General features: G+C 47.4%; 1 protein-coding gene across 2 annotated transcripts; it reads right to left on the minus strand.

Moving 5' to 3' along the window:
* Positions 1-21,898: 21,898 nt before the first annotated feature.
* LOC4346790 (protein ACCELERATED CELL DEATH 6) lies at positions 21,899-38,878 on the minus strand. Of its 2 annotated transcripts, XM_015756800.3 has the most exons (4): positions 38,247-38,878; positions 35,361-35,900; positions 23,682-24,223; positions 21,899-22,882 (listed from the first exon to the last, which is right to left on the minus strand). In XM_015756800.3, exons 1-4 carry the CDS (start codon positions 38,617-38,619, stop codon positions 22,163-22,165), a joined length of 2,175 nt encoding a protein of 724 aa, XP_015612286.1. In that variant the 5' UTR covers positions 38,620-38,878; the 3' UTR covers positions 21,899-22,162. The 2 variants fall into 2 exon arrangements, with proteins under 2 accessions (XP_015612286.1, XP_015612288.1); XM_015756802.3 differs by lacking the exons at positions 35,361-35,900; positions 38,247-38,878 and adding an exon at positions 27,085-27,232.
* Between the last annotated feature and the right edge of the window lie 33,211 nt (positions 38,879-72,089).

The following is a 72,089-nucleotide window of genomic DNA, read 5'->3' on the forward strand; positions in this document are numbered from 1 at the left end:
AGATGGTGGAGGTGTGGCCGACCGGTGCACGGCGTGGAGGGAGAGGTTCGCGGCGATGTGCGGCGGCTTCCGGGCGAAACCGAGGGGTGGACGAGGTGGAGGGCTACGCCACCATGCCGAGGGAGGGACGGCAGCGCCGGCTGATGCACGGGCCCGGCGGAAGGGGGCTGCCGGAGGAGACGTCGACGAGGAGGAAGGAGAGGCCGACGCGGGCGACGGCGTTCCGGCGAAATTCGGGCGACGCCGTGGCCTTGCCGGGAAAGAGGACGGCACTCCGGTGCCGGGAGAGGTGGTGGCGACGTCGGCCGGCGCACCGGGGACGCGGCAGAGGCGACCGGAGGCGGAATCGTGGCGGCAACACCACGGTTGCCGGCGGGGAGGCACTTCCGGAGGTCTCCGCGGGAGACAGAGGGTAGGCCGGCGAAGAGGAGGCGGCTGCGATGCTAGAGGAGGCGACGGCGCGACCGGACGGCGCTCCGGCGAGGAGGGAGAGGCGGCTGGAGGCGGCCGGCGGCACGGGAGAGAGGGGACGACGGCGGGGAGGTGGCTAGGGACCACGGGAGAGCCCGGGAGGAGACTAAAACGGTAGAACGCAAAGAGGGGGTTCTATTTTATAGGATGGGGGAGGGAGCCGGGCACGGGAGGAGCGGGGAACGGCGGCGGAAAAGCCGGCCGGCGGCAATGGAAGGCGGCCGGGAATGGCGCGGCCGTTTCTGGCGATTGGGGGCACCATTCAAGGGGAAATTAAGTGGGAAAGAGAGAGGAGGGAAAGGGGATTAATTCCCCCAAATCAATTTGGAAATCCCATGCTTGAATCGCGCGGATTTGAGGGAGGAATGGCGCTAGGGTTCGCACGGGAGGGAGAGAGAGGAAGGGGCCGGGCGGGAGGAAGGGGACGACCGGCCTGGCGCGTGGGCCCCACGCGGTCAGGCGGCGGCGTCAGCGCGCGCACGCGCGCGGCACGGGCGGGAGGCGCGGCTCGGCTTGGGCCGGGCGAAGCCGAGGCGACCCAGGAGGAGAGGAGGGAGAGGAGGCCCGGGAGAGAGAGGGGAGGGGAGGGAGCTGGGCCGGGAGGGGAGGAGGCCCAAGAGGAGGAGGGAGAGAAGGAGAGGGAGAGAAAGAGAGGGAGGAGAGGGAGACTTCGGCCGCGGGCCGAGGGGAGAGAGGGAGGACTTTGGGCCAGACTTGGCCCAAAGGAGGAAGGAGGGTTATTTTTAGGTTTTTCTTTTTAAATAAACTTTGATAATTGTTTTTGTTGCTTAATAATTATTTCCGGTGCTCTGAAAATTCAAGTAAAATTTGAGGGCTCCTTTTAGACCAAGGATAATTTAACAAAAATTCTCCGGGCCACATTCGAATTTTTCTTGTACGTATTTTAGTGTTTGCCAAATTCTTTTCGAATTTTAATTAACTCTATTATTCCTTTTAGCGAATGATTTTTAATTCGGGATGAATTTATCAGGACGTGACAGTCTCCCCCGAGGAGGAATGCGCCGCAGAATCGGCGAAGTGGGCATCCCATCGGACCCCTCACTGTCCGAAAAGCCACAGCCAACTTGCACAACCTTCCCCTTCTTCTTCTTCTTCCTGGCAACAGCTCCCGGCTTCGCCGCAGAGCTAGAAATCGCCAGAAGGGCATTCGCTCCAGCAATGTCTTGCGGGCGCACGGGCGAAACATGAGAGCCCACCCCAGATTTCACCCTAGCTGGGCTAGGAGTATAACCATGCGATCCATCATCCTCAGATCCGGCCTCCCTATCGTCTTCTTCCTCCTCCCCACCATCGCTTTCGGCCGCGTCCTTAGCGGCGCGACGAGTTCGCACCTGGCCACCCTTTGCAACCGCTCGTTTGCACTTCTTCGACGTACCGACATCCTCGTCGCCGGCCCTAGAGGGGATTGATCAACCTGGCAGTTCGCCAACATAAACTCGGTTCACCCGGCCATCGGTCTGACGCTGAAGCAGGCGGGCGAATTTGGCTGTGGTTAGGACGCCAACCATTTTCGATGCCTCCGTTTTGGCGTCCTCTAAGGTGTGAACTGAAAAAGAGAGGAAAAGGAAAACGATGAATTAGGCCGAAGTATATTTCCGCAAAAAGAAGTATACGACACGGAGCAAAAGCAAAAACTCACGTTCGGCCCCGGTGGGGAGAACAAGGCGGGGAAGCCCGAGAACCTCTTTGTCCTCATTGACGGAAACCCCCCAGACACGAGCAAGGGGGGAGATCGGAAGAAGGCAAAACTCCTCGGAAAGGTCACGGGTACTTAGCCGCCGTGCGACCTTGCGAAGGAGTATGAGCCGGGACTCGAGGGTTCCATCGACCTCTAGGTTTGGCTTCACGACAATGGAGACGGCGGAGCACTGGAAGCGGAGCTAGTTCGCCTTGTTGTCTTTAGTAGGGTAGGGGTTGGCGATGTAGAGTCACTTTTGCATCTAGTTCCTTTCCCATTTGCCCATCGATGCAGGCACCGGCCAGGCGTCCGAACATTCCAGCCGCAGCATGAAGTTCACGCAACCGAAAACGGTTTTTCTTGGTCCGGCTGGCGTATGCACGTCTTTGGTCGTGGCACATGCTGTAAATAGGACGGCGAACAGCTCGGCGGTGGGAGAGAACCTGCAGGTTCGGCACATCCTAGCGAAGACAGCCAGCTTCGGGATTGCTGACGGACTGAGCTAGGGAAGCCTAACCTCGTATGTCGCCAGCACGGACGCCAGGAAATCGTCACACGGGAGACGAAGCCCGGCGGCAAAGAAGGTGGCGAAGACGACCGTTCGCCCATCGCCTGGCGAAGGGACAACGGCTTCGCCCCCACATGTCCCTTGGCCCTCCGCGAGAGTGCCGGAGGAGACCAATTCGGCCAAGTCGGCCTCTTTGACAAGCGATTTGCCAAGAAAGCATGACCACCCCTCCCCGAGGCTGCTAGGGTCTTCGCCAGTCGACCCGGCCTTGGTGGGCTTACGAGGAGCCATCAGGTCCGTGGCGAAGGAGGAATTGAGAAGCGAAAGAAAGTGAGAGTACAGAGGTGGCGAAGAGCTGAAGTGCAAACAAATGCAGAGAGCACGGAGCGTGTTAAGTGGTAAAAAGTGAAGAGCGGAGGGGAAAAAAGCGGTAAGCCGGGCCGGGGTTATATAACCCCGTCGCGAGACCGTTCGGCTGCCAACCAATCAAATCCTGACATGTGTCCAGGGGTAGATGAAACGGTAAATTCCCATTGGACTGGAGCCGAACAGTAAAAGGCCGGGTGCGAGAAAGGAAAGGCCCATGGGGCCCATTACTATTCATAGTAATATAAAGAGCAGGCCAACCCCTTCGACACTTTTTGGCGAGCACAGGAAGGAAATTTTCTTCATGATTTTTTTGTTAACATGAGAGCAAATTGTTTAATTTGCAGACACACAAACATAGGTTTCGGCAGGAACATCGACCGAAAGGGGGCGCCTCGCGGTATACCATACGATTTGCACGGTCTCGGCCGAAGCTCCCTACTCACCCTTGCTCGTGAGGGGCTTGTTGGAGGTATACTGCGAAAGGCCTTCGGCCGGGCCTGCCGAAACCGAAAACTTGGGCGACATGTTCAAACCGGAAGCAAGCGGCGAAGGTCGAAGAGGGATACCATAAGGGCGAAAGCCATGGCTCGGGAAGTACGCGTGCTTCGTCGGACAGGGACCCCGTCAGGAGGCCACGCAGGCGAAGATGGTGAGGCGAAAAGCTTCAGCCCGAAGGCATGGGTTTCGCCAAGGTACCATACCCCACTGTGAGGAAGCCCAGCGGGCTGTTGCGACCCTGTGGGGATTCGCCAAGATCAATTGGCCGAGCCATTTAGCCCAATTGGGGCCATACGTGTAAAGGACACTGTGTACCCCTAATCATCTCCCTATCATAAGGGTAACCATGTAAATTCTCCTGTAAAGCCTAAACCCTAAGGGGAGAGAACCTGTAATAAGGTTATAAATAGCCCTTCTAGGCCATGTAATGGGGGATCCCCAAAAAAATTTTTACTAAGCAATACAATTGCCTTACTTTTCCAACAACTGTTTAGAGAACCACGCCTTTCGGTGTGACGCTGTTGTCTATTCGACAACAGACATGTCATAAGGAAAATTGGAACATCTTCAATATTGTAATACCCCAACCTCGGCGACGACATAATTACCTACTCCCTCCGTTTCACAATGTAAGACTTTCTAGCATTGCTCACATACATATTGATGTTAATGAATCTAAACACATGCATATATTTAGATTAATTTACATCTAAATTAATATGGGTAATGCTAGAAAGTCTTACATTATAAAACGGAGGAAGTTTGTCTCATTTACCCAAAAGAATTGGATTATTTGTGTGGCTGTACACATATAATCTGAAAAACTCTTTTTCAATTTCATTCTTGCAACTAATAATAGGATTAATCAAATCCTATACTGTCTCACATGGTCACATGGTCAATTCTAGACAAAACAGAGCCACTGTGAACTCTTCTGTTAATATATGTATTATTTTTATATGATATGCTATCAAAAATATTAGCTATACTTAACAAAGTAGTCTGATAATTCCATACAGAGATATGAAGTGCCTTCAATACACGAGAATAGATCGTGGAACACAAGCCGTCTAGGAGATGGAAAAAATCGATGATCCTATCTGACCCAAGCCTCGATCAATTTGATCTCGCTTCGAGAAAAAAAAGGCCCAAGCAAGACTTGTTTTAGATCCACACATCAGAACATTCCAGGAACGCTTTGGAAAAACCAAACCGATGAGGTAGATGATACAAAAGATTAAATTCTTTTTCATGGAATTGGATGTTTTTTTCCTGAAACCGATGAGGTAGATAAGGTAGATGTTTTTTTTCACATTGCACAGTGCTAAACCGGATTTTTTTTTATAAACATGAGGTTTTTAATGCATTGGGTTAGACAGTTTTTTCCGAGCGATTTTTTTTATAAACGATGATTTTTTCTCGTATGGAGTTGGATGGTTTTTTTTATCTTTTTTTCGCGTGGATTCGGACGGTTTTTTCAATCCATTTTTTTATACACAATGGATTTTATCTCATGTTGAGTTGGACGTTTTTTTGAACCTGTATTTTTATAAAAGACTTCTTTTCCTCGTGTTGAGTCGACAGATTTTTTCGAACAGGTTTTTTTATAAATGGCGTTTTCTTGCTTTTGAGTTAGGTTTTTTCTCTTTTTTTACAGACAACGGAAACTTGGCTTTTTTTTCTCAATTGAAAAGATGCCCGTGCATTGCAATGGGAAAAGGTGTTTTTTTCCATTGGTACAACAGCTATTAGGAGTTGAGGAATAAATTGAAAAAGCGTTACCTCCTACCTAGGGTTGTCAACGGGGCGGGTCAGGGGCGGGTTGGGCTGGAACGCCCCCGCACCCGCTCCCCGACTTCTCCCCCCAACCCCGGCCCCGCACAGGTGATCGGGTGGGAAATATCCCCCCGTCCCCGCCCCTGCAGGGGACCCGTGGGTGAGCGGGGCTCCGTACCACCGACGGCAAACGCGAGATGAGGAGGAATGCAGCCGCCGCCACGGTGCATGTGCCGCCCTTGACGTCGATGGCGACGCCGACGCGGTTGGCCGCACCCCTGGCCGTCAACACCGCTGCCGCTGCAAGCTCCATGGCCGTTGATGCCGACGCAGATGGCTGCGCTTGGCAGCCGCCGCCGCCGCCCGCGCCTTAACCGTCGACGCCGTCGCCCACCCCTTGGCCGCCACCGCTGCAAGCTCCAAGGCCGTCGACACCGACGCGGATGGCGGCGCTTAGCAGTCGACGTGGATGGCGGCGCTTGGCAGCCGACGCCGCCATGGCCCGCGCCTGGCCACCGCCGCCGCCTGCGCCTTGGCCGCCAACGCCATCGCTCTCCTTGTGATGGGAGAGGATATTCCCAATAGGCAATATGACACTGAAAGAGATGGGTTGTTAATTTTGACCATGATTCAGTTATTAGATTTAACACGAGTGCTCACACTTACAGTTAATTAGACACCTGAGGAGACTTCATCAATCTCAAGTTATGCCGGTAAAGAGTTTCAAATGTGTTAATAGAAGTAGGATGTGTGTATATACATACACAGGGGTATGTGCACGCACTGTATCCTTTTCTAAAAAAAAAGGAATAAGTTCACCGGAGGTCCCTCAACTTAACAGCGAGATTTTTTGAAATCCCCTAACCATAAACCAGAAATGTGTGCCCCTAAATTTACACAAGCCGTGCACACAAGGACCTATACAGTATATATGGGTGGTTTCACTGACGTGGCATCCTAGTCAGAAAAAACATTTTAAAAAATACATGGGACCCATACACTGGTGGAGAAACCATCTTTCGTCGGTCGGCCGATTTCCACAGTAGTCCCGGATGCAATAAAAACCGGGGCTAAAGATGTTCTTTAGTCCCGGTTCAAAAGGGTAACGGGCATATTTGATCTTTAGTCCCGGTTTGTGTTACCAACCGGGACTAAAGATGATCTTTAGTCCCGGTTCGAATGCTGTCAGGGTCTGTCAGGCCCTCCCGGTATCTTTAGTCCCGGTTGATAACACCAACCGGGACTAAAGATGGTAACTTTAGTCCCGGTTGGTAATACCAACCGGGACTAAAGATCCCGGTGATCTTTAGCCCCGGTTGGTGCTACCAACCGGGACTAAAGTCCCACCCCTATATATATGTCTTCTTCCTCCTCCAGCTGCCCGAGCAAGCTTCAAAATTTCTTCAAAAAAGAGGGGAGGTCATGCCAAAATTTCTATTGAATTTATTTTGGTGATTACATACAAATCGGAGGTGCCTAAAAGGTTTGCAACTTCATCCTCCAATGTTTTTTTTGTCATACTACATTTGCACCTATGTTTTGCACACTTTTTTTGTCTCCAAAATGTAGTTGTAAGTTGATGAGAGAGAAAATGTGTGTGGGGAAGAAAGAATATATAGAAATTTAGTTCATTTGCTAAACAAGGTTTTATAAAATAGTTGAGAAGGAAAACTCTAGTGAAAGTTAATCTTAAATAATAGAAAACAAACTAAAATGAAAATTAAAAGAAGTAAAACACATTAAAATTAGTTTATTACTTAACAAATAGTTTTTAAGAATTATTTGGTGTAATATTTTATGATTTTTGTATGAATAAAGATATCTTATAATTATTGTATGACTGTCATTATTGTAAGAATAATTATTTGTGTACGGTTTTTTTGACTCATGTAGATGGATCGGCAATGGATGTACGCTGACCGGCGGTCCAAAGAGTTTATTGACGGCGTGCACTATTTTTTGAGAGTGGCCGAAGCTAACAGGAAAAGGGGTTTTATTTGTTGTCCATGCAATAAGTGTAAGAATCAGAAGGAGTATTCTGCATCCAGGACTATTCATTTCCACTTGTTTGAGTCGGGGTTCATGCCAAGCTATAATTGTTGGACATCCCACGGAGAGCAAGGTGTTGAAATGGAAGAAGATGAAGTGGAAGACGACAATATTCCGGACTTTGCTCAATTTGTTGGATTTGAAGGAAATCAAACGGGCGAGGAGGAAATAGCTGCTGATGGTAACGACGTTGCGGATGATCTTGGTCAAATGTTGCAGGACGCCAGGGAGGACTGCGAAAGTGAAAAGGAGGCCCATAAATTGGACAAGATGTTGGAGGACCACAGAACTTCGTTGTACCCAGGTTGCGAGCAGGGGCACAAAAAGTTGGATACCACTCTGGAGTTGTTGCAATGGAAGGCAAAAAATGGGGTTAGTGACAAGGCATTTGGCGATTTATTGAAACTCGTCAAGAACATTCTTCCGGGGGGAAACAAATTGCCCGAGACAACGTACGAGGCTAAGAAGATAGTCTGCCCGTTAGGACTGGAAGTTCATAAGATTCACGCATGTCCGAACGATTGTATCCTATATCGCGGTGAGGAGTACGAGAACCTAGAAGCATGCCCTGTTTGCAAAGCACTACGATACAAGATTAGACGGGACGATCCAGGAGAAGTTGACGGGCAGCTAACAAAGAAGAGAATTCCTGCTAAGGTGATGTGGTATTTCCCTATAATACCACGGCTAAGGCGTTTGTTCAGGAACAAGGGGAATGCTAGAATGTTGCGATGGCACGCTGAAGAGCGTCAACAGGACGGGATGCTGAGACACCCCGCCGATGGTTCGCAGTGGCGAAACATCGACAGAAAATTTAAAGAATTTGGAAAGGACGCACGAAACATACGGTTTGGTTTGAGTACGGATGGCATGAATCCTTTTGGAGAGATGAGCAGCGGCCATAGCACTTGGCCCGTTACGATGTGTATCTACAACCTCCCCCCCTGGCTATGCATGAAGAGGAAGTACATAATGATGCCGATTATTATTCAAGGCCCCAAGCAACCTGGTAACGACATCGACGTGTACCTAAGACCACTGGTCGAGGATTTTAAACAGTTGTGGAAGAAGGAAGGTGTCCCCGTGTGGGACGAGGACAAACAGGAGGAGTTTAACCTACGAGCGCTGCTGTTCGTAACCATCAACGATTGGCCTGCACTTAGCAACCTATCCGGACAGTCCAACAAGGGGTACAAGGCTTGCACTCACTGTATGGATGAAACAGAAAGTACGTATCTTAAGCACTGTAGGAAGGTTGTATACATGGGTCATCGTCGATTCCTTGCAGCAAACCACCCGGTACGGAAGAAAGGCAAGCACTTCGAACATAAGGCCGACCACCGTACGAAGCCTAAACATCGCAGCGGGAAAACAGTGTTTGCTATGGTTAAAGATCTTAAAGTAGTGTTCGGAAAGGGGCCTGGAAGCCAGCATATAGAGAGCGAAGATGGTCACGCGGCGATGTGGAAAAAGAACTCTATATTTTGGGAGTTACCATATTGGGAATTCTTGGACGTACGCCACGCAATCGACGTGATGCACCTCACTAAGAACCTTTGCGTAAACCTTCTTGGCTTCCTAGGTGTATACGGAAAGTCGAAAGATACACTGGAAGCACGTAATGATCTGAAGCATATGGAACAACGCGGCGACCTTCACCCGGAACCAAAGGAGAAAGGAAGCCATTACTTGAGTCCAGCCAGCTACACTCTTAGCAAGGCAGAGAAGGAAAGTATGTTTGAATGCTTGGAGAGCATAAAGGTACCGTCTGGATACTCCACGAATATCAAGCGAATAATAAGCACGAAGGAGAAGAAGTTCACAAACCTAAAGTCTCATGACTGTCACGTGTTGATGACACAACTGCTACCAGTTGTAATAAGGGGTATCCTTCCAGACAATGTCCGGGCAACAATAACAAAGCTATGTGCATTCATGAACGCAATTTCGCAGAAGGTCATCGATCCGGATAGATTAGATGCCCTTCAGAATGAAGTGGTGCAATGTCTCGTCAGTTTTGAGTTGATATTTCCACCTTCATTTTTCAATATAATGACACATCTGCTTTGTCACCTTGTGAAAGAGATCCGTATTCTCGGGCCTATGTACCTACACAACATGTTTCCTTTCGAGAAGTACATGGGCGTTCTGAAGAAGTATGTTCGTAACCGTGCTCGTCCAGAGGCAAGCATCGCCAAGGGTTATGGAACAGAGGAGGTCATCGAATTTTGCGTAGAATTTATCGAAGACCTTCGCCCAATCGGGGTACCGGAATCACGCCATGAAGGGAGACTACGGGGAAAGGGAACTCTCGGAAGGAAAGCAATTATGACGGTAGACAACAATTTATTCCGTAAAGCCCATTTCACTGTTCTGCAACACTCTTCATTGGTAGCTCCTTACATCGAGGAGCACTTGGCTCTAGTTCGCGCCAGGAACATCGGTAAGTCCGATGTATGGATTACACGGCATCACATTGATACTTTCCCCGCGTGGCTACGACAACATCTCATGGGTAACGAGTCGATCAACCAACAACTTGCCTTCCTGGCGAGGGGACCGTCTGGGTCGATCGCGACATTCCAGGGATATGAGATCAATGGGTACACATTCTACACGAGAGCCCAAGACATGAAGAGCACGAACCAAAACAGCGCTGTTCGTGTCGATGCCATGGGACACGATGGAACAACTGCCACGTATTACGGTGCCATCGAGGACATATGGGAACTTGACTATGGTCCTCTCAAGGTTCCTCTGTTCCGGTGCCAATGGGTTAGGTTGACTGGTGGAGGCGTAATGATTGATGACAGTGGGATGACAACTGTTGACCTTAACAAGGTTGGATACTCGGACGAACCTTTTGTCCTTGCCAATGATGTAACGCAAGTCTTTTTCGTGAAGGACATGTCTAGCAAAGGAAAGAAGGGCAGAGGGCCTGATGAGCCTAAGCGTCAAGTGGTTCTCCCAGGCAAAAGAAAAATCGTCGGAGTTGAGGACAAGACTGACGAGGATTACGATCAGTTGGATGGGCAACCCCCTTTCACGGTGACGATTGACCCTAGCATCCTCCTATCAAATGAAGACACCCCTTACTCACGCAGCGATCACAAGGAGGGAACAATAGTGAGGAGAAAGTACGTGCGGTCAACCGTCACCGCCGATGTAATGCTGTAATTATTGTGTACACGATGTAAACTATTTTGGATGTATTGATTATCCATATAAATCAATTGATGTATGGCATATGTTAATTACGCACGATTATTAGAGGTTTCAACAAGTTCAAATCATGTATATGCTAGTTATATGTGATACTTACAATTTTTAAAAGTTTTAAATCACAGGTGGCAATTTCATATGTACGTTAATTAGAGTTTTTAACATTTAATTTACTAGCATTCATATGCTAATTATAATTGACTAGAGGATTTTTAAAAGTTTTAAATCACGCAAGTGGCAATTTTATATGTTAATTAGAGTTTTTAACATTTAATTTACTATCATTCATATGCTAATTATAATTGACTGGAGAATTTTTAAAAGTATTAAATTTAATATATTTTTAAAACTATCATTCATATATTAGAGTTTTTCACAATTTAATTTACTATCTTTCATATGCTACTTATATATGACTATTCGAATTTTTAAAAGGTTTTAAATCATGCATGTGGCATTTACATATGTTAATTAGAGTTTTTAGCATTTAATTTAATATAATTCCTACGCTAAGTATATATGATGATTACAATTTTTATTAATTTTAAATCATGCAGTATGTACATACATATCTTAATTAGAGTTTTTACCAATATAATAATATCATTCATATATATGCTAAGTATATATATATATATTGGAATTTTTATTAATTATAAGTCATATATTTGCTTATTACGATTTATCCACTTAATTTATTACAGACAAAAATAATTTTTCGAAGTAATTGTCATTAATCTTTAGTACTTTAAATAATGTTAATGCATTAACTTCTATTTTATAAACACATATGTAAGCGAAAATCATATGCAGTGCTATAATCTTTAGTCCCGGTTCTTAACCCTAACCGGGTTTAAAAAGAATTTCGAAATAGCGGGAAAAGATATTTACTCCCGGTTGTTGAGAACAACCGGGACTAAAGATATCTTTAGTCCCGGTTGTTCTCAACAACCGGGAGTAAATATCTTTTCTTTACTCCCGGTTGTTCTCAACAACCGGGACTAAAGATATCTTTAGTCCCGGTTGTTGAGAACAACCGGGAGTAAAGATCCGGGGGTATATATATTCCCGGTGCGCCCTCGTCTTCTTCACCAACACTTAAACGTTTTCGGCCGATCGATCTCTCTCGGCCTCTCTCCTTCGCCGCCACTGCCTAGGGCAAATCCCCGCGCCGACGCCGCCGTATCTCGCCGTCGTCTCGAGCTCGTCGTCCTCGCCGCCGCCTCCGCCTCCTCCGCTGCCGCCGCATCTCTGGGGTGAGAGCCGCCGCCGCCAGATCTCCCTTTATCTCTCGATCTCTCCGATCTCAGCTCGATCTCTCTCCGTCTCTCTCCGTCGCCGCCGCCACGCCACGCCGCCGCCGCCACGGCCCCGCAACGCCACGCCGCCGCCGCCGCCGTCGCCACGCCACCGTCGCCACGCCGTCACCACGCCGCCGCCGTCGCCACGCCGCCGTCGCCACGCCGTCGCCACGCCGCCGCCGTCGCCACGCCGCCGCCGTCGCCACGGCGCCAACCGCCGCCCCGATGCCGCCACGGCCCCGCAACGCCACGCCGCCGCCGCCGCCGTCGCCACGCCACCGTCGCCACGCCGTCACCACGCCGCCGCCGTCGCCACGCCGCCGTCGCCACGCCGTCGCCACGCCGCCGCCGTCGCCACGCCGTCGCCACGCCGCCGCCGTCGCCACGGCGCCAACCGCCGCCCCGATGCCGCCACACCGCCATTAACGAACGAGAACGAGAACGATCGAACGAACGAGAAGCGAGAACGAACACGTCAACGTACGTTGCCGTGAGAACGTGAACGAGAACGAGAACGATCGAACGAACGAGAGCGAGAACGAACACGTCAATGTATGTTGCCGCGAGAACGTGAACGAGAACGAGAACGATCGAACGAACGAGAGCGATAACGAGAACGATCGAACGAAGACAAGTGAGAACGAGGGAACGAACGTGAACGAGCTAGGGAACGTGAACGAGCGAACGAACGAGGACGAACGTTAACGTGAAATGCAATATATATATATATATATATGTATATGTATATATATGTATATATATATATATATGTATATATATATATATGTATATGTTACTTCGCATTTGACTATATACATCTTTTTGTATCTTGCAGAAAAGACGTGTTGTCGGAGTCGTCCGTCAAGCCTGAGTGGAAGAGCTAGCCCTAGAAGGAATTGGAGCAGGCAAGTGACGTAATAATATAAATGATTGTTATATTTGTAATGCAATTAATTAAGATTATTAGACCTGTAATTAGACTTATCATATAAGATTGTGTAGTGTTCTAATATTATTTGAGTTTTAATATAAGATTACTTTATTTGTAATTAGACTTAGTATGTAATTATTGACTACGGAAGTGGTGCGACAAGTAGCAATTGACTATTGTAGTCTTAATTAGACTTAGCATATACGCACGAAACACTTAGCAGACATGACTATTTTAGTCTTAGCATGTAATATTATTTGAGTTTTAATATAAGATTACTTTATTTGAGATTAGACTTAGTATATAATTATTGACTACGGAAGTGGTGCGACAAGTAGCAATTGACTATTGCAGTCTTAATTACACTTAGCATATACGCACGAAACACTTAGCAGACATGACTATTTTAGTCTTAGCATGTAATATTATTTGAGTTTTAATATAAGATTACTTTATTTGAGATTAGACTTAGTATATAATTATTTACTACGGAAATGGTGCGACAAGTAGCAATTGACTATTGTTGTCTTAATTAGACTTAGCATATATGCACGAAACACTTAGCATACATGACTATTTTAGTCTTAGCATGTAATATTATTTGAGTTTTAATATAAGATTACTTTATTTGTAATTAGACTTAGTATATAATTATTTACTAGCTAGGGTTGTATAATATACGTCACCTAGACTTAGCTTATATCACGATTTGTATTTAGACTTAGCACGTAAGTTTGTGTAGGGTTCTAATGTACGACATTTACACTTAGCATACATGACTTAGATTGTTAAAACATAAATGTCTCGTGGCTTAGCAGATGTTTCTTGTATCAACAGATGGCTGACCGCGATGAGGAACAGATATTGTACGATACAATCGCGGAGGGAAGCAGCCAGTACTGGAATGAAGAAGAGGGGAACGAGGATCCAAACCAGTACTTGAACGAGGAAGGGAACGTGGAGAGGGATGCGGAGGGGAACCAGCAGGGGCACGTGGAAAGGGATGTGGAGGGGAACCAGGAGGAGGAGGCTAGTGGTAGTCAACCCTCCGTTGGACAGAAGAGGGCACGCGGGCAACGAGGTGCAGCGAAGAAGCTTGAGGGTCGGCACATCATAACGGAAGTGGAAGAAGATGGACGTCCTAGTGCCCCGGCCGAAGCCGCCAAGAACTATGTACGTCACAGCGGTTGGGTTGTGCGGGATAACGTGCCTGTCAGTACGGTGTACTGGCGAAGAACAAGGGCACGAGGAGATCATGAGAGCTTTGTCCCAGATTCGGAGAAAGAGATGCTGTGGACCACAATGCTCGAGACATTCACCCTTCCTGCGGGTACAGAGGACAAAGTGAAAAGGTGGACTCTGAAGAAAATGGCAGAACAGTTTCAGAGCTTCAAGGGAGATCTGTACAAGAAGTATATACTGAAGGGGCAGACACCGAACTTCGACACATTCCCAAAGCTAAGGGATCACTGGGACGAGTTCGTTGCATATAAGATAGGTGAACAAGGGCAGGCGATGATGGAAAGAAACAAAGAAAATGCCGCCAAGAAGAAGTACCATCACCACTTGGGGTCAGGAGGCTATAGCGTCGCGATGCCGAAGTGGGAGGAGATGGAGGCTAGCTTGATTGAGAGGGGTATCGAACCGGCAACAGCCAATTGGCCGGAACGATCGAAGTTCTGGTACTATGCTCACGGTGGAACGCTCAACCCAGCTGATGGCTCACTGGTATTCGGCGTTCAGATACGAGAGGCTGCGCAACGACTAACAGATGCAGTGGAAGCCTCCTCTCAGGGCACGTTCCGACCCGACAGAGATAGGGACGAGCTGACACTCGCCCTGCAGACTCCAGAGCATCCAGGACGAACACGAGGGAAAGGGGTGATTCCTTGGAAGATTGGTTTCAAGGAGGACATCCACACGTACAGGAGTCGGATGAGGAGCAAGAGAGATACCGAGGCGAAGATTGCAGACCTAGAGTTCCGGGTATCGAGCTACGAACTCAACATGCAAGAGGAGGTGGCAAGGAAGGTTGATGAACGCATGGCCGCACATCGGTCCCATGATCCCCAGCCGACCATTCCTCCTGCAATGGTGAGCCCGTCAGGAAACCGTAGCAGCTGCGCCTCAACGGGGCAGGTAGGATCGCAGAGCATGGACGCCATGCAAACACAGGACGAATCGACCTGTCCCGTTGATGACATCACTCAGCGGACACCATGTGAGCTGCATATTCCTTTCAAGAACTTATCAATAAAGGTAAGATTTAGCCATTCCGCTAGTTCCTGCTTATATATGTTGATTACTAATAAATAATCTCTCACAACATGAAGGTGGCGTCGGGCATGGCCATCCCAACGGACCCTTCAGGTACTTACCACTGCAGGCCGATTCCAGCAGGATACTCGAAGGTCGAAGTTGAGTTGGTCGAAGGCGCGTACGAGGACCTCGAGCTGGATTACCCTGGAGGAGACGGTGAGACGCATCTACGAGACACAAGCCATGCCATTATTCTATGGCGCAGGCGGTACATCATCCTCCCTGGGCGACAAGCGGCGTCTCGTGCACCATCTCCTCCGGCTCCGCCATCTCCTCCTCATGATCCTGCACCGTCTCCTCCTCATGCTCCGCCAGCACCGTCTCCACCTCAGGCTCCAGCATCGACTCCTCCTCAGGATCCTGCACCGACTCCTCCTCGTGCTCCTACACCTACTCCCCCGCAAGCTCCTCTTCCGGCACCTTCAAAGTCAAGGGCCCCCCCAGCTGCACCGCCTGCCCACACAAGGGCAACGAAGAAGGCGAAAGTTGACGCCGCCAAGAACAAGGACCCGGGGTACGATTGCACGCAAGAGGAGCTGGACGCTTACGTTGCATCAGAAGTCAAGAGACAATTCAAGCCTCGAAGTCCAGAAAAGAAGATTCCTATAGACCCCAGTGTCAGGAACTTCTTCAGGGGTATGTCTGCATCTGTCAAGGAGGCCATCAAGCTATCGGACTATGAGCGAACGCTGAAGAAAGCATCTTCTGGAAAGTCCAAACCAGTCCCTCAGCTTGGAGAGCAACCAAAACAGGAGATCGAGCCGTTGGTTACCGGTAAAGAAATGACGATAGAACAATTTATTACTGACACCGGTCTAACTACGGATCAATTGCTAGGAGTCGCACCAATCGAAAAGGCGGAAGTGAAATACATGTACGAACTCGGTAAACCGCTTGTCAAGCCTGAGCTGCTGCAGTCCCTACCCACACAAATGTACAAGTTCCATCAGCTGTACATGGAGATGAGCGCCGCCGGTAGAGAGATGATCGGAGCGAGGATCAGGGACACGGACTTCTTGCAAGGAGATGACATTCTCTGGATCAATTTCAAGGGAATCTACGAACTATACCAGCTGGACGCCCTCGACGTCTCTATTATGAGTTGCTGGATTTTGTAAGTATATCGTTCGGTTAGATTTCTTACTATACGTCTCCTTTAATAAATTAGGTCCTTGTATATAAGTAGACTATAGAAAATAATATACTCCCTTTTATCGTTGTAGAATGGAGATTCAAAGGGCCCGACGGCGGAGGGTTTTCGATACTGGATTCATCGACCCTCGGAGAGTAAACGTCGCAATGCTCGACCAATATCCACAAGAAACAGAGGACAATCTCGTCCATCTCCTGAAGGCGCAGCATTACAAGACGTTCATACTGTTGCCATACAACACAGAGTTAGTTTAATTTTACTGTCTTCCTACATACCAAATTTCATTCCCGTACGAACTTGCTAAGTGTTTCATATGTAATGCATCCCACGCACATTGCAGATTCCACTGGGTGCTTTTACTCATCGACCTGGAGGCCTGCACCGTCAACGTATATGACTCAATGGATAAAAAAGAGTCTACGTTTGACAAGGTTTTCGAACTTATAGACAGGTACCGTCATAAGTTCCTTTGTTAATTAAGAAAATCTTGTTATGTTAATTGCTACTACGAATCATAGCTTTAAACTCCATGTAGGGCTTGGTATCGGTTCCGTCATTTGGTCCGCGGCAAATGGAGAGAAAGACTTAGGCGGAAGTTCAAATTTCCTGTGAGTACACATGCTCTACATTTATATTTCTCCGATTCAAATACATACAAGTGTATATTAATTAGATCTCTCGTTGTTTGTCATTTATTTGTAGTGCGCAAAGCAAAAGCAGGGAACTAACTTGTGCGGCTATTATGTGTGCGAGTATTGCCACTGCCTTGCAGACCAAATCATCACCACAAGAGAGCTCGATGTACGTACAAATAAATTCAAAATTTCATTACGTAGCGATTTCTTGTTTAATTACTAATCAATTTCATACATTCATATAGTTTATTCGCATGAGGGATAACCTGACCACACACAAGGAATTTATCACGGCGGTTCAAGAACAACTCATGGGATTCATCAACGAAGAAATCCTTAATCCCAAGGGTGAATTCTACTACGACGGAAACACAATTCACCGGTCCTTAGCTTCTGAGCTAGCAGCGAGTACTACTACGTCGAAATGATAGCTAGCTAGCTAGGACATATAATGGATTGTAATTAATACATGACTACATATGTTTCTATATGCATGTGTACACATTTTCTATAATGTAAATATATTTTGGTCATATATATATATCTATATACATATGCATTAATTTGCATAACATATATATGTGTATAAATACATATATATTATGCATGTATATACATATAATATAATATAATATATATATATATATATACATATATATATATGTATGCATATATATGTATTGAAACATATATATGCATGGTTTATATATATATATATATATATAAACTATATATATATATAAACCATGCAGCAACAGGGCCATGCAAAAAAAAAAATGGTCAGCTCGATCTTTAGTCCCGGTTGGTAACACCAACCGGGACTAAAGATGGCTCAGCCGGCCACGTGGCTGAGCCATCTTTAGTCCCGGTTGGTGTTACCAACCGGGACTAAAGATCGATCTTTACTCCCGGTTATTTCACCCGGGACTAAAGATAGCGATCTTTAGTCCCGGATTGGTACTCCCGGTTTGGAAACCGGGACTAAAGGGGGGTTACGAACCGGGACTACAAAGGGTTTCTCCACCAGTGATATATCATCTGCACATCCTTTTTCCTTCTCTTTTCTCCTTCTTCTCCTCTCTTATCTCGTTTCTCTCTTCCCTTCTTTGGGCCGGCGGCGGGCGGAATCGGTGAGCGCGGATGAGGGCGGCGGGCGAGCGTTGGGGAGGCTGCGGTGGGCGGTGGCGGTGGGGAGGAGCCGTTCTACGTGCCGTGGTGCAAGCGGCTGTCGGTGGACGGCAAGGCATCCACGACGCTACGGATATGCATCTGGGAGTGAGACGGTGAGGCCAGGGACAACACCTGCGACATCGTCGCCGCGCCGCTCCGCCGCAGCTGCAGCGCCAAGGCAATGCCGCTGCCAGCCCCGCTCTTCCGAATGATGACGCCGCCGCCGAGGCCGCAGAGAGGGGACGGGGAGGAGGCCAGGAGGCCTGGAGAGGCCATCCGCAAGGGGCACCGGAGCTACAGTCTCATGGTCAACCTGCAGCTTGGCGTAAGGTGATACCAATTGCTCTATCCCTTCCTGCTCTTCCTCCCACTTTCTCAAATACTCTGTCCCAATGTTTGGTTTGGTTTTGGTCCCTGTGGTGAGCTGCAGCTATTCGGTGGGGGAAGTCGTCGGCGCTGCCATTCCAGAAGCTCGCCACATCGGACTTTGACCCGTGGGAGAAGCTCTGCCGCCACGCTCACCCACCGTCCGCTCCGCCCGCAGCCCGCCACCGCGCTCACCCGCCGTCTGCTCCGAGCACAACCTGCCGCCGCTCTGCTGCCACACTCACCCACCGCCGCGCTCGCTTGCCGCCCACGTCCGGGCTCGCCGATTCCGCTCGCTGCTAGCCCGAAGAAGGCAAGAGAGAAGAAAAAAAAAAGATGTGCAGCTGACATGTGGACCCCACCTATTTTTTTATTTTTTTTATTGACTAGGATGCCACATCAGCGAAACCACCCATATATTGATATATACTTGTTAACGACCAAATTTGGTAATTCAAGTATGGGGGATTGTTGGCGATATGGCATGAGGCCTTCGACCAAATCTGCTGAAACCAGTAAGGATTCAAGCCCGAAACGTCAAGTTTAGTCAGGGCGAAGCCCCCCATGGCGTAGACTAAGAAGCAAGGACCGCGAGAGGCAGGGAATCGCGCGGGTACCTTGCCAGGCCAGAGGCCTCCTGGGCGAAGGATGCAGGGCGAAGAGTATACGCGGAAGGGGGACAACTTCGCCATAGCAAATTCGACCCCGGGAGGACCAAAGAAGCCATCCTAGCCCATCAAGCCTAAGGGCTAATTGGGTCGATAATCGCTTGACGGCCCGCTAAGGGCCCATGGACCACAATTACACTATGTACCCATGTAAATGTCCCTTTCATAAGGGCAACCATGTAAATTCCTCTGTATAACCAAAACCCTAGTAGTAAGAACCTGTATGCTATAAATAGCCCCATAGGACCATGTAATAGGGGGATCCTAAGAAAAATTCTCAATTTAATACACTTTACTTCTTTCCCAACTACTGTTGAGTGACCACGTGTTTCGACGTATGCGGTTGTCGTTTCGATCACAGGGATGGAGATAAAACCGAAGCGGAATCCAAGGTAGAGATCGTTCCGGAAACAGAGCAAGAATCAGCTAAAGTCCGAATCGGCCGCGACCAGGATCGGCAGAGTTCGAGTCGGACAAGGGTAGTCGATTGAGTCGATTCCGACAATGTGATTTGGTACACGTTGTCAGATTGGGTTAATGTGCTTCATATGGATTGCCACGCACGGACTAAGTCCTGAAAAGGCAATTGTATCTATTAGTTAGGATATTTTATGTAATTTCCTTAGAGATAAGTTTGGGCAAAAGTCTGCCGCAAAGACTTATGGTATCTTAGAGTTTGTTAGAGATAAGAGTCGTGTACGACAAGAACATAGTTTGTATCTCGGGTATAAATATGACCCGAACCCATGTAATCAAACAATCTCGGTGCATCGCCACCCTTTTACTTTTGTTTACTTTCGACGAGTTCTTGATTTCGGGTTGAGCTGCATCGGTTTCGATCTTCAACTAGAGGTAAAATATGTTATGGCGGCTTGCGTTCTCAGGATTAGTGCTTCTATCTTTATGATACTCTAATCTTGTTTATGTAATTCGTCGAGTTATCATATATCTTATGTAATCTTTGACAATATTGCTATCTAACCCTCAATCGGCGAACATCTATCATTGAAAGGCAACCGATTAGGTTAAATATCAATATTGACTCAGATTATATAGGATATCCACCACCCTATGAAACATCCAACGGCTTGATAGTCTAGATATTGTCTTTCTTTTCATACTTATAGCTGCATCAGTTGAGTTTGACCTTATAAGTCGTGATTAGAATCTTAATCTCTAGCCTGTCTTTGCTTGCCGATTTGGGTAGTATCGTGGTTTCAGCCGATCTTACTTGATTTAGCCTTATATCTTATGTGCTAGATTGATATGTTAAATCTACCCTTTATGCTAAGATCTTGTCGCATCTAGGTATATTAAGCTTCATGTTTGATATATTTTGCCCGATTTAATATCTTAATATAGAGTGGTATCGGAGTATTAGCCGATACATGTTAAATCTATCTGATCGGCTATGCTATGAATGCTATAATCTCCTTTTTAATATATATTTCGATCTAAGTGATTTATACTGTCTCGGCATGGCGACCGATCTATCCCAATCACATGATTTAAGTATATATTGATGGAAGTATTATATATCATTAATATCTTTAGCCGATCGAATACATTTAGTCCTTTCTTACCTATTTATGATTGCCGATCGACTTAAATATGACATCGGCTCAAAGATAAATAATACATCATCGGCGACTGGCCGATCGGCTATCGTTTATGGATTTAACCGCTATTTTTCTATCTTTATTTCTTGTTGATTGCAGGATCAAATCAACTAGCACGCTCACGAACCTAAAGGTAAGATTTTTGGACTTGCACTGAAGTTAAGCAGATCTTCCAGGCCAGTGTGTGTTTTTCGCATCAACAATACTGCCATAGGATGCCCTCCCGGACATAGACTCGGGCCCCACGTGCGGGGCCATCCTGGAGGCCCTCGTCGGGGTGGGAGGCGACCGTGGGAGCGGCGCCGACGAGGTCATGGTGGTCGGCGGCGGAGTCGGAGGCTGCGGGGACGAGGAGGATAGGGTTCTGGTGGTCGGGGAGGAGCGGGACGAGAAGCTTGGTTCTCACAATGGCTACGTCGAGGGGATCAGGGAAGGAATCGCTGGTTCGGATCGCGCAAAAGGCAATGGAGAAGAGGGGAAGAAGATGGAGGTGGTGGTGGTTGCTGTGGAGAAGACGATCTTGGTGGAAGATTTCTCGTGTGAGCTCGATTGGTAACTCTAGTACTCTACTACTACATCTTCGCACAATGATGTGAGTTTTTTTTTCTTTTCCAGTTTGTTTGGTTAAACTAGTCTCTTAGAAGTTAGATGTACTACGATTTACTGTATTTTTTTCTCGGTTGTTGTTTGTTAGAATGTGATGCTTGGCTTTTAGATCAGATGAGATCCCATGAAGTCATGTTTCACTGCCGATGGTTGTGAATGTGGCTGTTCCGCTGTTCCCCTTTCAGGATATTTGTTCAACTTAGGTATATGTACAAATCCATACAAAGACCCGTAGAATTATTTGGGACATTCCAACTAATCTAGAATAACTTTGTTAAGGTCAACTACAGCCAATTCGATGATGATTTAATGTTTTATTCACGTGGACAAAGAGGCTCTAATCAACCTCTCTAAGCATAGTGTGAATATCGTACACCTAAAAGAGAAATCCGTGCTTTATTAATGTGGCCTTGGAGAATGATTTGTTAGTTAAATTCACAATCGCTGATGCAAACATATACCAGAAACATTCGGTTTGCAGCTTAGGTTGTCTGTTAGATATTGAAGTGTCACATAAAAGTGACGAACAGGCCTCAAGTATTCATTGACAGTACGTACCATGATGGTTTAATAAAAGGAAATTAACAGGGTCTGAATGTTAAAAATAGAAATAACAAAAAGAAATTACAATATCTGAGCTGAGCACAGCATGTAGCTACATATTTTTTCGAATCAAATATTAATTCTGGAGAGATATCACGTGAATAATGATTGGCAACTACAAATATAGATTAAATTTCAAACTTACTACATACTTTTGGTCATCTCTCTGTCTCTCTGGTCGGGTGCATCTAATGACGACTCATCCATGTCTTGTGTGCCCATCTTTTGTTGAAATCGCTGCCCAGCCAAAGATTATCACACAGGGCCAATATGTAATTAGCGTTCGAATAAGTAGAATCTGTGCAATAACTAGCAATACCCGATTGCCCCTCCTAACATATAGTGCTATTGCAAAACGAACGCCATTTAAAGGCTCCGTATATAAGCACAGTGATGCAATCATCATCATTGCACAGATTGCAATTGCAGTGCATCGAGTCACTGGGGCCAGCACTAAATACATACCTAGTGCAAAGGCAGTACCCAAACTTGTCACTGAACTGAAGGCCAGGAGTAGAGATATGTTAAAGTGCCGACGGCGAAGTGGTAGACTAACCATAGGCATTCCAGAGTACATGAGGTTGATGATAGCCAAGCTCGAGCAAATGAATGCTATTGTGTTAGCCATGATGAATGCATCAAATATATAACTTCCAGCAAGTGTTGGTGTGCCACCATTATTGTGATCGTCTGCTTTGTAACCTCCTGGTATGGCAAACATTACGCCAAACGTGACAGTAACAATCAGCACTGAGGCAATACCCAAAGTTTGTGTTGAATTTGTCATTTTGTCCGATTCCCTCACTTCATCTACTTGTTTTTGATGAATAATATATTGTTCCTGCAGGTGATCTACCCGACGACAACCACCTCTTGCATTGCAAAACGTTAGTGCCCGCAATATCAGTTTGTTAGGGTTCTGCAAAGCAAACATAATGGATCAGTAGGTCAGTACTCTTTATTTTTCTTGAGTAAATTACACTCACGGTACATGAATTTGTGTGGTGGGTGCAAATAGATATAACAGCTTGCAAATTGCTCACTTTGATATAATAACTTGGCTAGTAGGTGCGAACCGGGCCAAAATGATCCATACAAGTAAAATTGTTCTAAATTAGTGCACAATAATGACATAACAGCATATACGTACAACTATGATTTGGAGATCTTATTTCGAATCCAAATAAAAAGAGGAATTAGATGTCCAAAAGTTTATTTTTCATGTATAGGATACAATATTTATTTCATTTTTTGGAAAAAATTGATCATCTATATAACTCGTCTAATGTTTATTTATCTATTCAAGACCAAGATAATTTTTATATGTACAATTAACTACTAAAAGAACATTTTAATTTTCATTTTCATGTTCCGACACTTTCATTGAAAGTGTATTTTAATGATTAGGTATTTTTAATTATTTTGTTTTTTTTTCTAAATCTTGAAAGTATCATGCGAATAATAGTAATAATATGTGTCAGTATAAAATTTTGATGTGTAACAACAATTACACCAGTAGTATGTATCATATTAGATCAATTTTACTTTTGCGGATCGGTTTGGCCTATGTTTGCATGAACTAGCCAAGTTATTGTACCCGAATAAGCAATTTGTAAGTTATTGTACCTATTTGCACCCACCATACAAGTTTGTGTACCATGAACGTAATTTACTCATTTTTCTTTGTTAATCAAAAAGGGTTAAAAGTGTAATCTTACCCATCCATAGAAATATCCTGCAAGAATCTTACTCTGCGATATATCTAAAGCAGTTTGCCCCTTATTATTTGATATATTTAAGTTTACCTCCTTATTCATCAGTAGAGAACAGAAGATAGCCTTATTCCCATGCTTCACTGCTATGTGCAATGCAGTGTTTCCATCGTTGTCTTGCATATTCAAAATCCTAGCCAACGATTGAGTATGGCAAGCATACACAACTACATTCCATCTTTCCCTTTCAACGGCAACATGAAGGAAAGTCCTCCCCTTAGAATCGCGTAAACCAGCGATCTCAGGTCGCTCTCTAATAAAGGACTTGACTGTCAGATTGGCACCGGAGGAGGCAGCGACGTGTATGGGGTACAATCCTTCAGAGTCTTGCTTATACAACTGAACTGGGTTGGCTCTCAGCACAGGGATGACCGTATTGTATATTCCTCTCCGTAGAAGTGATGCAGCGAAATGGAGTGGCGTGCTCCCATTTTCGTCCGATTGCTCTGTGAGGCCATTGTTCCAGTTCAACAACATTTTGGTCATCACTGCATACAAGGTATATTCATGTGAAACTATGTTATTAAGGGGAGCAAATTAACGCTGCAGTAACTAAATAGCATTATTTAATTAGCCAAAACATTAGGTTGTGGACTTGTAGTTGTTCATTTTAAACGTAAAAAAGAAAAGAAAAGTATCTTGCATTGCGTGCTTTAACGCGTCTAAATAAACACACAGTGCACAGTGGATAAAGAAGGTTATATTATCTAACTTTGTATCTCAGGTTTAGCTTACTCACGATGTATGGGGAAGTCCCCGTAGTACTTGTTCTCAATTTTTCTTCTGCATCAGTGGATGTGTTTTTTTCCGCTGAGTGCAATTTGGTGCGGCAGCTGGATGTTTTTATTTGTTTAATGAAATTGGAAGATAGCTTGCACACATGCGCGTCCATCTTTTTTATTACGAATATTTATACTTATTCTATTGTAAACATGTTTTTTTTAAAAAAATTTATTTGGGATTACCATTGTGGCGTATAACAATGTATAACTTGTAAACTAAAATTACTTAAAAACACCGAGTTTTGAATTTATAAGAAAATATCGTGTCACGATGAAGTTGCTACCTATGAAACTATATAACATTTGTACATAAGTGTGTTTTTGTAAGTATCTTACTTTTGGAATTTCTAAATTCTACTAAGTAACATTTTTTTCATACTATATATGTCTTTGTGAATTTTACAATATTTTATTTGAAGATATTATCTATTAAAAATATAGATAATATGACCGCATCATCTAATTAAATGAGGTGGATATGTTGAAGTATTGATTTAATTATCAGGATATAGTTTTGCAATAGGAAACTACAGTTGTCCTATCTCTTAGCGATTGTCTTCCTGTTGGCTATCTCTTAACGTGGCTTGTGGCTATGGCTCTCTATGGCTCGTGATTGTATGCCCTCTTCTTCTAGGAAGAAGACGAGAGAAAGAAGGAAGAAGATGGAAAATAAAGGATATTGATGGAAAACGTGAAGACAGTGGCACGGTCCAATTTTGTAAAATTTTAGTGATACGACTATTAATAGACGAATTTTAATGTCATTTATCTGAATAGGCAAATTTGTAAAGGCATGGATCCAATTAAGCTAATTTTGTTTATTATTTGACTGGTTGAGGTGGGAATTTCTTGGTTTCGCTGTTTCTTCGTGATTCTTTTCCTTCCCAAAAGTTTTCTCCTTTTTTTTCTCCATACGAACCTTTTTTTTTTGGTAAAATCTAAATCAAGAGGCATCTTGTTTTAATGCTAACGAGAGGCCCTAACAATATACCTTCACTATAGTACTAGCTAGTCCAACAAGCAAGTAGAAAAAAATATATTCCTATCACATGTGCTTCAAATAAAATTCTCTTAAAATACTTATCCGATCTATGATCCAATTACACCGTTGTGTTCATAAAAGTTAAAGTTTTATAACAAGATCTCACATGATTATGTTTTAATGAAAAAAATATAAATTACTCTTATAATATACCTTAATTAATTTTAAATTTCACTAAACTACTTCTTCGACATATAAAAGTAAATTCAATAAAGCATAAAAGTAATTACATATATTATATTATAGAAGTAACTTAAAATAATAATTTACATATATTATAGAAGTAACTTAAAAAAAAGAAAGTAACTTTGTGATGATATTAAAAGTAAATCCGTTATGGAGATAAAAACATGAGTTTATCTAGCAATTAAATTTAATTAGCACAAATTACGGAATTGACCAAAAATGATAATAAAATAAACAATATATTCACAACATCATGAATGTATAAGAAGTAATTTAATCAAATCGAAAAGTAATTTATATATATGATAAAAGTAACTTATTTATATAATAAAAATATTTTACAATATATATATATATATATATATTTATTTCTTTTATCAAAATATAGTCATGTAAGATCTTGTTGTACAAATTTAATTGCAACAAACACAATGGTGTAATCGGATTATGGATAGATAAGTAATTTAAAAGAAAAATCTATAAGAAGAAAAAAAAGGCATGTATTATTCGGTTTACTAGTAGGCAACCAGATCTAAAGATGAGTCTCTGGTTAAGACAATATAGGGTGCGGTCTCTGTGTAGTTACATCTTTTTATTGTTTGTTTTTTTTAGAAGATCCATTTTTCCTGCTCTAATTTTGGTAATTGCGCTTGACTTTCCTTTTAATGATCAAGTTGTTAATAACGGCGGCAATAATCAGGGTTGCATCCATTTGAGCCGGTAGAGAGCCGGCTATTCTTTTTCTTTTACCATGGAAAACTGGCACATCTTTTTAGGTGTTAGTTTTAAAAACCTAGTACACCTTTGTGAAATATGTCTCTAAATTGGTGCCAGTTGAGAAGAAGTTCCCATCCGGTATCTATGGGTACTCTGTAGCAGTGATGTCATGTTTCCCTTATCAAATGCTAATGTTGTTACATATATTGACAATTATTTGGTTAAAACTGCCAGTTTGTTACAAATTTATAGTAAGGTATTTCACAAAATTTGTTATGAAACAATAGGGTGAACTCATCCATATAAAAGGATGGATCGCAACCGAAGGCATCCACGCCTCTTCCCTAGGCGCTCCTTGGCAACGGACGCGTCTACAGTTGCCACCTCTTCCCCCTCTATAAATTGTACCGCATTGATCAATAAAGGACCGCATTGATCAATAAAGGACATCCACTCATTCGCTCTATTGTGGTCAATTCTCTCTCTCGCTCAATCAATCTTACCCACTTTCAACATGTTATCAGCACTTAGCTCTAAGCGAAGAGAAGAAATCCGATTGCTTTTTATCTCAAGAAAAAGCGAAGAACAGAAGAAACTAAGGAAGCGCATAAGGTATGTCTACCTTGATTTCATCCTCGATGCCGTTCTCGGCCTCCCTCGCCGAGACCGCACCCATCGCCTTCGCCACCTCCTCTGTCGATTCGAGGAGTCGCCACCATCGCCATGCCGGGCACCATTCTAGGGTTGGTGGCCGCCGCCACCATCCTCGGCGCAGCATTTGCCGTCGCTGCTACACCTCCGACTCCACCACCACAAGCGCCCGCCATGGCACCGGCGCCCCGCCGCGTCCAGGTCCAGGCACCATGGATGGATTGCGGTGGTGACACCCGCCGGCGAGCAGTGCTCCCTCCCACTGGAGATGGAGTCGCCACCGGCACCGTTCGTCGCCGCTCCGCCATCACCTTCACCTCGTCGGAGCTGCTCCCCCGATCCCGCGCCGCCGGGGTTTCGGGGATTGGAACTCTCACCACGCGCACGGGGTAGCCGGCCTTCTACCCTCCATCATAGTCTCGCCACCATGCTGGTGAAGCCGCCGCTTGCCACCCAGCCTCCCCGCTACTTTCCGCCCGCGCCATTCCTCACGACTCCCCGAGTTGCACGCTCTCAAATGGAGTGGGGAGAACGGCGTCCGAACCCGACCGGACTCTTACTCCGATGAGGAGAGGGGGCTGTCGGCGGACGACGGGGGCTGCGGTGACTATAGCGGTGAGGGCGGCAGAAATGGAGGCGCCGGCAGTGGTGTAACAGGGGAAGAAGGTGCGGCAGAAAAGGAATCGGTGGTGGATGAGGGAGTCGGCAGTGGAAACGGCGCTGGAAGTGGTGAAGAAGGAGGCGCCGAAATGGACGGTGGCGGCAGAAGAGGTGCAGGAGGCGGCGCCGCCTCGGCGACATCATGTGCGGCGGCGGCGGCACAAACCGCGGGGGCGGTTAGGGTAACCCTAACCCCCCCCCCCCCCAAGCCCCCCTACGCCCTTTTCCTCTCGGGCCTGATGGGCCGGCTACACTCTAGCGGTGGTGGGCCGAATCCTATTGATTTCGGCCCACCACCCATTTACCCCTTTATTTTAGTTTTTAATTTTATTTTAGCAGCAATTTCATATTAGTCCCTGTGTTTTATTTAATTTAGTACAAGCAGTTCATCAGTTGTACAAATTACAATGTAAGACCACTGGTGTTATATGTTACTTAACATAGGTGTTTATTCAAATACCCTGCTTCACTAAATTTCATGTTGTCTTAATTAAATGCCTTTTGCATATTATTTTGAGACATGCTCTACTTCCTCGCTTCATTAATTTACAAAATTCTTTAAATTTTGTACTTTAATTTAGCAAATTCTCTTAATTATGTACAACATGATTAATGGAGGATTTAATGCATGTTCCACTACACATTTTGACTCGGAAATTAATCACATGTAGCTGGAGTCCTATATTTTGGTCATCGTGACCATAACCTAGGTAGCAAGTATGTTGCCCATCATTAAGTGTTCTACATTTTGAGATGATTACCCGGTGGAGTCCTACAAATTGGCCACACTGGTCATAACCTAGGCAGCGAGTATCTCGCCTATCACACAGAGGTCTACATCTCACGATGATTACCCACATGTGGTATTTTCCGAGAATATGTTTTGAAAAATGAGATTATTTGAAATTTGGATAAACACAAGGTAGTGGAGTCCTAAACATTGGCTGCGGTATATTCACCAGAATATATTTGCCTAGAGATCATGTTTTAGGCAGCAAGTATAACTTGCCCACTATTAAGAGATCTACTCCACTGTTTAATTACTTGGAGATTATCCACATTGTGCCACCTAATTTCGAATTCTAACTCAAATTATCAGGTCTATAACCTACATCTTTTCGAAACATTACAAAATATGAAGTCTTACATTTCGCATTGAGATTACAACCTCAATGTCATGTTTTTATTAATTTACCTCTGTAAATAAATAATGTTAATCATGATTATAGGGACATGACAACTATAGAGTTCGACGAACTCGCCCTCGATGGGAGTAACTACCCAATTTGGGCTTCCGATATCAAAATAAATTTTTGTTCTCGTGGGATTTCAAATACAATTTAGGAACCCAATGATTGGGATCCACTAGTTGAGAACAGAAAGCTATATATTGCCATTTTCCTTCTAAGGCTCTACATCTATAAAGATCTCAAACATGAGTACATGTTGGAGACGAGCCCTCTCAACCTATAGAAAGCTCTAAAAGAGCGTTATGATCAGCAAAAGGAACTCATTTGGCCTGAGGCTAATTATGAGTGGATTCATTTACGCCTACAGGATTTTGCGAAAAAGAGCCAACGGAAGCAGAGAAGATAGAGAAAACTCTATCAACTATGTTTCCAAAGGACAGGATACTGAACCAATAGTATCGCACTAAAAGGATTCAAGAGAAATTCCTCGAATAACCCTAAGAATCTAACTGGACAACGCAAACGCAACAACAGGCGCAAATCCAATGGTCGACAGAAAGGAAAAGGGAAAGGTCAGGCACCACAACCTCGTGGCAAATAGCAACAGGCATTACAACAAGTGTGGATCTGACTATCATGTCACTAAAGATTGCCGCATCCCAAAAACATCTTGTTCTCATGTATCAGAAATCCCTAAAGGAGAAAAATAAATCTTCTAAAGAACTAAGATTTGAAGCTCACTTTAATCTTACAAAAGAAAGACCTGAGATTGAAAGTTCTCACCAGGTTGAAGCTCACTTCAATCTTACAAAAGAAAAACCTGAGATTGAAAGTTCTCACCAGGCTCCTATTGAACCAGAGAACAACCTCGCTCTTCTCCTAGAGGATACCGCGGCACTTTCTGCAATGGATGACATGCTCATCGAGTACTGCTCAACGGACCCAGTTGGAGATTTACTATGATCGCAGTGCACCCCACTTAGAGATAAAGCTGCTTTAATCTCAGTGTGTTTGAGACATTATATTGATATCCTATAGTTTGTCAAAACAATATTGGTTGTAATAAGTAGATAAGTACAAACTCCCTTATATTATAAGGTTGTAAGACTTGCTAGTCATTAGAGTATGTACTTATAACATTTGTAAACATCATACTATGTATTTGATGTTTTAATTATTGTATGTATGTATATATTGTGGATAAAGAATTCTTCACTAAGCAATTCTTCTTTCACTATAGATGTCTAAGGATATGACTCCGATTGGAGATGAATTATGTCTTGTGGACAGTGGTACCACAAACTCTATACTTAGGGAGATCAAATACTTTCAAGCTCTCAAAAAGAGAGAAGGCAAAGTTTTGACTATCGCTGGGCGCGATACTGTGATATTTGGCTCAGGACGAGCAACTATTACACTCCCAATGGATACACAAATTACAATCGAGGATGCTTTATTGTATCCTGATTCAACCCATACCCTACTAAGTTATAGAGATATCCGTCAAATTGGGTTTCACATTGAAACCCATATGCATAATCGAGAAGAATTTCTTCTCTTAACCAAACAAAAGGGATATGGCAAACGCATTTGCGAGAAAATTCCATCTCTCACATTGGGATTGTACTATACATACATTAAGCCCATTGCACATGTTGTGTACAAAGTGATTTTTTAAAATGTTGATGCATTCCACACTTGGCATGATCGACTTGAGCACCCGGTATCGGGATGGTGAGAAAAATTATTGACAATTCTATTGGTCATCATTTGATCACTGACAAATTTCCCAAATACTCTGATTTCGTATGCACAGCATGTGCTACTGGGAAACTGATTTTGAGACCATCTTATCTCAAAATTAGAGCCGAACCACTTAAATTCCTTGAACGCATTCAAGGAGATATCTGTGGCCCTATGGTGCCAAGATCTAGACCGTTCAGGTACTTTATGGTTTTGATTGACGCATCTACTAGATGGTCTCATGTGTGTCTTCTATCGACACGAAACCATGCCTTTGCCAAACTAATGTCTCAAATTATAAGGCTGAAGGGAAATTATCCTGAACATAGGATTCAATCAATCCGTATAGACAACGCTGCCGAATTTACATCTCATGCTTTCGATGATTATTGTATGGCATTGGGAATTCAGGTTCAACACTCTGTTCCATATGTCCACACACAAAATGGTTTGGCTGAATCATTGATCTAAAGAATTAAGCTTATTGCCCGACCATTATTGATAAACTGCAAATTACCTTCGTTGTGTTGTGGTCATGTAGTTCTGCACACTGCTGACCTTGTCCAACTACGACCAACTGCATTGAGGAAACTGCATATCGTGAAACTTCCCCAATGCAGTTAGTACGTGGAAATCCTCCAAGTATTTCCCATTTGTGTAAGTTCGGTTGTATTGTATACATACTGATCTCACCACCACATCGTACCGCTATGGGCCCACACAGGAAAGTGGGGATCTATGTGGGATTTAAATCTCCGTCGATCATAAAGTATTTAAAACCCTTAATAGGTGATCTATTTACTGCCCGGTTCGCTGACTCTATCTTTGATGAGGAAAATTTCCCGGCATTAGCGGGAGACTTCAAGTACCAGAAAGAATGACAGGAAATTGATTGGGATGCCCAGGGTATTCCAGCCTCACACCCACGCACTACTGAAACTGAACTTCAAGTTTAGGAAATTATACATTTGCAAAGACTTGCAAATAACCTGCCAGATGCATTTACTAATTATAAAGGTGTTACTAAATCTTTCATTCCTGCTCAGAATGCGCTAGAAAGAGTGGAGGTACCAAATAAAACCACTCAACTTCCACTCACTAAAAAGAGAGGAAGAAGTTTGGCCACTCAGCGAGATACAGTTGCTAGCAAGAAAAGAAAGACAATAAATGCAAACCAACCTTAAGTTGGTACACACCAAATTGATACTATGTATCAAGCAGATCGTGATAATCTGCAACCTAGCCCAGTTGTGCATAATGCTGAGACTAGGAATTCAGAAGACCATAGACACATTGTTTTGGGAAATCACAATGAGTCTATAAGGGTTGATGAAATTGCCATCAACTACTCGGAAACTGGAGAATCTTTTGATAGAAGAGCTACAATTGTTGACATTAATTTTTCTGAATAAATTGCTGATTGCCTGCAAGTTGATCCAGAACCTAGGTCTATAAAAGAGTGCCAAAAGCGCTCTGACTGGAACAAATGGAAGGACGCAACTGACGCAGAATTAGCCTCGCTTTACAAAAGAGATGTATTCTCGGCTGTAATGCCTACTCCTCGTGGTATCTTTCCTGTGGGATACAAATGGGTTTTCGTCTGGAAACGGAATGAAAACAATGAGGTGGTGAGATATAAAGCAAGGCTTGTAGCACAAAGTTTTACGCAAAAACATGGCGTTGATTTCAACTAAACTTACTCTCCAGTTATGGGTGGTATAACTTTCCGATATTTAATATCATTGATAGTACAAAATCGTCTATTTATGCAGTTGATGGACGTAGTGACAGCATACCTTTATGGATCACTTGATTCTAATATTTACATGAAGGTTCCTGACGGAATCGACATGCCGAATCAGAAGGTAAATCGTAACATGTATTGTGTTAAGTTGCAGAAGTCACTTTGTGGCTTAAAACAATCGGGCAGGATGTGGTACAACCGATTAAGTAAATTCCTTTCACTAAAGAGATACACTAAAAATGATGATTGCCCATGTGTCCTTATCAAAAAGTCCCCCACAGGATTTTGTATTATCTCGGTATATGTCGATGATCTTAACATCATTGGCAATACACAAGATATTAATGAAGCACGTCATCATTTAAAGACGGAATTTGAGATGAAGAATTTGGGTCAAACCAAATTTTGCTTAGGTATACAACTTGAGCATTTACCTTCTGGAATCCTTGTGCACCAAAGTGCATATACCTAGAAAATTTTGGAGAAATTCAATATATGGACAAGTCATATCTTTCCAAAACCCTTATGGTGGTTCGATCTCTAGACGTGGAGAAAGTCCCATTTAGACCAAAGGAAGATGGTGAGGATGTGCTTGGACCTGATTTTCCATATCTTAGTGCTATTGGCGCACTTATGTATCTTGCAAATAGTACGAGGCCAAATATTGCTTTCTCGGTAAATCTATTAGCAAGATATATCGCTGCTCCTACCAAACGCCATTCGACTAGAGTTAAGAATGTCTTTCGATATCTTAATAGCACAAGAGATCTTAGACTTTTCTTTAAAAAGAACCAAGATTCGACCTTAATTGGGTATACTGATGCTGGCTATCTATCTGATCCCTACAATGCCAAATCACAAACAGGATTCGTACTTTTACAAGGTGGAACTGCTATTTCATGGAAGTCTTCTAAACAGACACTGGTAGCCACTTCCACAAATCATTTTGAAATAATTGCATTATATGAGGCATCACGTGAATGTTTATGGCTTCACAGAATGATTAACCACATATTAACATCTTGTGGTATTGGTTCATTAGAATCACCTACCATTATCTATGAAGATAATGCCGCTTGTGTTGTTTAGATGGAAACTGGTTATATTAAGAGCAACATCACTAAGAATATTGCTCCTAAATTATTTTATCCTCATGAGCTTCAGCAACATGGAGAGATAAACATCTTGCAAACTAAGTCATGTGATAATCTCGCTGATTTATTCATAAAATCTCTGCCATACTCCATATTTTTTAAATGTGTCGAAGGAATTGGTATGAGATGACTTAAAAATTTGCAGGATTGAGGGGGAGTAACTCTCTCTGGGAAATAACCTATTTTCGTCATATTATACTATTTTTCCTTTGTATGAGTTTTACCCTTTATATTTTCTCATCCAAAGTTTTTAACGAGGTAATATCAACATAAGTTATATGTCTTATCATTTTGCTTTTCCCCACTAGGGTTTTTACTAAATGATAACTATAGACATTATACTAATTTTGGACCATACTATGAGCTTTACTCATAAAGTCTAAAAATAGTTAACTATATATCACGGTTCTTCTCCTTATTTTCCCAATGGGTTTTTGAGGAGTTTACCTGATGTATCTAATACAATAAATTATAATTATTTCTAAGATTATGTTTACAAATATTCTGGAACAATGAAAGAGCAATGATCAAAGCTGGATTCGATCAAGGGAGAGTATTATGAAACAATAGGGTGATCTCATCCATATAAAAGGATTGATCGCAACCGAAGGCAACCACGCCTCTTCCCTACGGAATTGCTACTAGGCGATTGCTCGCTCAGGGCGATCAGATCCGATCCCCCTCCCCCTCCTCCACGTGGGTTCCTTTTTTGGCACCGCATTACTTTCCTATTTTAGTAAATTTATGCACCTAAAGTTTGTACACCTCAAGTTTACACATCTAAAGTTTATACACTTAAAGTTTAGAGACCCAAAGTTTATAAGTCAAAAGTTTATACATCAGATTCAAATTTGAATTTGAATTCAAATATATTTTATATATAATATTTCTGTACATCTAAAGTTTATAGACCTAAAGTTTATAATTCAAAAGTTTATATACCCGATTCAAATTTGAATTTAAATTATATCCGATTCAAATTTGAACTTGAATTCAAATATTTTTTATATATAGTATTTCTTTACATCTAAAGTTTATACACCTAAAGTTTATAGACCCAAAGTTTATGAGTCAAAAGTTTACATACCCGATTCAAATTTGAATTTGAATTCAAATATTAGTTTATAGACCCAAAGTTTATAAGTCAAAAGTTTACATACCCATTTCAAATTTGAATTTAAATTCAAATATTTTTATATATAGTATTTTCTATACATAAATTTTTCCAACTTTATTTTTTTATTTTTTTTAAATTTATGGTGTAGTAGGAAGAGAAGAAGGGGAGGAGGAAGGGAAAGAGTAGAGTATAGGGGGACGGAGAGCGATCACCCGCCCATTAGCACCCCCCTCTTCCCTAGGCACTCCTTAGCACCCATTTCCTATCTATAAATTGTACCGCATTGATCAATAAAGGACATCCGCTCATTCGCTCTATTGCGTTCAATTCTCTCTCTCGCTCAATCTCTCTCGCTCAATCAATCTTATATACTTTCAACGAAATTGACACGATAGCAAACCATTTTATTTTTATTAGAAAGCTACAAATATTTCCCACTATATATGTGCGTATGACTTGCATTGTGGGCCCCAACTTGCAAAAGCATGAGTTTTGCATTTGTGTATGACATATTGACCTATAAACTTATAAAACAAATTAAGTTGTCGCTTTATGATAAAAGCAAATATATGATTCAAAATAAGTATGGAATATAGCTAGAATGAAATTCAAAACAGCAAATATAAATTGCACACGTACCTTGGTCTTGTAGAACGGCTGCGTGCAATGCATTTTGTCTATTTGGGCCAGAGTACGAAAGATTCCCGTCTGTCATTTGATGCAATAACTTTGCAATGTCGACCTGTTGATGCAAGACAGCTAGGTACAACGGTGAAGTACCTGTTGCATCCATAAGGAAGCCGGCCAATTCTGAATAATATTTAAGAAGGTTGGTGATTATATCCTTATTTCCAATGCAGACGGCATCATGAAAGGCCGTCTCCTTACGGCAGTTTTCCTTTCTCAGGAGTTCCTCCAGTCTCGCGCTGCTAGGGGAGTTGTCCTTAGTTTCAACCAGATCAATTAGATGATCAACCATTTTGGAATGGCCAGCCCGGACAGCGCAGTGCAGAGGTGTGTCACCGTTGTTGTTCTGCACTAACATGAGATGTTGGGACCTGCTGTAGATGACGCCTGCACTCCTCAAGTAGCCCGGGCCATCACCGCAGGTGGCCACAACATGGAGTGCAGTGTTCCCTTCAGTGGTGACCCCGTCCAGATCCATGCCCGACTCTGCATCTGCACCAGAAGCTTGCTGCGTCGTCATATCTATACCTTCCAGAGTTATAACTCACTAAATATTAAACATAATATATAAAGATACCACATTATTATCTACTAGCAATAATATTAGTTATAAAAAAGCTAATGCATACATACAATATCATTTATAATTTATTAAATTCTATAAATCAACATGTAAACATATCCAATCATCATCACCTCTCACATCATTTCTAAAATATTTTAACATATATAGTCATCATTTTTATAATACTTGACATGTATATTCACTAGTACAAAACCTTTCATCTGTGACGGTCTCTAACATGCCTAGAATTAGTAGGCCGTCACTAGAAAGTCATCTCAATCGGGCCGAAAAAGTGTCCGATTAAGATATAGTCGCATAGACATATTAAATGGGCATAAAACTCAGGCTCGTCACGGATGACACCTATCAGTGACGGGCCGTAATTTAGGCCCGATTGAAATAACGTTCCATAGCTCAATCGGGCCTCAAGTTTGAGAAATGGAACATTATCTCTATCGGGGCTAAACTTGATGATCATCCGTGACGGGCGCCAACTTGAGACCCGATTGAGATATGGATCGTTATCTCAATCGGGCCTAAACTACGGCCTGTCACTGATAGAGGTCATCAGTGGCGGGCCTGATTTTTATGCCCATCTAACATGTACGTGCGACCATATCTCAATCGATAATAATTAGGCCTGTCACACATGACTCATCCGTTAACTATAGTAATGCCCGATTAATATGACTTAGTATTTTTCCATTTTTCATATGAAATGTTTATATTTGTGAGTTGACCTATATCAAAATAATTAACTGCAGTATAATAATTCATTTTATTATTTTTTCGGGTAGTAAATGATTTCAAATGGAAAAATTGTCAACAACAAACTTGTATAACTTATCAAGATTTAGAACTTTTATTTTGGTCATTTTTCTATATAACTCTTTTTGAATAGTTTGAATTTGAATTTCAAAATATAACAACTTCAAAACAACATTTTCAAATACTAAATGATTTCAACTAAAAAAGTCATCAACAACAAATTTGTATAACTTATCAAGATCTATAACTTTTATTTTGGTTATTTTTCTATATAACTTTTTTTTTGAACAGTTTGAATTTGAATTTGAAAATATGACAACTTCAAACAACATTTTCAAATACTAAATGATTTCAACTAAAAAGTCATCAACAACAAAGTTGTATAACTCATCAAGATCTATAATTTTTATTTTTTTCATTTCTTCGTCAGACAAAGTGTTAGTAACATTGTTCACAAATTTTACATATCTATTTTATAGTTTATAAACCAAATAAGAGATATTTGCTAGTTGTGGCCCGATTGAGATAGGTCAGCCGTGATGGGCTATAGTTTGACTGGTCGTCTGGTTCAAGGCTATCAGTGACGGGCTTTAATTGAGGCCTGATTGAGATAGCTTCATTAGTGACAGCCGTTTGTCCGATTGAGATAACTTTTCACATCTGTGATTTCTAGGCTGTGACGGACGCCATGTCCGACTGAGATGGGGGTTGCCGCCTGATTGAGATGGTGGTTACCGTTCTAGTGATTCATCCATATATTCCATATCAAAGCATGGGAAATTATTTAGTTTTTTATGATTAGTACTAATTAATCCTTGATTTTCATCATTTTTTCTATCTCCCGCTTCTTGCGATGTAAATTTTGGTCAACAACCTAATATTTTATCTACAATCTTCTTTGAGTCTATTAACTTTATTTCTCTGTAAATATGACTTGGCAGAACAATTTTATTTGCTATCAATGACTAATATCATGTTTACTCCTTGCTCAACTGTTGAAGAAAATATTAAAGATTACATAATAATTCTTATAACATGGGTAATTTTACCATTTTTGAGAAAGTATTTAGAGGTACTATATTTTCGAGTTTAAATTTGGTACCTATAGGTACTAGCTACTAAGGTACTAAAAAATTTTTCATAAAATTTAGATATCTCAAGATACTTTCTCAAGAACATAAAATTTAGATATCTCAAGATACTTTCTCAAGAACTATAAAGTATAAAATTCCTCAGAGCATGGGAATCGCCTAGTTATTATTAGATCCATTACCCGAAGAGTCCCGTTGGAGATCATTAGGAAATGCTCGAGCAGCAGCTATATATTGCTTCCATGTTCAGAATATATTAACACACGATTAATTAAGTTTTAATTATTGAAAACTTAACAAATAGATATATTTAATATTTTAAAGCAATATATATATATATATATATATATATATATATTTCATATGAAACACACCGTTTAGTAAATCTTAATCTCTGTAAGGAAAGAATACTACCATAATCATTTAGACGACCCTGCGATGCTAGTGATAGCAACAGGGGGTTCATGGACGCAGTGGAAGGCTTTGCGGCGTCTTCTTTTTTGGACGCCATCATCATCAACATTGCCGCTGCATCTCCCTTGCCGCTGCATCTCCCTTGCCGATGCTCCTCCCCGTTCTTCAACGCCATCGCCACCTCATAAGCCTCTCTACTTAAGGACAACGCCGCCACCATGGTAGTGGAGTTTTCCTTATTCACTAGATCCTTCAGCTGCTGGCTTACAGCACGGTCTGTGGTGACCATCAGTTGAGCGACCATGGGCAATGGAGAAGAACTTGTTGCCATGGATGTGCTAGGAGGTTCCTCTCCGTTACTCGCAGCCATCATCACCAGTACTCACTACAGGTACAAGGTTAGTCTCACTTGCACTTTCGTGGTTAGCTATTGGTTGGATGATCTATGTGGGAAAGGCTGGTATATATATATATATATGCGCGCGCTGGAGGGCCACAAGGTGGTGCACTTAAACTCAGATTTGAGGGCAAACTTATATACAGATGTAGTTGTCCAAAGCCCAAACATGTACACCCTTCATTTCGTAAGAGCTTTAACTTTTTTTCTAAGTCAAATTTATATAATTTTGATTAAGTTTACAGAAAAACATGATAATATTTTCAACAGCAAACAAACATGCTATCAAAATATATTTAATATTAGATTTAATGGATCTAATTTGATGTTTTAAGAGTTGTTAGATTTCACTATAAACTTGATTAATTTTATAGATTCGTTTAATATATTGACGTGCAATTATTTTACGCGTTCGTGAAAAAAGATTAAATTTATAGAAATTTTATTTAGGGAAAAATGAAAGTGTATTATAATATGAAACCGAGGTACTCCCTCCCTTCCAAAATATAATAACTTTTAGCCTTCAAAATTTTTCCAAAATATAACAATTTCTTCTCTAGTATTCTCTTCCCAACCAATCACAACCCTCCACTATTTAATTTTTCCATCTACCTTCACATCCCATTCAATCACAACATTCTCTCGTTTAATTCTACCAACTTTCTTAATAACCGTATCCAACGCTAAAAACCCTTATATTATGAGACGAATATGGTAGTAACTAGTATAGACACTAACCTTTTCTTCCGACGTCAGAAAGTTACAACCGATGACATTTATGACGAGACTAAGACAGAAGTGATACTCTAAGTACCATATTCTCTCCTTTCTTTTAATTTTGTACATATGAAATTCCAGTTTGGTGTGTACTCAGCAGGTGCGTGTGGTTATGCGTTGACTATAATATGTACGTTGTTTTGTATGTATACCCCTTTAGAAGACTATAGTCACTACTTGACAAACGAGTTTTTATCCAAAGCCCCAAAACATAAATATTTCAACTAGATTAAGTACCGGTAGTACCGTTTCTAAAAGTCCAAATCGCTATAAACATCTCTAATCTCGGTTGGTGTTATCAACCAATAAAAAATATATCTTTAGTACCGGTTGGTAGTACCAACCGAGACTAATGTTGGATGATCTTTAGTTTGGTTGATGTTAATTACTATCCAGCATTAAAGATGCATTTTTTGTATCGGTTGAAAACAACAACCCGTACTAAAGATATTTCTAAAACCGGTTGATGTTACCAAATGGTAGTAAAGATATCTTCAGAGTTAGTTTAAAAGAAAAACATCTATATTCAAGTTAGATGTGTGTAGTAGGTGAGATGGTAATGTGCGTGAGGGCTAAGGTGAAAGATTTTGAGTTCGAATGCAACATCTCACATATTATTTTGGCTTAGTATGTATCTTTAGTATCAGTCCTTTCAACCCTTCTTAGTCTCGATTTACCTAGAATCACTATCCTTCATCCACTTCGCACTAGCCTATCAATTCCCAACAATTATATGGGTAAAATACATTGTTGGTGCTTAAGCTCGGATGAATACTGTCCTTTTCACCCATCTCTTGCTTCAATGTATAACTCAAGATCTAAAGTTTAAATGACGCAGCTCAAGTGACAGTCCACGGTAATAAGAATTTTACACTTGGTCTATTTGCGAAGTTATGCCCTCAAAATTAACTGCTACTTCCTAAAAAAATCAACTCCTATCATCCCTAATCAACACATATGCATTTCTCAACGTCTGAAAAATTTATAGCTCAAGTCATGCATCAAAAGATGAAAGTAAATCTACAAATATTCTATTCATTTACTTCGGGTGTGTTTAGTTCACGCTAAAATTGGAAGTTTGGTTGAAATTGGAACGATGTGATGGAAAAGTTGGAAGTTTATTTGTGTAGGAAAGTTTTGATGTGATGGAAAAGTTGGAAGTTTGAAAAAAAAAGTTTGGAATTAAACAAGGCCTTCTTTTCTCATAAATATCGGAGATGTAAATTTTTTGGAGCTATTGCGTTCTTGTTCTTGCTTTGCGATCTAATTGTGATTTTACCCCTATTTTTTAGGGTTTGTGCTTTTGCCCCTGCTTTTTCGAAATGAGCAGCCTTTTGCCCCTGGTTTTGACGGGAGTTAGGTGGGCCCGGAATTTTTGAGTTAAACAAAGGGAAAAGAAAATAAAAAATGATATTGCAATTTCTCAATGACTGTTATACCCATGGTGAGTAGTAAATCACTAAGCAGCTGTGTGTATCGGGTTGAAGCTGTGTATTTCCCCATCCAGCATGGCCTAGCGAGTGGTGGCGATGGCGCAGCAACATGACCATTCAACCGGTGGCAGCGGCGGCGACCACTGGCGAGCACGTTGGAGGCGAGACGGCGACCGCGGGCTAGCGCGGCGGCGGCGACCGCAGGCCGACGCGCAGGAGGCGAGGCGGCGAAGACCTCTGGCCGGTGCGCAGGAGGCGAGACGGCGACGGCGGTCCAGCGCGGCGGCGGTGACCGCTGGCCGACGTGCAGGAGGCGAGGCGGCGACCGCGGGCCTGTGCGGCGGCAAGGAGTGCTGGCCGGTGCGCAGGAGGCGAGACGGCGACCGCGGGCCAGCGTGGCGGCAGCGACCACTGGCCGGCACGAAGGGAGGCGCGGCGGCGACCGCAGGCCAGTGTGGTCCGGCGCGAAGGGGAGCTCAGGGACGACCACAGGTGGTGCTGCTGGACTTTGTGATGCTAGCTAACATTGTGTTGAAATTCAGTGAGATCTCTTTTTTCAAAGTATGTTGAAATTTTGTGAAATGAAATCTTGTCTAATCATTGCTGAAATCATGTTGGAATCCTGTTGAAATTTTGTGATATTTGTTAAGCTATTGCTGAAATATAGTCAAACTTTTTATAAATTCCAAGTATAGCAAAGTTCACTTCGAAACATTTGTAAAGTTCCGTTCAAAGCTGAACTCAAAACGGGTAAATACACAAGTGAACACATATTTGCACAAGAGGTATACTCGTCGTTGTGTCGCCCATGTAACACCGTTAGCAAATTTTAACATAATAGGGGCACTCCACTCCTTCATTTCAAAAAGATAGGACAAAATCATAAACCCTAAAAAGTAGGGGTAAAATCACAATTCAACTGTAAAGCAAGAACAAGAACACAATTACCCTAAATTTTTTATAACAAATATACCGTTGTCGGAGTACGAAATCAAAACGATATCCATTCAGCGAAAATTACAATGGCGTGACGCCGTGCCGCGGTCTCGCCAAATCCTGCCGCGATACCGTAGGTCCAGTCACGGTCTCGCTTCATCCGCTCGCGAGATGGCCTGGCAACTGGCATCATGATTAGTGGATAATTAACAGACAATTACCGATTAATTAATTACTAATGATGTTTATTAAAAAATATTACTATTAATTAATTAAATGCTAATGACACTAATTAATTAATTTATTAATCAAAGGTTAGGGAAGCGAAGTCCGGTCTTGCACACAGGAGACGCGCGCGAGACTGAGCGGTCTCGCGCAAGTCGTGCGGCAACACGCGATTTTGAACTTTCTTTCGTGACGATTAGATTTCTATAATTTCTTTCTAAACCTGTATATTTATATAAAACCAATGAAAAAAAAGTATATTTTTGAATTTTTTTTCTCAAAAGGTCTGGGAGTGTTTGGAAGTTGACTTGAAGGCATATTATATAGCACGAGGGGTCTAAATACAAATTTCTCGCCACAGTGGGTGCTACGATGGCGATTCGATCGATCGTTACACGTTGGACCTCAGATGACATATTGAATCAGTCATATATTTTACTTTATATATAGGTGGAAACTATTTTTACTCCCGGTTAGTAACCCTTTTAGTCTCGGTTTTCCAACCGGAATAGGAATCCAAGACTAAAGATGGACCAACCGGACTAAAGAGAGGGATCTTTAGTCCCGGTTGATGTTATCAACCGAGAGTAAAGAAAGAATAGCGGCAGTACCAGATGATCCCCTTTTCTTTTTTTTCTTTTTTTATTTTCTCCCGAATCAAGTGGCATGCATATCCCTAAATCATACCCCAAATCCCCAAATCAAATCAAACCCTAAATCCCCAAATCAATGTAACATCCCAAATCTACATCATAAATCTTAAAGTTACTTATACACAAAAATCAAATACATCACAAATCCTAAAAAATTACACACAAATCAAATACATTACAGATTATACATCTCAGATCCATGCATTGAATCACAAATTTAAACATCTTAGTGAATCACAGATTATATAAAAAAAGACAAACAAAGCCGCTGCCACTGCTCGCCACGGCCGCCGGCCCGCCGGATGGGAAGGGGAGGAGGGGGAGGAGAGGAGGAAGGGCAGGAGGTGGAGGAGAGGGGATGAGGAAGAGAGGATAGACTGTAGGAGAGGAGAGGAGGAGGAAAGGGAAGAGGGGGAGAGATTTGATCTGTGTGAGTTGCGATTGTAGAGGAGAGGATAAGTGATAGGGATTATATATTACGCGTTTAATTTTAGTTCTGGTTGGTAATACCAACCGAGAGTCTAGATGATCTTTAGTCCCGGTTGGTATTACCAACCAAGACTAAAGTGGTGATCTTTAGTCCCAGTTGGCGTGACACCAACCAGGACTAAAGATCCTCGGCCCCCGACATACATCTGACATTTTTAGTAGGATCTTTAACCGGGACTAAAGATCATTTTTAATCCCGGTTTTTTTTGGAATCGAGACTATTATGGTTTTGGATCGACCTAGCAAAGATCATTTCTCCACCAGAAAGAGGGGGAGAATCCTATATGTAGAGCTGATAGCGGCAGCGATGGCATGGGTACATTGGTTGATGTGGCCGTTTTCTATGGCCGTGTACTCTAATATTGTAAGAGTATTCTGATAGTAAATTAATCTTTACTACTTCTTGGCAAACATTTGAGAGGCCTGCATAGCTAGAATTGCATATCAAGTTACACTCGATTTAAATACGCGATATCCGTCTTGTCAAACTGAGCTAAATTATTAGTGATATGTAGCCATGCGTCATGCGTCACATATCACCAATAATGCAGTTTTGACTATACAATATGTCCTATAATGGCTATATATCCCTCGAGAAACTGGGCCGATGATGAAGTTGACACTGATTTTTTGACAGAGGAAGTACATAGTAGGATACTATGAAGGGGTACATTTTAGGACTCGGTGAAATAAAAATTTTTGGATGTCACATCAGATGTTTGACCGGATATCAGAAGGGGTTTTCAGATACGAATGAAAAAAACTAATTTTATAACTCGTCTGGAAACCGCGAAACGAATCTTTTGAGCCTAATTAATCCGTCATTAGCACATGTGGATTACTGCAGCACTTTATGGGTAATCATGGATGGCCTAATTAGGCTCAAAAGATTCGTCTCGCAATTTACATATAATTATTGTGTAATTATTTTTTTCTTTTAATCTATATTTAAGGTTTTATATATGTGTCTAAAGATTTGATGGGATGTTTTTGGGAAAAGTTTTTAGACTAAACAAGCCCTTAACAAAGGAAGTCTTATCTTTTTTACATGATCATGAAAGGACACGAAGAAAACGATGACAACAAATACAGCGGCAATGGAGTGATGATGACCACTCCAAAATCGAACCAAGTACATATCAGTAACTGGATATGCATGTATTGTATTCTTATCTTCTCTGACATGGTCGTGAAAGGACAGGAAATTAAAGAACGATGACAACAACGACAGCGACGAGGGAGTGATGATGACCACTCCAAAATATCTCGATTTTTCACTTTTTGGTCTACTGTGAAAACTTATTTTACAAATAAATTTTTCAAAAAGCTTATTCTAAAAATAAATCATTTTCATGTCGTCAATGTCATTGATACCATGGTCTAACATGACGGTACTAAACATTAGTGTTGTCCCTCTAGTCTCTCCAGCGAAGATAAGTCAAGAGAAACGGCGTCAATGATGTTGGCGTTGCGAAAATGATCCATTTTCGAAATATGACATTTTTAAGGGTATATTTGTAAAATAAGTTTGAAAAAGTCCAAAATGTAAAAAATACACTCCAAAATCAAACTACCGAGTACAGATGAGACGCCTGACCCTACATTTATAGAAAAACTTACATATCAATTTGCACACTGATTAAATACACATTATTTGTCTCGACAAATTAAGCCACATTATTGCCCATAAGTAGCCGGATGAGATGGCTAACCCTGCATTTGATAGGCCCGCATAGAAACTTGCATATCAATTTGCAGTCGATTTAAATACGCGATATCCGTCTTGGCAACCTGAGCTAAATTATTGGTGATATGTAGCCATGCATCATATAATTAGCTCAACTCCAAGACGGATATCGCGTATTTAAATCGAGTGCAAATTGATATGCAAGTTTCTATGCGGGCCTATTGTAACGGACTCAAATTTTCATGGAAAAATTTTTGCGAAATATTTTAAGTTATGCTCTTCTCGATTCTTCCATTGGAATAATCTTGCTTTTAACCTTTTCTTTAACTTGGATCTAGATTTTATTTACTAAATTAAAAGCTCTCTTTTAAATCCCTTTTTAATTTTATAAAAACCTATTTATTTATTTTCTTTAATCTTTAACTTTGACTCAAAATTATATTTCCTTTGAATCCATTCCCGAACACCTCCAACAAATACCCTTTCAATTGCCGTTCAACCATCTCTAGAGCATATGAGATATCAATCTCTCTAGAGTTAATACCTTTTCATTTAGAGATTACCACTACCACCAAATCCAGTTTTATCTTCCACAAAATACTTCCCCTTTGATCTCTACCCAAACACACGAAATATCAATTCTTATTTTCTCCAGAACCAATACTTTCCTTTTGATCTTCACTCAACTATCTCCAGAGTATATGAAATGTCATTCTCTAACCTCCCTAGAGTACATAGACAATTTCCAATTTCCTCAGAGTTAATACCTTTCCTTTTCATCTCAATATTCCCAGAGTCCATAAAATATACTCTTCAATCCCCCTTTAAGTTAACATACCCATCCCTTAGAGTTTATCAATCTACCACCAATTCCATCTGTAGAAATTCCCATCCATATATACTTCTGAATCCAGTTCTATACTCCCACAAATATTTCCCTTTAAAATCTCGTTCATCTAAATTATCCACTCAAGATTTCAAAGTCTACTATTTAGCTTGGGCCAATAATTCCCTGATTGACCCGACTCTTTGTTATATTCCATTAACCATTTTATCCTTGGGGCTAAACCAGTATAATTTCCTTTTTGCTGAAATTTATTCTGGATCAAACCCTTGATCTAGACCTATCTTTAGAAATCCTTGTTCTCTTTCATACAACACCTTCCACAAATTCCTCTAGATATTCCATTATCCAAATTCTTCTATCTATAAATCAAACCGCCAGTTTGATACCCAAGGTTTGATTCTTTCTGGCACAAGAATAATATTTCCAGAATAATTTCTCTTGTGCTAAGAAACCATTTCAATCCCTTCTATTCAAAAATCCAAATTCCCTTTAGCCATAACTGAATCCCCAGAAATCTGTACCACATAATCTGTCACGCCCGGAAATTCACTAGTAATTTCCGAACTTATTTGTGCATAAAATCCTCGTCCAGGAATCAGCCGAGGTACACAAACTGACAATTTAATATACAAATCCATCATAATAATAACGTTACATACTTATAAAAGAAAAAAAAACAGCAGTGGAATAATGGTCTAGCAATAGCTTCAGCTCTGACGGAGCGTGGGGCTCCTCACCGGGAGACCGCGCAGGCCCCCCTTTGCCGGTTCGGCCGGGGGCGCTAAGTGAGGTTCTTCGCCCTCGATCTGAGGAACGTCAGCGAGAGAGGAAGCGCACAAGACACGGGCGACGTAGACAGGTTCGGGCCGCTGAGATGCGTAACACCCTACTCCTGTGTTCTGGTGGATCTGTGTCTGAAGGAATACAGAGAGCCGGAGAGCGAGAGAGAGTTCAGGCTCTAGAACCCGTTCGCCAGAGTCCCACAACCCCCCTTCCTGCTCCTTTTTCCCTCCTCTTCTTTTTTCCTCCCTCTAGGCCTGGGCCTCCTTTTTATCTGGTCAGGGGTCACCACATGGGCCTCTCGCTGCCTAAGAAAGGAAACATGCTTTTTACAATGAGGGCTAGTCTACAGCCGGAAATGACTTCTGACAAGCAGAGCACACGCCTCCTGCCCCGCTCGCCCGCTTTTCCCGTGGACGCCCATTTCAACCTTCATTTAATGGCCAGCGACTTCCTTGCCATACTTGCGCTGAAGCCTGGAATGAATCTGACCGGGACTGACATACCAACTCCAGGAGTCAGCACGCCGGCTCCAGCTAGGGACGAGAGCCAGGAAGCTCTCATCATTCCGACGGGACGGGGCGAGGCGTGTGACAGGCCGCCTGTTGCCACCTAACCCGCGATCTGACCGGTCTGTGACCGGTCACACACCGCGACTGGTCACGGACCGGATAAGCGTGCGCGGCGCCGCATTAAATGCGGCGTGGCGCGCTCGTCCAACCTGCTATAAATGCGGTTAGGTGAGCCCCGCTGGGCTCACCTAACCCACACATGTGGCGCCAAAACCACAGGGGATCGGGGCGCTCCAGCCCTCGGGGCCGAAACGGGGGCGCCCCAGCCCTCGGGGCCGAAACGGGAGCGGCCCGACCCCTCGGGGAGACAGAGGGAGGGGTGGCCACGTCACCCTCGGGCCCGACCCCCCCCCCCCGAGGGGGTCAGGCCACGTGGGTGACCGCGGCTACCCAAGCCTCTAGTCACGATACCCCCGGCCCCATGTCACCGACAGTAGCCCCCGGCATTACGCCAGGGCGATCGCGCCCCTCGAGGGAAGCACTCGGGCGTGACGCCACTCCTTAGGCCCGGTGACAGGTGGGGCCGGTCCCTACAGGCGGGCAGAAACCCAGCGGTCGCAAATCGCGCGCATCGGCAAGGGAAAACCGACTGACAATAATGAGCGGCCTCTTTAAGACCGCTACATTATTCGAGTAGCGCGCGAATCGGGACGAGCCGGTTCGTTTCGCCTGGAGACATGATGATGGCGCTTTCCGCGGTTGGCGAGCGTAGTTAATGCGCGCACGATCTGCCCCATCTCAACCGCCACGGCCGCACATCTGCCGCGTGCGCCGCAGACGGGCGAGTGGGGTTAGTGGAGGCGTGGGCGCGAGAAACGAGGGGGCGAGGTAGTGCGCGCGGGAAGCGAGGAGCCGGGCATAGCGTTGGCAAGGGTGTAAAGACGCCGAGGAAGGGATTCGTTTCCTTCCTCTCGCCACTCTTCCCCTTGCCTTCGCCACTTGCGCTCTAACTCTTCGTTTCCTGTGCCCTACCCTTGCCGCACTCGCTCGCTCTCAAGCTCCTCCTCCGCCGGCGTCATGGCACGGGGCTCCGCACTGCTCGATGGTAGCGTGCTGCCGCCTTCCTGCATCGTGAGCGAGAGGCAGGCCGGGCTGCCGCGCCGATTCATGCCGGAATCTGCCACCGGCCGGGAGGTGGTCGCGCTGGGCAAGGGATGCCCGGCGCCAGACTACCCGGGGCGGTCCGTCTTCTTCCTCTCTTTTGCAATGGCGGGGCTGGTCCCGCCATTCTCTATTTTTTTCATGGATATTCTGGAGTTTTATGATCTCCAGATGGCGCACCTTACCCCCAACGCGATAATGACGTTGGCCATCTTCGCGCACCTGTGCGAGATGTTTATCGGGGTGCGCCCATCTCTCCGGCTGTTCCGGTGGTTTTTCACCGTACAGCCGGTGTCGCCGCCGACGGTAGTCGGTGGCTGCTACTTCCAGCCGCGGGGGCAGGTGCTGAACCGCTACATTCCCTGTGTCCTCCGCAAAAAGTGGGACGACTGGAAGAGCGATTGGTTCTACACCCCCCTCGCCGACAAAGCGCGCCTCCGACTTCCGAGCCAGCCCCCGGCGCAGGCCTCCAGCTGGCGGGCGGCGGTAGATCTGGGAGACGGCTACGACGCCGTTCTTGACCGCCTGGCGGGTCTGCGATCCCAGGGGCTCACGGGGGCCATGGTGTTCGGCGACTACCTTCGTCGCCGGATCGCGCCGCTCCAGCGGCGCGCCCGGGGCGCCTGGGAGTACACCGGGCCCGAGGACTACATGAGGACCCACCTGGGGCGCAAATGGGACTGGGACCCTGAGGACTTCAGGATGGTGGTCCAACGGGTGCTGAATTTCAGCTCCGTGGAGGCATCCCTCATCCCCCAAGGGGTCCTCCCCCTCTGATGCGATCCAGAGCGCGCCAACATCCTGACCATCATGCAGGAGGTCGGGGCGTCGGGGGAGCGGGCCCCCCGAGGCCACGATGGCGCGGGGAGGGGGTCGTGCTTCTGGGCCCCGCGACGGGGGCCCGGGGGGCAGCCGCCCTGCCGACGCCCGGGGAAAGAGGAAGCAGGAGGGTACCCCTCCCCCATCTCCTCCCCGAGGGGGCGGGGCGGTGCGTGCTAGCAGCAGGCGCCCGGAGGGTGCCGTGCCGACGCCGCAGCCCGAGGGGGAGCGAAAGAAGAAACGGCTCCGCAAGATGGGGGGGACCGAGCCATGCCGGGGGAACCTCATCTCGCCCCCGAGGTGGTCGTTTAGCTGACCTCCCCGCAGGTTCGTCCCCGCGCCCACCGCGGCCGTATTCATTCTCCTATCTCCCAAGGCGAGTTTTCACTTACCCGTTTCTTTTTGTCTTCTGGTTTTTCTTCTGCCTTAGCTAGATCCCGTCGCCCCCCCCCCCCCCCCCCCCCGCCATTCCAAGTCCGGCCGGTCTGTGGCCGAGGAGACGGCGACCGCGGAGGCCCGGAGGCAGGAAGCTGACCCGCGAGAAGCCGCGGACCGCCTCCGGGAAGCCGAGGAGGCTGCCCAGGAGGCCGTCCGGGTTCGCCAGGCTGAGGAGGTCGCTCGGGAGGAGGCCAGACTCCGCCGGGCCGGGGAGTCCATCCGGGAGGCAGAGGCGGCGCGCGCACGCCAGGCGGCCTGCCAAGCCCCCGACCCGACTCCGCCCGAGGCGACAACGACTTCCGAGGCCACCCACGACGAGGCCGCGGGCGCGCCGCTCGAGCCCGACCCCTCGGGCGACGCTTGGGACGAGCCAGCTTCGGGGGACGCCCCCGAGTCCGGCACGTCGATCGGCGGGCCGAGCCGCGCAGCACCCACACCGAGGCGGCTCTCCCCTCTGCCTTCCGCTGCCCCACTGAGCGCGGAGCCCCTCCTGCAGGCCTTGGCCGCCGCGAACAGCACGGTGCTGGACGGGTGAAGCGCCCAGATGGAGGCCCTGCAGGCGGAGCGGGCGGAGCTCGACGCGGCGTGGGCGCGCGTCGAGGAGGGGCGGCGCTCGGTGGAGGCCATGGTGGAGGCGGGCCGCAAGGCACACCGCCGGCACGCCTCACAACTCGAGGCCCGTCGTAGGGACCTGGCGGAGATCGCCAGGGAGGTGGAGGAGGAGCGGGAGAGTGCCCTCATCGCCGCCCGGGGAGTCCTCGACGCCGCCGCTGCCCGGGAACGGCGGGCGGCGGAGAACGAGGCGGCGTCCCGGCAGCGCGAAGAGGCCCTTGAGGCTCGCGCCACGGAGCTGGAGGAGCGCGCCCGCGCCCTGGACGCGAAGGAGAGAGACCTGGCGGACCGCGAGGCCGCTGTCGCCACCCGGTAAGCAACACTGGCGGCGCACGAGGCCGCCTGCGCCGAAGAGGAGTCCGCACTCCGCCTCCGCGAGGACGAGCTCACCGAGCGGGGGCGAGCTCTCGAGGAGGCCGAGGCTACGGCGCAGCGGCTGGCGGACAGCCTGTTCCTCCGCGAGGCAGCGCGGGAGGAGCAGGCGCGCCGCAATCTGGAAGGCGCCCGCGCCGAGAGGGCCGCACTGGATCAGCGGGCCGCAGAGCTCGAGGCGCGGGCGAAGGAGCTGGACGCGAGAGCGCACAGCGGCGGGGCGGCCGCGGGCGACGGCGACCTAGCCGCCCGCCTCGCAGCCGCTGAACACACCATCGCCGAGCTGCCGGGCGCGCTGGACTCGTCCGCCGGGGAGGTCGAGGCCCTCCGATTGGCGAGCGAGGTAGGGCCCGGCATGCTTCGGGACGCCGTCTCCCGTCTAGACTGCGCCGGGCGGCAGGCGGGCCTCTGGGGCGGGCGGTACGCGAAGTACGCCGCCAACCAGGGGGGCCTCGCCCAGCGCCTCTCAGAGATGGCCGGGACCCTCAAGCGGCTCCCTGAGGAGCTCGAGGAGACGATCAAGTCATCCTCGAGAGACCTCGCCCGGGGGGCGGTGGAGCTCGTACTGGCAAGTTACCAGGCCAGGGACCCTGACTTCTCCCCGTGGGCAGCGCTGGAAGAGTTCCCTCCCGGAACCGAGGACGGCGCGCGCGCGCAGGTCCGGGACGCCGCCGACCACATCGTCCACAGCTTCGAGGGTACGGCCCCTCAGCTCGCGTTCGCGCTCGACTCCGACGAGGAGGGCGGTGACGACAGTGCGGACGACAGCGACGACGAGGCCGGCGACCCGGGCGCGTCGGAGTGAGCCCCCAGGCCCCCACCAATCTTAATAACTTTTCCTTCTTCTTCCGAGGCCTTCGGGCCCCCTTCTTGTATAGACTGATTTATTCTGCAATCAAGTAAAGAAGAAATTTCTGCGTCAGTTCTGTTTGTTGTGTGTATGAGACGAGGATGGCCTGTGCCGCGGTCCTTCTGTGTCTTGGCTTGAACAAGGGCTCGTGCCCAGGTCCCAGCCTCAAACGGCGCGGGTCGGGGCTAGTGCCTGGGAAGATCCACGTGTCGAGACTGGCCAGGCCGGGAGCGCGGTGACCGAGGGTTATGGATGACCCGATTGTGGGCCTTTGCCGATTCCCCCCCGGAGTTCACTACGCCCCGGGGCACGGCTCGGTTCTGGGCCCCGTTTGGCGATTTTAGCCGGCCCGGGCCACCGAGGGCAGGGTCGGGAACGAGTGTGCTAATTCAAGCCAAGATTCTTCAAAAGGAAACGATGGCACAGACACAGTCCTCAGGAAATCGAAAATGCTTTTATTGAAATACGGAAGAGAAAAAAGGTAAGTATATGCATGTGGTAGCCCCCGGCCAACCCTGCACGCCCGGGGGGGTGCGGGGTTGGCCCGAGCCCAAGAAATGACACCCGACCCCCACTAGGGGTAGAAGTGACGAAGGTGTTCGATGTTCCACGGGTTAGGCAGCTCTGTGCCGTCGCCCGTGGCCAGCCGAACGGAGCCCGGCCGGGGGACGCCGATCACTCGATACGGACCCTCCCACATTGGTGAGAGCTTGCTCAGTCCAGCACGCGTTTGGACGCGGCATAGGACGAGGTCGTCGACGCAGAGTGATCGGGCCCGGACGTGGCGCTGATGGTAGCGCCGCAGGCTCTGCTGGTAGCGCGCGGCTCGGAGGGCCGCGCGCCGTCTTCGCTCTTCCAAATAGTCAAGGTCGTCTCGGCGAAGCTGATCTTGATCAGCCTCACAATACATAGTGACCCGAGGGGACCTCAGGGTGTGCTCAGATGGGAGGACCGCCTCCGCGCCGTAGACGAGGAAGAAAGGGGTTTCCCCGGTTGCTCGGCTTGGCGTGGTTCGGTTCGCCCAGAGCACCGCTGGCAGCTCCTCGATCCACGAGTCCCCGTGCTTCTTGAGGATGTTGAAGGTCTTGGTTTTGAGGCTCTTGAGGATTGCCGCGTTGGCGCGCTCCACTTGGCCATTGCTTCTGGGGTGGGCGGGGGAGGCGAAGCAGAGCTTGATGCCCATGTCTTCGCAGTAGTCACCGAAGAGCTCACTGGTGAACTGGGTGCCGTTATCCGTAATGATACGGTTAGGCACCCCAAACCGAGCAGTGATGCCCCTCATGAATTTAAGCGCGGAGTGCTTATCGATCTTGATGACCGGATAAGCCTCGGGCCACTTAGTGAACTTGTCGACAGCGACATACAAATACTCGAACCCGCCCGGGGCCCGCCTGAACGGACCCAGGATATCGAGCCCCCAGACAGCAAACGGCCACGAAAGAGGTATGGTCTGCAGGGCCTGGGCCGGCTAATGGGTTTGCCTGGCGTGGAACTGGCACGCCCTGCACCGTCGGACCAGGTCGACCGCATCGTTGAGAGCCGTCGGCCAATAGAAACCCTAGCGAAAGGCCTTGCCAACCAAGGTGCGTGAGGCGGAGTGGGCTCCGCACTCGCCTTCATGGACATCGGCGAGAAGCTCGACGCCTTGTTCCCGAGGAATGCACTTCAGGAGGACTCCGTTAGCCGCGCGCCGATAGAGGGTCCCTTCCACCAGCACGTAGCGCTTGGAGATGCGCCGGACGCGTTCACTCCCTTCGCGATCCTCAGGTAGAGTCTTATCTGCGAGGTACGCCTGGATCTCAGTGATCCAAGCAATCAATCTAGGGGAGCTGGGAGCGCTCCCCTCGGGTCCTGAGGCCTGGACTCCGACGGGCCTCGGGGGCCATTCAGGCGCGTCCGTCTCCCCTAGGGGGTCGGGTCGCGCCGACGGCTGGGCAAGCCTTTCTTCAAAGGCGCTCGGTGGGGTCTGGGCTCGCGAGGAAGCGAGCCTTGAGAGTTCGTCGGCGACCGCGTTATCCCGTCTGGGCACGTGCCGAAGCTCTATCCCGTCGAAATGGCGCTCCGTACGCCGCACCTGGCGCACGTAAGCGTCCATCTGCGGGTCAGAGCACTGGTACTCCTTACAGACCTGGTTAATGACCAACTGGGAGTCGCCTAACACCAGGAGGCGGCGGATCCCCAGTTCAGCTGCCACTCTGAGTCCCGCAAGGAGTCCCTCGTACTCCGCCATATTGTTGGTCGCCCGAAAGTCGAGGCGGACCAGGTATCTGAGGACGTCTCCGCTCGGCGAGGTCAACGTGACCCCCGCACCGACGCCCTGAAGAGACAGGGAGCCGTCGAACTGCATCACCCAGTAGGCGGTGTGAGGCAGCTGCGAGGGGCCCGAGGTGGCCTCGGGGGCGGAGACGGGCTCGGGAGCTGGGGTTCACTCCGCCACAAAGTCGGCGAGGGCCTCGCTCTTGATCGCGTGGCGTGGTTCAAAGCGCAAATCGAATTCAGAGAGTTCGATTGCCCATCTCACCACCCGTCCAGTACCCTCTCGGTTATGCAAGATTTGGCCGAGGGGGTAAGTCGTAACCACCGTGACCCGATGCGCCTGGAAATAATGGCGCAACTTCCTCGAAGCCATCAGAATAGCGTAAAGCATCTTCTGGGCCTGAGGGTATCGGGTCTTGGCGTCCCGGAGGGCCTCGCTAACGAAGTAGACGGGCCGCTGCACCTTTCGGCGGGGCCGATCCTCTTCGCTAGGGGCCGCATCTCCAGGGCGCTCTTCGTCCGAGAGGCCACGCGGGGCGCACTCGGCTTCTGTGCTGATGACCTCGGGGTCAGAGGGCGACAGGCGCGGCCTTCCCGCAGTGGCCCCGGGGCCATCCTGGGGGTCGGGGGCGCCTGGCACCGTCGGACAAGCAGGCGGAGGGCCAGCTCCGGCCGTCGGGGGCCTTGGGCCGCCGTTCGGCTTGGGGGCCTCTCCTCCCTGCTCTCTCCCGGGTCGAGTCGACACAGGGTGGGGATGTGCGGAGTGAGGGTTGTCCTCGTCGCGCTCCACGACCAACGCCGCGCTGACCACCTGCGGGGTTGCCGCTAGGTAGAGTAGCAACGGCTCATCTGGCTCCGGGGCGACCAGGACCAGGGGAGAACTGAGGTACGCCTTCAACTGAGTGAAGGCCCGCTCAGCCTCCTCCGTCCAGGTAAACGGCCCGGAGCGTTTGAGGAGCTTAAATAGGGGTAGTGCCTTCTCTCCCAGCCTCGATATGAATCGACTTAGGGCGGCCATGCAGCCGGTGATGCACTGCACATCCCTAAGCTTGCTGGGGGGGCGCATCCGCTCTATAGCTCGTATCTTCTCGGGGTTGGCCTCGATGCCTCGGGCAGAGACCAAGAACCCAAGAAGCTTGCCCGCAGGCACGCCGAACACGCACTTATCGGGGTTCAGCTTTATGCGGGCGGAGCGGAGACTTTCGAAAGTTTCCGCTAGATCCGAGAGTAAGGTCTCTTGGTTGCGCGTCTTCACAACCAAGTCATCAACATAGGCCTCAACATTGCGTCCTATCTGGCTACCCAAATAAATTCGAGTAGTATGTTGAAAAGTAGGGCCTGCATTCTTTAACCCGAAAGGCATTGTTGTATAACAATAAGTTCCTATGGGGGTAATGAATGCAGTTTTTTCCTCATCCTCCCTAGCCATGCGAATCTGATGATAACCAGAGTATGCATCTAGAAAACACAAAAGGTCGCACCCCGCGGTGGAGTCGACAATCTGATCTATGCATGGCAGGGGGTAAGGGTCCTTAGGACATGCCTTGTTAAGGTCGGTGTAGTCGATGCACATCCGAAGCTTGCCGTTCGCCTTAGGAACGACGACCGGGTTCGCCAGCCACTCCGGATGGATGACCTCACGGATGAATACGGCCTCCAGAAGTTGCGCCACCTCCTCGCGGATGAAGGCTTGACGTTCCGGGGCCTGCCGCCGCACTTTCTGCCGGACCGGCCTTGCGCCCGGCTGTCACGACCGGAAATAACCCAACGGGCGTTCCTGACGTGCGTGCATTAATCCTTGTCCCAGGAGGCAAGGTACACCAAAAGTTGATACAATTCAGAGTTTAACAAGCGGAAGCGTAAATAGTTAACTTATTACATGGGCAGCGAAGGCCCAGCACACACAAAGACAAACGGGAAACAGCGGAAGACTAGGGCGACGACCACAGGCGCTTGACGGCAGGCACGAGCTAGACACCAAAGCCTTCATCTTCAAGGAACTCCTCTTCTGGGGTTGGGAAAAATTGAGCAAGACTGAGTACAACCACCGTACTCAACAAGACACACCCACAAATGCGGAATAAATGCAAGGGAGTACAAAGGAGTTACACTATAAAGGGTTAGGGTTGCAGGAAACAGCATTTAAAGATATTTAGTTGCTCCAAGCTATTTTGTAAACACGATTCTAGAACTATACAATGTTATTAATCAAGGCCGTGAACCCACACGAACCTGCCTTAACCCAAGGCCTATGATGATTCAGACCGAACTGGCAACCCGACCCTGGGTCCCAGCTCGTCCTAAGCCAACCCAGGCCAACCATTCCACATTTTAGTTGTTAAGCAGGTTTTAAGAATTGAAACACTAACTTGGGTACATTGCTCGGCTTGCCCATAACCGAGGGCGCGGCTATTCGAATAGATTATACTCTGATCAGAGGTGTACATCTTTACCCACAAGACACATCTTCCTCACGTGCAACCACGTGCCACATACCACCACGGTATACAGACGGAAGACGTGACATAGTTTCCAACCCATCCTAGGCATAGACAAGAGTACCGACCCAATCCCACCTACGGCCGGAACCCCCGGGACAGGCAGGCAGGACTGAGCCCCCAGCAGCAGGACACCGGTACTGTGCCATGACATCTCGACTACCGGGCCGCAGCTCGTGTAGCCTTCATTTGCCCTGGAGAATGTCCATCGACCCCCGACTTCATCCATCTCCATCCGTGTACTTTTGTTTATAACCAGACTGAGCCACAAACTAAGCCTTACCCACTAGACATGTGGAAGTACGGTAGTGCTTTGCAACAGAGGCCCGAAGACCGGTCCTTATATGGCCGAGGTGCTACTATCAAAACCATGCACCCCGAGCCCAGCCTAAAACCATTTTGGGGATTTTGAATAGAAGGAGCGGTGTGAATCCAATTCCACAAAAACCAGACCATTCCAAAGTATCCAAGTGATATGAATATTTCCCAAAGTCTATAGTTGAAAAACCACCTAATGTTACCTAATTAAATTGCGAAGCATCTACCTAAAATTAAACTAGTGGTGCCATGAGTAGAGTGTCCACTAGTTGAGGTTTTGTTCATTCTAGGGTGAACAAGGTAATAATAACAATAACAATAATAATAAGGTCATAACAAAGGTAAATAGGCATGGCTAGATAAAACAGTGATAACGCGGGAATTTAAATAAAGCGATAATGCAATAATTTAAATCAACATAATTTTACAAACTGGGATTCAATATGTTCAAAGATGATGTGACTTGCCTTGCTCGCTTTCCCAAACGTCGGCTTCAACTTCCACGAAGAGCGGATCTTCCGAAGCTGTAGCGTCTACACGACCAACGGAAAAGAAAAGGCTTTTACTCTAATAAACTCCATATAACAGCAGAAACAAAGCATAAAAATGGGTTCTTGGCTTCATAAGGAAAAATTAGAGACTTGAACGGTCCAATTCCGAGTTCAAATGGCCAAGTTATGGCCATTTGAAGTTTATATGCTCTTTAAATGGATATTTGCGAATTTCTTCATTTAAATTTTAATTAAAAAAACGGATTTATTGCGTCAGCCGGGAGAGAGGGCGCGCGGACCGGGTCCACGGGAGTGGGGCCCACGCGGCAGCCTCACGGTCCACGGTGGACCGGGTGCACGCGGCTTGCACCGGCCGGCGCCGTGGGTCCCACGCGTCAGCCGCACCCGAGGGCGCGGGCGGCTGACGGCCGGGCCCCACCTGGCAGCCGCGGGGCGCGCCCGAAGGCGGCCTCGCCGGCACGGCCGACGGGAGGCGGCGCGCCCGCGCCCCTATGGTCGCCGGCGGCGGCCATAGGCACGGCGGAGCGGCGGCCGAGAGAGGGGAGGGAAGGGGGAAACGAAATGGCGGTCCTCGGCTCACCCCGGGTCGACGGCGACGACGGGAACGGCGACCGAAGCAGAGAGAGGCGGCGGCGCGGCTCGGGTCGACGAGGACGGCGGTGCTCCGGCGGTCGGCGGGCGAAACGGAGGAGTGGACGAGGTCGACGAGAACGCGGCGAAGCCGAAGGAGGCGATGCCGAAGCGGGAGGAGGTCCGGGGCGACGACGGCGGCGAACCGGAGCTCGGCAGCGACGGCGGAGAGAGAGGACGACGGCGCGGGCTCGATTCCGACGGGGAGAGAAAGCGGCGAGTGGCGGAAACGGAGGAGGGAGGCACGGGGAGCGTTTAAATAGGGTTGGGAGTGAGAGAGGGCGGCCGGAGGGGAAGGAAATCGGCGCGGCGATCTCGGGCTCCATTGATGCGCCGGCGAAGTTCGCGGGAGTAAATCCGAACGAATCCGAGGGAGAGAGAGAGGGAAAAGTGGGGGAAAAGAGGGAGGGAATCACGGGGAGTGATTTCCCCCTCTTTATGGCGCGCGGGGACGGCGGGATGCGGCGGATTCGGCGGCGGCGGCGGCGCTAGGGCACGGGCGGGCGGCGGGAGCGGCGGAAGGTAGGGGATGACGGGTGGGCCCCACCCGGCCGCGGGGGTGGGGGGGGGGCCCGCCCGTCAGCGGCGCGCGCGCGGGGGAAGGCCGATGGGCCGCGGGGGAGACGAGAGAGAGGGAGGGAGTTGGGCCGAGCCGGCCCAAGAAGGGAGGGGGGGAAAGAAGACTTTTTAGGGTTTTTCTTTTTATAAAACCATTTTAACTTTGTTTATTTCTTCTCAATTATTATTTGTGCTCTGAAAATTCCACTAAAATTTATTTACGCATTTTAGGCTTTTAGGAAATATACAAAAATCCTCCAAGCCTTATTTGACTTTTAAATTTGCACATTTTAATTGTTGGAGGCTTTCACATGAATTTTAATTATTCTCGGCATAATTTTGAGGATGTATTTTAGAGTCGTTTTGGGACGCGACAAACCTACCCCCCTTAAACGGAATCTCGACCCCGAGATTCGGAAGAACTGGCGAAGAGATCGGGATGGGCTGCCTTCAGCTCGTCTTCACGCTCCCAGGTAGCTTCTTCTTCGGCGTGGTTGCTCCACTGGACCTTGCAAAAACGGATTACCCGGTTCCTGGTCCTGCGCTCCATGGTGTCCAGGATTTTCACTGGCCTCTCCACATAGGTCAAGTCTTCGCGAACTTCAATCTGCTCTGAGTCGGCCTGCTCGGATGGCACACGAAGGCATTTCTTGAGTTGCGACACATGGAACACATCATGCACGTTGCCCAAGGAGGCGGGCAGCTCCAGCTGGTAAGCGACTTCTCCGCGCCGAGCAATGATACGGAAAGGACCCACATACCGAGGTGCGAGCTTCCCCTTTGTCTGAAACCTGTGTACACCTCGCAATGGCGTGACCCGAAGATACACAAAGTCATCCACTGCGAATTCCATATCACGGCGTCGGTTATCCGCATAACTTTTCTGCCGAGACTGGGCCACCTTTAAATTATCCCGAATGGTTCTGACTTTAGCTTCAGTTTCTCTCAGGATATCAGTCCCGAACACTTGGCTTTCTCCAACTTGGTCCCACAATAGTGGTGTCCGGCATTTGCGCCCGTACAACGCTTCATAAGGTGCCATTTGTATGCTGGCTTGATAACTGTTATTGTAGGAGAACTCGGCATAGGGGAGACTCTTATCCCAGGTCTTCCCGAAATCTAGGACACATGCGCGAAGCATATCTTCTAGGATCTGATATAGACGCTCGGTCTGTCCATCTGTCTGCGGGTGATACGCGGTGCTGAAATTTAATCGGGTTCCCAACTCTTCTTGGAGTTTCTTCCAGAAATGAGAGGTGAATTGGCTTCCCCTATCAGATACGATTTTCTTGGGAACGCCATGGAGACTCACGATCCTAGCGAAGTAGAGCTCGGCTAGTTTGTTCCCTCCATAGGTGGTCTTCACAGGAATAAATCGAGCTACTTTGGTTAATCGATCCACAACTACCCATATAGAATCATATCCACCTTGGGTTTTTGGAAGTCCGGTGATGAAATCCATCCCAATTTCATCCCATTTCCATTCTGGTACTTGGAGAGGTTGGAGAAGTCCGGCCGGTCGTTGGTGCTCTGCCTTGACACGCTGGCACACATCACATAGGGCCACAAACTCTGCAATTTCCCGCTTCATGCTAACCCACCAGTATTTCTCCTTCAAGTTTAAGTACATCTTTGTACTGCCCGAGTGAATGGAATAAGGGCTCTCGTGAGCTTCCTGAAGTATCAGCTGTTTAAGTTCTCTGTTATCTGGAACGCATACCCGATTTTCGTTCCATAGGGTTCCGTGTTCATCCTCTGTGAAACCAGCGGCTTTACCCTGTTTCATAATCTTGAGGAGTCCATGCATGTCCGGGTCGTTCTTCTGAGCCTCGCGGATTTGATCGAGCAAGGTGGGCTTGGCTTCCAGCGTAGCCAAGAATCCACGACTAACTATGCTTAGGTTCAGGGCTTCCATCTGTTGATTAAGTTCGGGTGGAATGCCACGGACGTTAAGAGTGTGGCAATGGCTTTTTCGACTTAGAGCGTCGGCAACCACGTTGGCCTTACCAGGATGATAGTGAATTCCCACATCATAATCCTTGATGAGTTCTAACCATCTCCTTTGCCGAAGATTCAGATCCGACTGGGTGAAGATGTATTTCAAACTCTTATGATCAGTATATATTTCACAGAGATTCCCAATGAGATAGTGCCGCCAGATTTTTAGAGCATGAACCACCGCGGCTAACTCCAAGTCATGGGTAGGGTAGTTGCCTTCATGAGGCCGTAGCTGGCGTGAGGCATAGGCCACCACATGACCGTCCTGCATGAGCACGCACCCCAATCCTTGGCGCGAAGCGTCACAATACACCATGAAATCCTTGTGAGTATCCGGCAAGATTAACACCGGCGAGGAAACCAGCTTTTCTTTGAGAGTTTGGAACGCCTTCTCGCATTGCGGGCTCCACACAAATTTCTCTTCTTTCTTCAGCAACTGTGTCATGGGTCGAGCGATTTTGGAGAAGTTCTCGATGAATCTCCGGTAGTATCCTGCCAAACCTAAGAAACTGCGAATTTGGGTGACTGTCTTGGGTTGCTTCCAATCGGTGACGGCGGTCGCTGTTTCGGGGTCCACAGCAACTCCTTTAGCAGATATCATGTGCCCTAAGAATTTGACTTCGGACAACCAGAACTCACACTTGCTAAGTTTGGCATACAATTGATGTTCCCGCAACTTTCCCAACACCAGACGGAGATGGTGCTGATGGTCTTCCTCTGATTGTGAGTATATCAGAATGTCATCGATGAAAACCACAACAAACTTATCCAAGTATTCCATGAACACTTTGTTCATTAAGTTCATGAAGAAGGCAGGTGCATTGGTTAAACCAAACGACATCACCGTGAATTCATACAGTCCGTATCGCGTGGTGAATGCGGTCTTCGGAATATCCTCTTCACGAATACGTAATTGGTGATATCCGGAACGAAGATCAATCTTGGAGAATACAGTGGCACCTTTAAGCTGATCGAACAGATCATCGATCCGGGGAAGAGGGTACTTGTTTTTGATGGTGACTTCATTGAGAGCTCTGTAGTCAACGCATATCCTCTTCGTCTTGTCTTTCTTCTCCACAAAAATCACAGGAGCACCCCAGGGGGAAGTACTCGGACGTATGTACCCCTTTTCTTTCAACTCTTCCAACTGTTTCTTTACTTCGGCCAGTTCATTTGCGGCCATACGGTAGGGTCGCTTGTGCAGAGGAGTGATTCCTGGAGCAAGATCTATTCGGAACTCAATCTCTCGCTTGGGCGGCATACCGGGTAGTTCTTCCGGAAACACATCTCCGAACTCCCTGACTATGGGGATTTCTGACAGTCCTATCTGATGAAGTTCTGAACTTTTGACAGAGGTTGGGGGTGCAAAGAAAACAACCGGTTGTTCCGGCCCTCGGTACAGAGTGACAGTGCGTCTCGCGCAATCCACTACTCCTTGGAATTGAGCCAACCAATTCATCCCAAGGATCACATCCAAGTTCTTGGTGTCTAGCAGAATCAGATCCGAGGGAAAAGGAACCCCCTGAATTTCTATAGGGACGGCAGGGCTATAATACTTTGCTGTCATAACCCCTCCAGGGGTGGTGATGAGCAGAGGGTTCCTAAGCCTTTCTACCCCCAACTGATTTCTCCCCACGAATGGCACAGATATAAACGAGTGGGAAGCTCCAGAGTCGAACAAAATGGTAGCAGGAATGGAATGAACGAGGAACGTACCAACGATGACGTCTGGAGTTGTCAGCATGTCCTCGGCCGTCACATGGTTCACACGACCCCGAATGACATCCTTCCCACCGTTGTTGGAGCGGGGAGGCGCTTGGCCTTGCTGACGCCTCGGCTTTGGGCATTTATCCGCAAAGTGCCCCGGCTCGAAGCAGTTGAAGCACAGACGTTGCGGACCTTGAGTGTCCCTGCGGCCTTGACCAGGCTGCACAGTTGGCGTAGGAGGACGGGGCGCACGAGTCCCTTGTTGATTCTGCTGCTGCTGCGGCTGTGGGACGCGCACCACGAATTGAGGTCGAGGCGCGGAGCGAGGTTGCTGCTGCTGTTGTTGCTGCTGCGAGGATGTCACGACCGGAAATAACCCAACGGGCGTTCCTGACGTGCGTGCATTAATCCTTGTCCCAGGAGGCAAGGTACACCAAAAGTTGATACAATTCAGAGTTTAACAAGCGGAAGCGTAAATAGTTAACTTATTACATGGGCAGCGAAGCCCCAGCACACACAGAGACAAACGAGAAACAGCGGAAGACTAGGGTGACGACCACAGGCGCTTGACGGCAGGCACGAGCTAGACACCAAAGCCTTCATCTTCAAGGAGCTCCTCTTCTGGGCTTGGGAAAAATTGAGCAAGACTGAGTACAACCACCGTACTCAACAAGACACACCCACAAATGCAGAATAAATGCAAGGGAGTACAAAGGAGTTATACCATAAAGGGTTAGGGTTGCAGGAAACAGCATTTAAAGATATTTAGTTGCTCAAAGCTATTTTGTAAACGCGATCCTAGAACTATACAATATTATTAATCAAGGCCGTGAACCCACACGAACCTGCCTTAACCCAAGGCCTATGATGATTCAGACCGAACTGGCAACCCGACCCTGGGTCCCAGCTCGTCCCAAGCCAACCCAGGCCAACCATTCCACATTTTAGTTGTTAAGCAGGTTTTAAGAATTGAAACACTAACTTGGGTACATTGCTCGGCTTGCCCATAACCGAGGGCGCGGCTATTCGAATAGATTATACTCTGATCAGAGGTGTACATCTTTACCCACAAGACACATCTTCCTCACGTGCAACCACGTGCCACATACCACCACGGTATACAGACGGAAGACGTGACATAGTTTCCAACCCATGCTAGCCATAGACAAGAGTACCGACCCAATCCCACCTACGGCCGGAACCCCCGGGACATGCAGGCAGGACTGAGCCCCTAGCAGCAGGACACCGGCCCTGTGCCATGACATCTCGACTACCGGGCCGCAGCTCGTGTAGCCTTCATTTGCCCTGGAGAATGTCCATCGACCCCCGACTTCATCCATCTCCATCCGTGTACTTTTGTTTATAACCAGACTGAGCCACAAACTAAGCCTTACCCACTAGACATGTGAAAGTACGGTAGTGCTTTGCAACAGAGGCCCGAAGACCGGTCCTTATATGGCCGAGGTGCTACTATCAAAACCATGCACCCCGAGCCCAGCCTAAAACCATTTTGGGGATTTTGAATAGAAGGAGCGGTGTGAAGCCAATTCCACAATAACCAAACCATTCCAAAGTGTCCAGGTGATATGAATATTTCCCAAAGTCTATAGTTGAAAAACCACCTAATGTTACCTAATTAAATTGCGAAGCATCTACCTAAAATTAAACTAGTGGTGCCATGAGTAGAGTGTCCACTAGTTGAGGTTTTGTTTATTCTAGGGTGAACAAGGTAATAATAACAATAACAATAATAAGGTCATAACAAAGGTAAATAGGCATGGCTAAATAAAACAGTGATAACGCGGGAATTTAAATAAAGCGATAATGCAATAATTTAAATCAACATAATTTTACAAACTGGGATTCAATATGTTCAAAGATGATGTGACTTGCCTTGCTCGCTTTCCCAAACGTCGGCTTCAACTTCCACGAAGAGCGGATCTTCCGAAGCTGCAGCGTCTACACGACCAACGGAAAAGAAAAGGCTTTTACTCTAATAAACTCCATATAACAGCAGAAACAAAGCACAAAAATGGGTTCTTGACTTCTTAAGGAAAAATTAGAGACTTGAACGGTCCAATTCCGAGTTCAAATGGCCAAGTTATGGCCATTTGAAGTTTATATGCTCTTTAAATGGATATTTGCGAATTTCTTCATTTAAATTTTAATTAAAAATCGGATTTATTGCGTCAGCCGAGGGAGGGGCGCGCGGACCGGGTCCACGGGAGTGGGGCCCACGCGTCAGCCTCATGGTCCACGGTGGACCGGGCGCACGCGGCTGACGCCGGCTGGCGCCGTGGGTCCCACGCGTCAGCCGTACCCGCAGGCGCGGGCGGCTGACGGCCGGGCCCCACCTGGCAGCCGCGGGGCGCGCCCGAAGGCGGCCTCGCCGGCACGGCCGACGGGAGGCGGCGCGCCCGCGCCCCTATGGTCGCCGGCGGCGGCCATAGGCACGCGGAGCGGCGGCCGAGAGAGGGGAGGGAAGGGGGAAACGAAATGGCGGTCCTCGGCTCACCCCGGGTCGACGGCGATGACGGGAACGGCGACCAAAGCGGAGAGAGGCGGCGGCGCGGCTCGGGTCGACGAGGACGGCGGTGCTCCGGCGGTTGGCGGGCGAAACGGAGGAGTGGACGAGGTCGACGAGAACGCGGCGAAGCCGAAGGAGGCGATGCCGAAGCGGGAGGAGGTACGGGGCGACGACGGCGGCGAACCGGAGCTCGGCGCCGACGGCGGAGAGAGAGGACGACGGCGCGAGCTCGAATCCGACGGGGAGAGAGTGCGGCGAGTGGCGGAAACGGAGGAGAGAGGCACGGGGAGCGTTTAAATAGCGTCGGGAGTGAGAGAGGGCGGCCGGAGGGGAAGGAATCGGCCGCGGAAATCTCGGGCTCCATCAATGGCGCCGGCGAGGTTTGCGGGAGCAAATCCGAACGAATCCGAGGGAGAGAGAGAGGGGAAAGCGGGGGAAAAGAGGGAGGGAATCACGGGGAGTGATTTCCCCCTCTTTATAGCGCGCGGGGACGGCGGGATGCGGCGGATTCGGCGGCGGCGGCGGCGCTAGGGCACGGGCGGGCGGCGGGTGCGGCGCGAGGTAGGCGATGACGGGTGGGCCCCACCCGTCAGCGAGGGTGGCGGGGGGGGCCGCCCGTCAGCGGCGCGCGCGCGGGGGAAGGCCGATGGGCCGCGGGGGAGAGGAGAGAGAGGGAGGGAGTTGGGCCGAGCCGGCCCAAGAAGGGAAGGGGGGAAAGAAGACTTTTTAGGGTTTTTCTTTTTATAAAACCTTTTTAACTTTGTTTATTTCTTCTCAATTATTATTTGTGCTCTGAAAATTCCACTAAAATTTATTTACGCATTTTAGGCTTTTAGGAAATATACAAAAATCCTCCAAGCCTTATTTGACTTTTAAATTTGCACATTTTAATTGTTGGAGGCTTTCACATGAATTTTAATTATTCTCGGCATAATTTTGAGGATGTATTTTAGAGTCGTTTTGGGACGCGACAAACCTACCCCCCTTAAACGGAATCTCGACCCCGAGATTCGGAAGAACTGGCGAAGAGATCGGGATGGGCTGCCTTCAGCTCGTCTTCACACTCCCAAGTAGCTTCTTCTTCGGCATGGTTGCTCCACTGGACCTTGCAAAAACGGATTACCCGGTTCCTGGTCCTGCGCTCCATGGTGTCCAGGATTTTCACTGGCCTCTCCACGTATGTCAAATCTTCGCGAACTTCAATTTGCTCTGAGTCGGCCTGCTCGGATGGCACTCGAAGACATTTCTTGAGTTGCGACACATGAAACACATCATGCACGTTGCCCAAGGAGGCGGGCAGCTCCAACTGGTAAGCGACTTCTCCACGCCGAGCATTGATACGGAAAGGACCCACATACCGAGGTGCGAGCTTCCCCTTTGTCTGAAACCTGTGTACACCTCGCAATGGCGTGACCCGAAGATACACAAAGTCATCCACTGCGAATTCCAGGTCATGGCGTCGGTTATCTGCATAACTTTTCTGCCGGGACTGTGCCACCTTTAGATTATCCCGAATGATTCTGACTTTAGCTTCAGCTTCTCTCAGGATATCAGTCCCGAACACTTGGCTTTCTCCAACTTGGTCCCACAATAGTGGTGTCCGGCATTTGCGCCCGTACAACGCTTCATAAGGTGCCATTTGTATGCTGGCTTGATAACTGTTATTGTAGGAGAACTCGGCATAGGGGAGACTCTTATCCCAGGTCTTCCCAAAATCTAGTACACATGCGCGGAGCATATCTTCTAGGATCTGATTTAGACGCTCGGTCTGTCCATCTGTCTGCGGGTGATAGGCGGTGCTGAAATTTAATCGGGTACCCAGCTCTTCTTGGAGCTTCTTCCAAAAGTGAGAGGTGAATTGGCTTCCCCTATCAGATACGATTTTCTTGGGAACGCCATGGAGACTCACGATCCTAGCGAAGTAGAGCTCGGCTAGCTTGTTCCCTCCATAGGTGGTCTTCACAGGAATAAATCGAGCTACCTTGGTTAATCGACCCACAACTACCCATATAGAATCATATCCACCTTGGGTTTTTGGAAGTCCGGTGATGAAATCCATCCCAATTTCATCCCATTTCCATTCTGGTACTTGGAGAGGTTGGAGAAGTCCGGCCGGTCGTTGGTGCTCTGCCTTGACACGCTGGCACACATCACATAGGGCCACAAACTCTGCAATTTCCCGCTTCATGCTAACCCACCAGTATTTCTCCTTCAAGTCTAAGTACATCTTTGTACTGCCCGGGTGAATGGAATAAGGGCTCTCGTGAGCTTCCTGAAGTATCAGCTGTTTAAGTTCTCTGTTATCTGGAACGCATACCCGCTTTCCGTTCCATAGGGTTCCGTGTTCATCCTCTGTGAAACCAGCGGCTTTACCCTGTTTCATATTCTTGAGGAGTCCATGCATGTCCGGATCATTCTTCTGAGCCTCGCGGATTTGATCGAGCAAGGTAGGCTTGGCTTCTAACGCAGCCAAGAATCCGCGACCAACTATGCTTAGGTTCAGGGCTTCCATCTGTTGATTAAGTTCGGGTGGAATGCCACGGACGTTAAGAGTGTTGCAATGGCTCTTTCGACTTAGAGCGTCGGCAACCACGTTGGCCTTACCAGGATGATAGTGAATTCCCACATCATAGTCCTTGATGAGTTCTAACCATCTCCTTTGCCGAAGATTCAGATCCGACTGGGTGAAGATGTATTTCAAACTCTTATGATCGGTATATATTTCACAGCGATTCCCAATGAGATAGTGCCGCCAGATTTTTAGAGCATGAACCACCGCGGCTAACTCCAAGTCATGTGTAGGGTAGTTGCCTTCATGAGGTCGTAGCTGACGTGAGGCATAGGCTACCACATGACCGTCCTGCATGAACACGCACCCCAATCCTTGGCGCGAAGCGTCACAATACACCATGAAATCCTTGCGAGTATCCGGCAAGATTAACACCGGCGAGGAAACCAGCTTTTCCTTGAGGGTTTGAAACGCCTTCTCGCATTGCGGGCTCCACACAAATTTCTCTTCTTTCTTCAACAACTGTGTCATGGGTCGAGCGATTTTGGAGAAGTTCTCGATGAATCTCCGGTAGTATCCTGCCAAACCTAAGAAACTGCGGACTTGAGTAACTGTCTTGGGTTGCTTCCAATCGGTGACGGCGGTCACTGTTTCGGGGTCCACAGCAACTCCTTTAGCAGATATCACGTGCCCTAAGAATTTGATTTCGGACAACCAGAACTCACATTTGCTAAGCTTGGCATACAATTGATGTTCCCGCAACTTTCCCAACACCAGACGGAGATGGTGCTGATGGTCTTCCTCTGATTGTGAGTATATCAGAATGTCATCAATGAAAACCACAACAAACTTATCCAAGTATTCCATGAACACTTTGTTCATTAAGTTCATGAAGAAGGCAGGTGCATTGGTTAGACCGAATGACATCACCGTGAATTCATACAGCCCGTATCGCGTGGTGAATGCGGTCTTCGGAATATCTTCTTCACGAATACGTAATTGGTGATATCCGGAACGAAGATCAATCTTGGAGAATACAGTGGCACCTTTAAGCTGATCGAACAGATCATCGATCCGGGGAAGAGGGTACTTGTTTTTGATGGTGACTTCATTGAGAGCTCTGTAGTCAACGCACATCCTCTTCGTCTTGTCTTTCTTCTCTACAAAAATCACAGGAGCACCCCAGGGGGAAGTACTCGGACGTATGTACCCCTTTTCTTTCAACTCTTCCAACTGTTTCTTTACTTCGGCCAGTTCATTTGCTGCCATACGGTAGGGTCGCTTGTGCAGAGGAGTGGTTCCTGGAGCAAGATCTATCCGGAACTCAATCTCTCGCTTGGGCGGCATACCGGGTAGTTATTCCGGAAACACATCTCCGAACTCCCTGACGATGGGGATTTCTGACAGTCCTATCTGATGAAGTTCTGAACTTTTGACAGAGGTTGGGGGTGCAAAGAAAACAACCGGTTGTTCCGGCCCTCGGTACAGAGTGACAGTGCGTCTCGCGCAATCCACTACTCCTTGGAATTGAGCCAACCAATTCATCCCAAGGATCACATCCAAGTTCTTGGTGTCTAGCAGAATCAGATCCGAGGGAAAAGGAATCCCCTGAATTTCTATAGGGACGGCAGGGCTATAATACTTTGCTGTCATGACCCCTCCAGGGGTGGTGATGAGCAGAGGGTTCCTAAGCCTTTCTACCCCCAACTGATTTCTCCCCACGAATGGCACAGATATAAACGAGTGGGAAGCTCCAGAGTCGAACAAAATGGTAGCAGGGATGGAATGAACGAGGAACGTACCAACGATGACGTCCGGAGTTGTCAGCACGTCCTCGGCCGTCACGTGATTCACACGACCCCGAATGACATCCTTCCCACCGTTGTTGGAGCGGGGAGGTGCTTGGCCTTGCTGACGCCTTGGCTTCGGGCATTTATCCGCAAAGTGCCCGGGCTCGAAGCAGTTGAAGAACAGACGCTGCGGACCTTGAGCGTCCCTGCGGCCTTGACCAGGCTGCACAGTTGGCGTAGGAGGACGGGGCGCACGAGTCCCTTGCTGACTCTGCTGTTGCTGCGGCTGTGGGACGCGCACCACGAATTGAGGTCGAGGCGCGGAGCGAGGTTGCTGCTGCTGTTGTTGCTGCTGCGAGGAGGATTCCCCGGGATAGGGATTGGTGTAGCGGACCCTTTGGTTAGCACCCTGTTGATTGCGGAAATTCGCCAAGCGGCGCTTGTGCGACTCCAGTTCCTTGTGCTTGGCTTCCAAACGGATGCTCTTGTCCACCAGACGTTGAAAATCCGGATAGTCCCCAGAGACTAGACGGACGGACAGCTCGGGGTCCATTCCTGCCAAGAACTTCTCTTGCTTCTCCTCATCTTCCCGCACATCCTCCGGGGCGTAACGGGCCAGATTGTTGAACTCATGCAAATACTCCATCACGGAGCGGTTGCCTTGCTTCAACTCTCGGAATTCCCTTTTCTTAAGGGCCACGACTCCGGCGGGCACATGGGTTCTCCGGAAAGCGGCGGTGAAGCGGGCCCAAGTAATAGGTTGCCCCTCTGGCTGCGTAGCCTGGCAATGGTCCCACCAGAGAGATGCGGGCCCCTGCAGCTGGTGGGCGGCGAAGATGACTTTCTCCTCATCGCTGCACTGCACCGTGTCTAGCTTTTTCCCCACGGCATGCAACCAATCCAACGCATCCACGGGGTTGTTGGAGCTAGAGAAGGTAGGTGGGCGGATGCGGAGGAACTCGGCGAGTTTAGAGTGTTGTGGGGGTGGTGGTGGGGCATTATGTTGTGGCGGATTTTGGAGGTGGTGGAGGAAAGCAGTCATCATGTTGGCTTGCTGGGCGAGGATTTGGGTGAGAATGGCGTTGGTGTCTGGTGGTGGTGGTGGAGGCGGAGGAGGAGGTGGAGGTGGGTTGCCCTGGTGGTTGTGGTTGCTGCCTTCAGGTTGGTTGCCATCACCGGTGGCAGCATTTCTCCTGGTCGTCACCATCTGAAAACCCCACACAGAACCAGCAAACAGAGAAAGAGCTAACAATTAACGCTAACCACGACTACCATAATTCTTGAATTTATTACTGCTATTAAATTGGTTCATTAAAGGTTCAAGTTGCTTAGGCAAATAAAATAAGACAGGCTCCGACATAGTTATGCCACACACCGGCATAACCATGCCCCACACAACCCAACGAGAAGACAAACGAGGAAGAACACACGCGCAAGCCTACTAACTGCTCGTCTACCGCTGCGACGGGCCAGAACGGAAGGTGAGCAACAGCGCATCCTCCGTGCTACCAACGCCGGAGGCTTCCCCCTCCTGGGGAACCACGGGCGCGGGCTCGGCACGAGGGGTCTCGACGAAGCAAGTCCACGCCAGGGACTGACGAACAAGCTCGGGCCTGGAGGTGCTCTTGCGGGCGGTGATCTTCTGGCTGCGGCAGACGCGGCGACGCTTGGGGCGGCAGACCTCTCCCTGGGCGATCTTGAGCTGATGCAGCTGCGCCTCCACCGCGTCTAGGTCCTTCTTGAGCTGCAGGTTCTCCTGACGCAGCTCCAGGATCTTCATGTTGTTCTCGACCATCCCACGACGCACCATCTGGTGGAAGTCGATACGAGCCGCGTCGTACGCCTCAACCATGCGCGCCAGGTGCACGATGGTAGCGTCATCCTCCGAGCTAGCATCCCGGAAGGTGGCGTAGTCGCGGGCTCCTCCGCGGCGGGGGTGGTAGCGGTAGGGCGAGTGCTGCAACTCGTCCGGGTAGCGCTGGTGAAGAGTGCCGATGGCGAGGAGAGCGGCGTTCTGGCAAGCGGCGGGGAAGGAATCTCCACCCGCGGTGACTGCCAGCGAAGTCCGCTCGGGAGAGCCAGAGAGGATCACTGCAGTGACCTCCCAACCAGCGTGGGGCTCCGCGTCGTCACCCTCCTGCTCCGGAAGCGGCCTGGCCTAGTAGTCCACTCCATGTGGATACCCCAAGACCACGCACATGCCCCGCAGCTCCAAGACGAAGCCAGTCATGTCCAAACCACGACGGGTGACGCTGCCGGCCATCTACAAACAAAAACAAAAAGAAAAGCAACATTTTAAAGGTCAGATTTTGGCGATAAATGAAGCAGCAAGACAGAGAGAGACTAGACAGTTTTCACAAATAACAAAGGATTTTTATTTTTGAAAATATTGCTAAGGCTTGGGATCTACGGCTCGTCCTAGGGTCAAGGGTGGCTCTGATACCAACTTGTCACGACCGGAAATAACCCAACGGGCGTTCCTGACGTGCGTGCATTAATCCTTGTCCCAGGAGGCAAGGTACACCAAAAGTTGATACAATTCAGAGTTTAACAAGCGGAAGCGTAAATAGTTAACTTATTACATGGGCAGCGAAGGCCCAGCACACACAGAGACAAACGAGAAACAGCGGAAGACTAGGGCGACGACCACAGGCGCTTGACGGCAGGCACGAGCTAGACACCAGAGCCTTCATCTTCAAGGAGCTCCTCTTCTGGGCTTGGGAAAAATTGAGCAAGACTGAGTACAACCACCGTACTCAACAAGACACACCCACAAATGCAGAATAAATGCAAGGGAGTACAAAGGAGTTATACCATAAAGGGTTAGGGTTGCAGGAAACAGCATTTAAAGATATTTAGTTGCTCAAAGCTATTTTGTAAACGCGATCCTAGAACTATACAATATTATTAATCAAGGCCGTGAACCCACACGAACCTGCCTTAACCCAAGGCCTATGATGATTCAGACCGAACTGGCAACCCGACCCTGGGTCCCAGCTCGTCCCAAGCCAACCCAGGCCAACCATTCCACATTTTAGTTGTTAAGCAGGTTTTAAGAATTGAAACACTAACTTGGGTACATTGCTCGGCTTGCCCATAACCGAGGGCGCGGCTATTCGAATAGATTATACTCTGATCAGAGGTGTACATCTTTACCCACAAGACACATCTTCCTCACGTGCAACCACGTGCCACATACCACCACGGTATACAGACGGAAGACGTGACATAGTTTCCAACCCATCCTAGCCATAGACAAGAGTACCGACCCAATCCCACCTACGGCCGGAACCCCCGGGACAGGCAGGCAGGACTGAGCCCCTAGCAGCAGGACACCGGCCCTGTGCCATGACATCTCGACTACCGGGCCGCAGCTCGTGTAGCCTTCATTTGCCCTGGAGAATGTCCATCGACCCCCGACTTCATCCATCTCCATCCGTGTCCTTTTGTTTATAACCAGACTGAGCCACAAACTAAGCCTTACCCACTAGACATGTGGAAGTACGGTAGTGCTTTGCAACAGAGGCCCGAAGACCGGTCCTTATATGGCCG

Source organism: Oryza sativa, chromosome 9 (genome assembly GCF_034140825.1).
Source record: "Oryza sativa Japonica Group chromosome 9, ASM3414082v1".
NCBI lineage: Eukaryota > Viridiplantae > Streptophyta > Magnoliopsida > Poales > Poaceae > Oryza > Oryza sativa.

Bases quoted from the DNA above. Each gene is read 5' to 3' on its own strand.
- LOC4346790 (XM_015756800.3), bottom strand. From the start codon at position 38,619: ATGATGGCTGCGAGTAACGGAGAGGAACCTCCTAGCACATCCATGGCA. The intron at 35,901-38,246 runs GTAGTATTCTTT...CTTCTGGTGCAG, and splicing joins GGGTCGTCTAAATGATTATG to ATGCAGAGTCGGGCATGGAT. The intron at 22,883-23,681 runs GTAAGATTACAC...TTTGCTTTGCAG, and splicing joins CAGGATATTTCTATGGATGG to AACCCTAACAAACTGATATT.